The 72,089-nt window shown below is 38.4% G+C and overlaps 1 protein-coding gene across 1 annotated transcript; it reads left to right on the forward strand.

The window, feature by feature from the left end:
- The first annotated feature begins 17,739 nt into the window (after positions 1 to 17,739).
- Positions 17,740 to 24,312, forward strand: LOC143579906 (uncharacterized). Its single transcript, XM_077063081.1, has 8 exons — positions 17,740 to 17,903; positions 19,014 to 19,195; positions 20,196 to 20,480; positions 20,572 to 20,630; positions 22,560 to 22,596; positions 22,674 to 22,745; positions 22,906 to 23,230; positions 23,881 to 24,312. The coding sequence occupies exons 2-8, from the start codon at positions 19,047 to 19,049 to the stop codon at positions 24,217 to 24,219; spliced, it is 1,266 nt and encodes a 421-aa protein (XP_076919196.1). The 5' UTR covers positions 17,740 to 17,903; positions 19,014 to 19,046; the 3' UTR covers positions 24,220 to 24,312.
- The last annotated feature ends 47,777 nt before the right edge of the window (positions 24,313 to 72,089 follow it).

Here is a 72,089-nt window from a genome sequence, read left to right on the forward strand (position 1 = left end):
TCCCGAACCTGAAGTGTGGTCACTGTTTTCTTAAATTGTTTTAAAACCAAATTAATTTCCAAACTGCTTGGCATCGTTTGTCCGCCTAGTTTAATTAATTAGTGAACAATGAACTATAGTAGCACTTTCCACTGATTCCCTGTGGATTCGACACCTTACTTGCCCTATCTAGTAAAGGTAATTTATAAACGTTTTTGATTGACCTTTCGACATCTATTAGGAGGAAATCTTAGATCTTAACTATCATCCACAGGAGGGATCGATTAATACAGACAATGGTTGTTTTCATGGACCGGCAAATTCTAACTAAATGGATTCAGGGGATTTAAGGTCTCCTTCAAAAATGTACAAAGGGGACACCGAGGTCTCGGCGACCATTACGTTAGGAGAAAAACTTGGAGCTCGAATGTCTAATTTTAATGATATGGTGAAAGAATTGACTGTTCAAGAATTTCTTATCTATTAATATTCGAGGAATTGGGGTGATTGGTGAATCGGGTTAGATAAAGAAGTTAAAGGAGGATTGTGGGGTTTCGTTTTTAGCTATGCAGGAGGCTATGTGTTCGGATACACAAATGTCTTCGTTTTGTAATTTTTGGGATGGGCAGGGTTTTGAGGCGGATTGGGTTAACTCTAATGGACGATCTGGTGGTATTACAAGTTTCAGGGATCCAAAAATTTTCCGAAAAGATAGCACAATTTTGAATGATAATTTTGTTGCAACTTCTGGTTTTCTGGTGGATGGGAATTAACGACTTAATGTAGTTAATGTGTACGCCCCTCAAAATAATGTAGATAAGAGAGTTGTTTGGCAGGAGATTCTTAGGCTTATTCAGTGTGGGCAAGGGTGGTGGGTTGTGTTAGGTGATTTTAATGCAGATAGATGTCATGAGAAAGGGAAGAATTCTACCTTTGATCAAGTGTGTGACAGGGATTTCAATGAATTTATATATGAAGAGGATTTTAAATAATATAATATGAAAGGTAAGAAGTTTATATTTATGGCAAGTAGAGGTGATGTTGTTAAACTCAGCAAGATTGACAGGGTTTTGGTGTGCTCCAACTTTATATCTGAGTGACTGAACGCGTGCTTGAGGGCTTTCCCTAGAGAGTGGTCGGATCACGCACCGTTGGTTTTGTCTTTAGTAGATACCAATTTTGGTCCAAAGCCTTTTCGTTGGTTTAATTCGTGGGGGGGATAGGGTCGATTGTGAGGATGTGGTGTAACGCCCGTTAATTTTCGGTTCAAGGATTCGAAGCTTGTAAGTATGTATATTTTTCAGGATTTAACCAACATTTCTCGGAAACCTTCTCGTCATCCCGGTACGTTAAAACATTTAACTTTTCCACCAAGATGTTAATTCTTTAAAATTTGAAGGGCTAGATGTGAAAAATTTTTATAATATAAACCAAACCCTAACCCCATTCCCCCCTCCTTGTCCAATCGGCATATTGCAGCCGCCGCCCCCCCCCCCTGCGATTTTCTTCCTTCCAGCCAAGGTTTGAGCATAAAACATCAATTGAAGGTTAGTTCTACGATTCTCCAAGTCTTTTACACCTTAATTGATCTTTATATCACGCGTATTGATCGTTAAATTGCGTGTTGTGGGCTTACCGGGCGGCTGTCAATTCTAACCTTTTCGGGACTATTTTGGTTGAGGCTTTTGCATCAAAATCCTCCTAGGTATGTCTAGTATATCATACTTAAAAATCATGTTCACTGGTGTTCGTTAGATTGGTCAACTAGTGGTAGTTTGAAAGATTGTGTTCGGTTGACTAGAATTGTTGATTACTGCGTTTAACGCAAGGGTTGAAGTGATTAACGGCCAATTCAGCTCGAGTGAACTTGGTTTGATGTACGGGCTGTTGAAAAATCATTTTTATAAGTTATGGGGCTGAATTGGTTGTCGGTTACTCAAACGGGTCGGTACAACGCGCAATTGCGTTTATTGAATAGTTGGTGCGTTGTACTTGCGAGTTACCGACCCATTTGACTCGTGTAGCGTCGTGTGGACTTGTTGGCTGTGAATTTATCATATTGGGTTCACACATGGCTGAGTGGATGTTAATGGCCTAAACGACTCTTAACGCACGTGTTAGTGTCACCTAGTGCTTCCGGGGGTAAATTGGGAATTCTTTATTCCCGGGAGTATCTAAGGGTCGTGTTGGTGTTGTAAGGCCCTGGGGGCTGTTACGATTGAGTTTGATGAGGTCGAGGCTTTAAGTAATTCGAACCATGATAGAACGTCTCGTAGGATAAATGAGTCCTTTCGATGTCATTAGTGATGTTTGAATGTAAACTGATAGGTGTTTGAGTTTTGGGATTACTTAGGGGTCCTCTAGCTTATGGTGAAATCGTGCCTTGTGTCAAATGAGTTCATGATGCCCCTTTTTACTCTTTTGAAGTTTTTGGGCTAGCATGCACACCTAAGCGATTTTGCTTGATGAAACGTTTAAGCTATTTTATATGTTATTTATTATGATTATTAATTATTGATGTTATTTATTAAAATCCCTTTTATTTTTAAAATCCTTGGAATGACTATTATGATTATTTATTATTGATGTTATTTATTAAAACTTGAACTCACTCAGCTCAAGCTGACTTTGTGTGCATGTTAGTGTGAGTTTCAGGTTAGGAGGTGGATACCTTACCGCTTGGACGTGTACGAAGCTACTTGGACGGTGAAGGGCATACATGGATGGAAGATTTAAATATTGAACATTTTTTTTAAAGTTTTATCAAATACATTTAAATTGGTTTTGGGCATAATTCCCGGGTTTTGGGAACTTATTTTATTAATTATGGTTTTCCGCTGAATTATACTCTGAATTGATTGTTTTAATGGAATGAACGGTTTTCAAGTTTAAGTATTTTTATAAGTATTATGGATGAATACCAACTATTGGATTCCCGGGATTCGGGGTCTTACCAATTGGTATCAGAGCCATGGTTCTAGGGATCCGAGCATCCCCGAATGCTTGGACTCGAACTGTAAGAGAAGAGACTAGTATGCCTACCGCGAGTAGCTGCACGCAAAGAGGTAACTTTAAATTGTTTAGTCATTCCTTTGAATTTTAAAGTTCCAGTATGTGATTAATTGTTTAAGTGTTAGATCGAATGCTAATGTGGTTTGGGGCAGGGGTGATTAGGACGGGCGGGTAAAGTAAACGATTAATTACACCTGATCAACGTCGTTAGCAGTTTACCCTTACCTTACATGTTCTAAATGCCACTTGTACTTGACCGTGTTAAAATTCTTTCTTTGTAGGGATAAGTCATGGTTAACACTCGTGCAGCTAAGAGAGGCCGTCCTAGTGTTCGTGGTCGTGGTGGTAAGCCACGTGCCGAAGCCGAGAGTGAGATCCCTACTTCCCAGCAGGAAGAAAACCCGATTCATGAGAAGGGGGATAACCCCGCCATAGATCCTGCTATGCGCACGGCTATCGTGGACGAGGTTTACCAGGTACTCCATAGCGCCATTCCCGAGATCGTTGCTGAGGCCGTTAGGGCCATGGAGGAGTCGTTGGTCGGTAAGAGTTCGGGTAAGGAATGAAAGGGTAAGGAGATGCAGGTCGAGGAGGAGGAGGAGGTGTATGTGCCGAGTGGGGATAAAGACGATGTCCGGACTATTAGTGTGTCTACCCGGGGTTGTTCGTATGGTGACTTTAAGAAATGTGATCCTCCTTCTTTCAATGGTACTCAAGATGTGTTGGCAGCAAATCAGTGGGTGAGGGAGATAGAGGTCGTTCTGAGAGTTAGTAAGTGCAAGGGGTATGACATGGTGACTTATGCTACTGCCTCGTTTCGTTTCGAGGCACTATGTTGGTGGGATAATCTGGCGCAGGCCATGGGTGATCGTTCGATTAGGAGGATGACGTGGGATGAATTGAAGAAATTAGTTCTTGATCAGTTTTGTCCTCCACATGAATTGGATAAGATTGAATAGGAATTCTTGACCTTGGAGGCGGGTAGTATGACGCGTCGGGAGTATACCACGAAGTTTAATAAGATGACTCGATTATGTCCCGATCTGGTTACTCTTGAAGCTAAGAGAATTAAGAAGTATGTGAAAGGTCTTCCAGTGGATGTTCGTAGGGGTGTGGTGATCACCAACATGAGTTCGTTTCACTCGGTGGTTACCCTAGCAGGTACATTGTATGATCAGAGGGAGAAATTACCGCCAGCCGAGACGAGGAAGACCTGGAACTCAAATTTGTATGGTAAGCGGCCCGGGGAAAACAATTTTAATTCGTCCGAGAAGAGAGTAAAGACTGAGCCTTCAGAATTTAAGAGGGATGCGGGGGTTGGAAATTGCAAGAAGTGTGGGAGACCGCACAAAGGGGAATGTAAGAATGGGTCTAGTTCTTGTTTCCGATGTGATAAGGTTGGACACCCCCATTTCGAGTGTCCGACGTTGACTTGTTTTCGTTGTAAGGGTGTCAGCCACTTGGCATCGAACTGTCCTACCAGCAAGGCGGGGGGGGGGGGGGGTTCCGGTCAGGGGACTTCCTTGAGGGGGAAGATGGAGAAAAGCCGAAGGTCAGAGCGAGGGCCTTCAACATCTCCAAGAGAGAGGCGAAGGACGACGCGGACGTTATTTCAGGTACTTTTTCCTTATTCATCTTTTATTCCACTGTTATAATTTCTCATTCCTTTGGAATAGTATGTGATGATCATGTAGCTAAGCAGTTGTGTAATATTATCCCAGGTACCTTTTTACTTGATGAATTGCAGGCATCAGTCTTATTTGATTCGGGTGCCAGTAGAAGTTTTGTGTCTACCGCTTTCTGTTCCTCGTTGAATAAATCACCCAAGCGCGTAGTCGATGTGTTTGAGGTTAAGGTCGCCGTAGGAAAGTCCATTTCCGTGTCTAGGGCTATTCAGGGTTGTTCCATCGAGTTGTCTGGGTATAGATTTCCAGTGCGGTTGTACTTGATGCCGCTTAGTTGTTTCAATGTGGTTCTTGGGATAGATTGGCTCGCAAGTGTTGATGCTCAGATCGTTTGTGATCAGAAACTTGTACGTCTAAGGGCCCCGGATGGGACCCAAATTAAGGTCTTCGGTGATCGGAATGGTTCGACGCCATATATCATATCCATGCTTAAGGCGGGAAGTTGATGCAGCGGGGGTGCGGGGCGTATCTGGCGTATGCTATTAACGTGAATACCGAGGTGGCTCCCGTCGATGATGTTCCTATTGTTCGGGATTTCCCGGATGTATTTACAGATGATTTGTAAGATGTGCCGCCGGATCGCGAAGTCGAGTTCCAGATAGACCTTGTACCGGGCGCCACACCCGTTGCTCGAGCCCCTTACCTTCTAGCACCGACTGAAATGAAAGAACTTACGGCTCAATTGGAAGACTTGCTCTACAAGGGCTTCATTCGACCGAGTATCTCACCTTGGGGTGCCCTGGTCCTATTCATTAAGAAGAAGGACGGTAGCATGCGAATGTGCATTGACTACCGTGAATTGAATAAACTCACTCTTAAAAATCGGTACCCTCTCCCAAGGATCGACGACTTATTTGATCAGCTCCAAAGAGCTAGTTGATTCTCGAAGATCGACCTTAGGTCTGGGTATCATCAGTTGAAAATTCGGGAGGAAGATATTCCTAAGACTGCCTTCTGCACTCGTTATGGGCATTATGAATTCCTCATGATGTCTTTCGGTTTGACCAATGCACCGGCTGCGTTCATGGATCTTATGAACCGGGTGTGTAGGCTGATGCTCGATCGTTCGGTTATTGTTTTCATAGATGACATTCTTGTGTATTCCAAAAGCGAATCCGATCACGCCGGTCATCTCATGGAAGTTTTGGAAGCTCTGCGAAAGAACAAGTTGTATGCGAACTTTTCTAAGTGTTCCTTTTTGTTACGTGAGTTCAGTTCTTGGGTCATGTTATGAACCCGAGTGGTATTTTGGTTGACCCTGCAAAGGTGGAAGCCGTAAACGAATGGGAATCTTCTAAGTCTTCATTCGAAATTCGTGGTTTTCTGGGCTTGGCGGGGTATTACCACCGCTTCATTCCCGACTTTTTGAAAATTGCTTCATCATTGACCAAGTTGACTAAGAAGAGTGTCAAGTTTGTTTGGGGTACTACGCAGGAGGAGGCTTTTCTCGAGTTGAAGAACAGGTTGAAGCATGCCCCAATTCTAGTTTTACCCGATGGCACTGATGATCTGGTGGTTTATTCTGATGCCTCTTACCAGGGGCTTGGGTGTGTTCTAATGCAGCGAGGTCGAGTCATCGCTTATGCCTCACGACAGTTAAAGCCTCATGAGACGAATTATCCTACTCACGATTTGGAGTTGGCGGCGGTTGTGTTTCCGCTTAAGTTGTGGAGGCATTATTTGAACAGTGTTCCTTGCGTTATCTATACCGATCATAAGAGCTTAAAGTATTTCTTCAAACAAAAGGAACTGAATATGCGACAGCGGCGATGGTTGGAGTTAATTAAGGATTATGATCTGGATATTATGTACCATCCCGGTAAGGCTAACGTGGTAGCCAACGCGTTGAGTCGGAAGGAGAGAACGAAACCTATTCGTGTGAAATCTTATCAGCTTATTCTTAAACCCGATATTTTGAGACAGATAGCCAACGTCCAGAATGAAGCTTTACAGGTGGAATTGATTATGTCAGAGCGTATTTGGGGTCTTACAAGTTGGTATAAGGATGGGTGTTTATTGAAGACGTTGGAAGACGTGAGCGTATTTGGGGTCAAGAGAAATTGTTGGAAGACGTCGGTGATGGGGTAAAGTATAAGGATGGGCTTTTATCGGTACCGAGGTATGGGGGATTCAGAGGTACAATTTTGCATGAAGCACACAAGTCGCGCTATTCCATTCATCTGGGCGCAACCAAGATGTACCAAGACCTGAAGAAGAATTATTAGTGGCCTGCGATGAAGTTTGAGGTGGCTCAGTACGTGAGTAAGTGTTTGATGTGTCTGCAAGTTAAGGCTAAGCACCAGAAGCCATTCGGGAAACTTCAACCTCTGGAAATACCTGAGTAGAAGTGGGAGCACCTTAGGATGGATTTTGTGACTAAACTGCCTCGTACTCCTAGGGGTAGCTATGACACCATTTGGGTAATCGTTGATAGATTGACCAAGAGCGCTCACTTCTTGCCGATTCGAGAAACATTTAATTCTGAGCAGCTGGCCGATGTGTTTATTCGTGAGATCGTTTCTAGGTACGCGGTGCCGGTACCTATTGTTTCGGATCGGGATACACGTTTTACCTCCAGGTTTTGGAAGAAGTTTCAAGAGGAGATGGGTACCAAACTTCTCATCAGTACCGCTTATCACCCGCAAACGGATGGTCAGTCCGAGAGGACCATACAGACTCTTGAGGATATGTTGCGGGCTTGTGTTATCGATTTTGGTGGTAGTTAGGATCGTCACTTACCGTTAGTCGAGTTCTCGTATAATAACAGTTATCACAACACGATTGGAATGCCACCATTTGAGATGTTGTATGGTAGGAGGTGTAGGACACCAGTCTGTTGGGGTTCCATTGGTCAGAAACAGTTGGATAGTTTGGAGGTGGTTGAGGCTACGACTGAGAAGCTTGATAAGATTAAGTCTTTTATGAAAGCCGCTCAGGATCGTCAAAAGTCCTATGCGGATAAAAAGCGAAGACCTACTGTGTTTGAGGCTGGGGATCGGGTTATATTGAAAGTTTCTTCTTGGAAGGGTATTATTCGTTTTCGTAAGAGGGGGAAGCTTCGTCAGAGATTCATTGGTCCGTTCCGTATATTGTCCCGTGTTGGTGAGGTAGCGTATAGACTGGAGTTGCCCGATGAGCTCGCGGGGATTCATCCTACTTTCCACGTGTCCCGTTTGAGGAAATGTTTAGCTGATGAGGAGGCCCATGTGCCTCTTGATGATATTGAGCTTGATAGTAAGCTGAACTACGTTGAAGAGCCTATCGTTATTCTTGACCGTCAGCAAAGGCATTAGAGAAATAAAGTGGTTAGTCAAGTAAAGGTGCAGTGGAGGCAACGTAGGGGTTCCGAGGCTACTTGGGAGTCCGAAGACGAGATGATGAAACTCTATCCGCAGTTGTTCCTGTCCCATCGGGATTCAGGGATGAATCCCATTGTAAGGGGGTGGACTTGTAACGCCCATTAATTTTCGGTTCAAGGATTCGAAGCTTGTAAAGTATGTATATTTCTCGAGATTTAACCGACATTTCTCGTAAACCTTCTCGTCATCCCGGTACGTTAAAACATTTAACTTTTCCACCAAGATGTTAATTCTTTAAAATTTGAAGGGCTAGATGTGAAAAATTTTTATAACATAAACCAAACCCAAACCCCATTTCCCCCTCCTTGTCCAATCGGCATATTGCAGCCACCGCCCCCCCCCCCCCCCCCTGCGATTTTCTTCATTCCAACCAAGGTTTGGGCATAAAACATCAATTGAAGGTTAGTTCTATGATTCCCCAAGTCTTTTACACCTTAATTGATCTTTATATCACTCGTATTGATCGTTAAATTGCGTGTTGTGGGCTTACCAGGCGGCTGTCAATTCTAACCTTTTCGGGACTGTTTTGGTTGAGGCTTTTGCACCAAAATCCTCCTAGGTATGTCTAGTATATATCATACTTAAAAATCATGTTCATTGGTGTTTGTTAGATTGGTCAACTAGTTGGTAGTTTGAAAGATTGTGTTAGGTTGACTAGAATTGTTGATTGTTGCGTTTAACGCGAGGGTTGAAGTGATAATGACCAATTCAGCTCGGGTTAACTTGGTTTGATGTACGGGCTGTTGAAAAATCATTTTTATAAGTTATAGGGCTGAATTGGTTGTCGGTTACTCAAATGGGTAGGTACAACACGCAATTACGTTTATTGAATAGTTGGTGCGTTGTACTTGCGAGTTACCGACCCATTTGACTCGTGCGTTGTACTTGTTGGCTGTGAATTTATCATATTGGGTCCACACGGGGCTGAGTGGATGTTAATGGCCTAAAAGACTCTTAAACGCGCATGTTAGTGTCACCTAGTGCTTCCGGGGGTAAATTGGGAATTCTTTATTCCCGGGAGTATCTAAGGGTCGTGTGGTGTATGTAAGGCCCCGGGGGCTGTTACGATTGAGTTTGATGAGGTTGAGGCTTTAAGTAATTCGAACCATGATAGAACGTCTCGTAGGATAAACGAGTCCTTTCGATGTCATTAGTGATGTTTGAATGTAAACCGATAGGTGTTTGAGTTTTGGGATTACTTAGGGGTCCTCTAGATTATGGTGAAATCGTGCCTTGTGTTAGGTGAGTTCATGATGCCCTTTTTTACTCTTTTTATGTTTTTGGGCTAGCATGCACACCTATGCGATTTTGCTTGATGAAACGTTTAAGCTATTTTATATAGGCTTACTTGTATAGGGTAGGCCTTGGGATGATGTTATAGTATGTTGGCATGTATTATTGTATGGCCAATAATTGGCGATGTTTATCAGTCGTTATCGACTAAGGATGTTATGTATGCCTACTTTGTGTTTGCATACGTTGGATGAGATGTTACGTGTTTGGGTTGTACGTGTGCTCGACCCTGATGTTGTTACTTGGATGTTTATATATATATAGGGAGGTACTTATAAAGATGTTTATATATATATATATATAAGGATGATTATTTATTGATGATGATGGCCTAACTGATGTATCCCATTTATTTTTAAAATCCTTGGAATGACTATTATGATTATTAATTATTGATGTTATTTATTAAAACTTGAACTCACTCAGCTCAAGCTGACTTTGTGTGCATGTTAGTGTGAGTTTCAGGTTAGGAGGAGGATACCTTACCGCTTGGACGTGCACGAAGCTACTTGGACGGTGAAGGGCATACGTGGATGGAAGATTTAAATATTGAACATTTTTTTTAAAGTTTTATCAAATACATTTAAATTGGTTTTGGGCATAATTCCCGGGTTTTGGGAACTTATTTTATTAATTATGGTTTTCCGCTGAATTATACTCTGAATTGGTTGTTTTAATGGAATGAACGGTTTTCAAGTTTAAGTATTTTTATAAGTATTATGGATGAATACCAACTGTAGGATTCCCGAGATTCGGGGTCTTACATGTGGTGGGGAAGATTCTTATAAATTGTGCTGTTTCAGGTCCTTTAGATGTGATTTTAATGAAAAAATTCAGGTAGTTAAGAGACAAACTAAAAAAGTGGGTAACGGATTGTAAAATTAAGGAAGGTGAAACTTACAAATTTTTAAATTAGAAAAAAGAAGATTTTGAGTTACTTATGGAGGAAAGGGATCTTGAGAAGGATGAGGTGTGGGTGTGGGAACAATGTAAAAATGGTATAGAGGATATTGAGGCTTTAGGGGCTAAAGATTTAAAACAAAAATCCAGAGTTAAATGGGCGTCCTTCGGTGATGATAACACGGCCTTCTTTCATAGTATGGTTAATGGGAGGAAAGTTCAAAATGCTATTCCAGGATTAGAGATTGACGGAGAGTGGATTTCTAAACCGACTTTGATTAAGAAACATGTTTACAAGTTTTTTAGAGAGCACTTTCGAGAAAAATTCAAAATTCAGCCAGAGTTGGAATGTGAAGGGATTAGAACCGTCCCTACGGACCTTAAAGATAGTTTGGTGGCTCCTTTTTCTAAAGAGGAAATCAAGTCCGCGGTGGTTGATTGCGGGTCGGATAAAGCTCCTGGATCAGATGGTTTTAATTTTAAGTTTGTAAAGAAATTTTGGGGTTTGCTGGAGAATGGCTTTTATAATATTCTTGTAGCCTTTCATGAGTCTGGGGTTATTAGTTCTGGTTGTGGATCCTATCATGCTCATTGGGATTATTAGTAAAGTGATTTCTAAAATCCTTGCTAATCGTCTCAAAAAGGTGTTGGGGGTGTTGATTTCTGAGTCTCAGTCAGCGTTTCTCAAAGACAGGTTTATTTTGGTTGGGTATCTCATTGTTTCTGAGCTGGTGGATTGGTTGAAGAAAAAGAATAAGAAGGCATTCCTTTTGAAGATAGATTTTGAGAAGGCATATAACAACGTTAGTTGGAATTTTCTAATTAATATTATGCTTCAGATGGGCTTTCCTAACCAGTGGTTTTGTGGGTTAAATGGATTTTGGTTTCGGCTAGGTTGGCAATTCTAGTGAATGGGTCGCCGACTTTCTAATTTAATTGTGAAAAGGCGCTCAAACAAGGAGATCCTTTGTCCTCTTTTTTATTTCTAATCGTGATGGAGACTCTTTCTTGGATGTTGAATAAATCTATAGAGATAGGGGAATTGCCAAGGATTCGCATTTCGGACATGGATATCACTCATCTTTTTTATGCCGACGATGCTCTTATTGTTGGCGAGTGGTCTCGGGAGAATTTGGAAAAAATAGCTCTGGTCCTTCGGTGCTTTTATTTGTGTTCGGGTCTTAGAATTAATTTACATAAGTCCAACTTGTTCGGAATTGAAGTCGAAGACGACAAAGTGGATGACATGCGAGCCGTGGTGGGGTGTAGAAGGGGATTGTTTCCTTTTGATTATTTAGGGATCAAAGTTGGGGCAAACATGAATCGCATTGGCAATTGGTTTTCTGTTATTAATGTGGTGGAGAAGCGGCTCGTCTCGTGGAAGTCTAGACTTCTATCTATTGTAGGAAGAGTAACTCTTATAAGATCAGTTTTAGAGAATCTTCCCATTTATTATTTCTCGCTTTTCAAAGCTCCTTCGGCGGTGATTGAAAAGTTAGAAGGTATTATGAGACGTTTTTTATGGGGAGGATCTAGTGAAGAAAAAAAGATCAATTTGGTTGCTTGGGAGAGAGTGGCGAGGCCAAGGAAATTTGGTGGGTTGGGTTTAAGTCGATTAAAATATACTAATGAAGCTCTTCTACTTAAATGGAGTTGGCGGTTCAAAAAGGATGGGAATTGTTTATGGAAGAAACTCATTGCGGCACGTCATGGTGGTACTCGAAGTTGGTCCTTCTTACCGCTAAGGTTGGCGGCTCATGGATGGTGGAGAGAGATAGTGAAGATCGGGGAGCGTTCGATTGTTAATTGTTAAAAACTTAATAGTTTCTTGCATGGCATCGCTAGGGATGGTGTAAACTGTGACAATTGAGACAAAACCAGGTACACCCTAATATACGGTTACCGATTAAACGCGTATTACGTATCGACGAACGATTAACCGAACGGGTATGGTTATGACCCAGATATCCCGAGGGGCCATCTATAAGTGATATACGTTTAATATAAGCCAATATAGTAATATTATGGCCTTAGTTCGATAGCAAAACAGTTAAACGAAAACATGCTCGTTTAACTAGTCGCTGTAGATTTAAATGCGAAAGAGAATCACAAAACAAGCATTGTATCATCCATTAAGCCGAAAAAGATTTACAAAACACTTAGTGGGAATGTTTTAAGCAATCCGTGAAAATATTTTCGATTTTTACAAACGTATAGTATGTTTTTATAAATTTATATAAAAATAGCCGAAAAACACTCGTTTTTGCGCTGTTTGTCGTACCCGTATGTTTTTCGCGCAAAAAACCGAACCCGAAATAACTTTGGACTTTGGTTTTCGCGTACGAGCTTGTAGATCCAGAAAATTGGCTCAAAATGAGCCCAAAGTGAGCCCAAATGTCTTCTGGCCGCAAAGGGGTAACCCCCCCCCCCAAGGTTCCTTTATATTAATTAACAAATGTGAGATATTTTTTGCATCCTAATCAACAAAATTATGGAATTTCTCTCCTTGTTCTTCAACAAAACTCAAGAAACCCTATGTATTTTAATTAATTTCATAATTTTTAACTTATTTTAATTATGTTTAATATCATATAAGCATGGTTTAATTGCCAAAAATCATTCCTAACCATGTAAAAATCCTAAAAATGTTCCATAAACATGTTGTGATCATACACATGGCTAGGAACCTGGTTTGATAGTTTTTATGGCCATAAACACGGATTAGAGGGTTTATACGGCGTTTTTACGGTTCAAAGGTTCGATTTTATACCCTAGCCAAAACCCTAAGTTAAGAGGCTGCCATGTTGATGAAACTTGCTTGTTTTGTGATATAGGACCTGTATCTAGCTTTCATAGAAATACAAGAACCCGAAAACTTGATTAGAAGGACGAAAACGAACCAAAACCGCTAAGGTAATACCGAATCACTTGATTACAGGCTGTTTAGGTTAAGGTTGTGATGTGCATATTTTTAGGTCATGAAATTTTTCAGGAACATCAGTGACCATTTTTTTGAGTCCCTGTTCAAATTTGGTAATTTTTCAACCATCCGAGAATATTTGGCAAATTTATTACCTAATTGGGGAGTTTATTTGGGAAAAATAGTTAAAATGCTTGAAAAATTATGAAATTTTGTGGGAAACTCGGATTTGGTATATTATGATCACATATGAAATTTGGGGTCATTTGGAAAACCCTATGTATGTTTTATACATTTGCGTTTATTTGAGTTTTCGTAGTCGCTTTTGGCTCAAAAAGAATATTTGGCAAAGTTTTCAAAGTTTGGAATTTTTCCAGGTTGTTTTGTGGTATATTCTGGTCACTCAGAAATTTTAGTGGATATTTTGGAAATCGTTTGGTATAAACGGATGATTTTCAAGCTAAATATAGCAGATAAAATGAATTTTTATAAATTAATAAATCAGTAAATAAATTCAGAAATATTTTTATAAAAATCTACACATTTTAATTGATAAATGACTAAATTTTCATAATTTAATGATTAACGGATAATTAATTGTGCTAATTTAAAGATTAAACAAATTCAATTCTGATAAAAACCGACGAGTTCGTGATTAACGAACCTGTTGGAATATCATAACATCAAAAGTGATCAAAAATTATATTTTTGGATTAATTAAGTAAAAACGAACTTTTTGTGAGAAATCTGGACAATTTGGATAAATTATGCGCATTTTTCTCCAAATTAAGCTGAATAAATTGAAACGAGCCCCATAGCGAATCCAGGACCCCAATGTGTGATCTTTCTTTATAAATTAATCATTTTATCGACCAACACATTTACCTGAGCTTACATCCCCATAACTGTTTTCTGACTCATAAACGAACAACTTGGCCCAGCTGGGGAAACGGGGAAACTGAGCCAAGTTCGGTTTTATATATTAGACATTGAACAATATCACAACCTAAGCCTATTGACCCTTTTTGGGCGTAACAGCTATACCCAGATTAGATATACAACCTAGTTTAGTATTGAGATTATAATAAATTAAAATATTAATATAATTATAATATTGATTATAGGGACTAGTGATAGCAAGTCAAGTGAACTACGATCTGACGCACTACTGTATACCGACTAAACCGTGAGTTTCATGACCCCACTTTCTGAGCTACTTTACAAACTTTTGGGGTGAAAAGCATGTTTGCTAATATCTATATACATATCTGAAACGTATGATGATGTGAATTATCTAAGTGCTAACACATGAAAGTCCCCACTAACACAGTGATTAACTTCGAGCTGGTGGCTTATGAATAGTACTATTGGTTTGACAAACCCAGGCGGGGCCAATATGGTTCGCTAAGACATTATCCCATTTGCACATGTCCATAATCATACAAACCGGCTATGTAGTGTTAGGCATGGCTACTTGGGGCATAATGTGGGCGGAAGGGGAGCCACAATGGTTGATTGCGCGTGGGAAATGGAGGCACGCAGCACGTACAAACAGTCCAGGCTTCACTTTAGCTTAGTATAATTACATCACATATACATATACATATATATATATATACATACTTACATACGTATATACAAATTATGACTTGTGATTACGCATATTTGTTTTCTTGAAACTCGCGAAACTCACAAATTCGTGTAGTTGACCCATGTTAAACGTGTTTTTAAGGTGTGGTACCGAAGTTGGAAAATCCGTGATGTTGTGCTATCTATTATTGAATGTGGTCGATGCGGTGTGAATAGACGCAAGGGTACTAGTACGAGTGGAATAGCTTACGAACATATTTTGTTGTAACACCTAGTTTGTAAACGAAGATAGATTAATATAATATATTGTAAATTAGTTTGTAATGTTTCTTTATAAACAATTTGGTTGATACCAGAGGTGTCTGTTACATTCCCGTTTTACACTTCCGCATTGTGCTAGTTGGGGTGTGACATAAACATTAGATTTTGGTTTGACCCATGGCTCTCAGAATTTCCTTTAAGGTGCATGTATCCTAATATTTTTAGATTGGAATCTCAAAAATGGTGCAGCATGGCGGATAGAGTGAGTCTCCAAAATAATGATCAGGTCATGAAATGGGCTTGGCGGCAAGATCCTAGATCATCGGTAGAGCTGGATGAGTTATTTAGGCTTCTGTCCAATATATATGAGTACGACTGGGCCGCTGGATGTGTTAAATGGATTTGGGCTGGATCAAAAGATGACATATTCTCGGTTTCTGCTGCAAAATAACTTATTATTGCTAGTCGATAATATGAACCCTTTTTTAAGTTTAAATGGGATGGGTGGATGTCGATCAAGTGTAATGTGTTAGCGTGGCGAGGCGGAGCAGAACGGGATTCCTACTAAAATTGCTTTAAATAAGCGAGGGTAGTTGTACGTTTTGTGAATCGCATCAGGAATCCGCTAATCATATTTTCACAGGTTGTATTTTTGCAGCTGAGATATGGGATAGGATTGCCATGTGGTGCCGTTTGGATCCTATTTTCGTGTTTGAAGTTCGGGATATTCTTGTGTTAGCGAAATGTTTAAAGAAGTCGAAACTCAACAAAAGGGTGACTCATTGTATAGTGGTTACGACCTTATGGAGTATGTGGAATGCAAGAAATGAGAAGATTTTTCAGGATAAAGAGGCCATAGCTTTCGAGGTGGTGTCCAAGATTAAATTTTGTTCGTATTTTTGGATTTGAAATAGGTCTAGATTTAAATCTAAAATGAAGCAATTGGTGTAAATATCCTTTTGGGTTGATGTAACTTGGTTTTCCTTGCGGCCCTCGTTTTAAGGACTTGAAGATCGTTTGTGGTTTGTGGTGAATGAAGCTTATTTTTCAAAAACGAAAAAAAAATATACTCATATATATTCTACTTTTAGAAAAGAGTTATGTGCCATTTTGGTACATGTGGTTTGACCAACTATGCAACTTTAGTACCTATACTTTATTTTATGCAAATGACTATCCCATTTTCAAAAAACTTGCATTTTTAGTACTTTTTTTTAACTCCGTCTATTTTATCAGTTAAGTCAAGGGTACTTTGGTAATTTTGTAATTTTCTTAATTTTTTTCTTTTCTTTTAAATGCCTTCCCCCCTTTTAAATGCCGGCGACATTCACCCCCACCGGAAGTCCACTGCCGGAAACTATTTCAGCTCGTCAGCGAACGCACCAGGTTTGCCAGAAATGTTCGTGAACTCCATCGTCGTCGTCGCTTCGTACTGAACCATCATAAGCCTAATCCGTCGCTGCTCGTCCTTCTCCACCGTTGTTGGATACTGTGGCGGAACCCTAGCCGCTATCATCATCGTCATCGCCACCAATTGAACCAGTAGCAGCGGCGGCAATAATCTGGTGGTTCAATTGTCAGATACTGTGTCGGATACTGTCGGATACTGTCAATTGAACCACCATGGTCGTTCTTCTCCACCATTGTTGGATACTGTGTCAGATACCAGGTTTGTCGCCACCGCTGCTACTGGTTCAATTGGTGGTGATGACGATGAAGATGACGGTGATGATGGCGGCTAGGGTTCCGCCACAGTATCCAACAACGGTGGAGAAGAACAAGCAGCGCCGGATTAGGCTTATGACGGTTCAGTACGAAGCGACGACGGCGATGGAGTTCACGAACATTTCCGGCAAACCTGGTGCGTTCGCTGACGAGCTGAAGTAGTTTCCGACAGTGGACTTCCGGTGGGGGTAAATGTCACCGGCATTTAAAAGGGGGGAAGACATTTAAAAGAAAAGAAAAAAATTAAGAAAATTACAAAATTATCAAAGTACCCTTGACTTAACTGATAAAATAGACGGAGTTAAAAAAAAGTGCTAAAAATGCAAGTTTTTTGAAACTAGGGTAGTCATTTGCATAAAATAAAGAATATGTACTAAAGTTGCATAGTTTGTCAAATCATATGTACCAAAATGACACTTAACTCTTTAGAAAAATATAATTTTATAAAGTGTGACGTATTAAATCACAAATAAATTCTTCCAAATATTCCTTTAACATCTTATGATCATCAATGATTTGTTTAGTTAATAATCTTGCCACAAACCCTTATTACTTACATACAATCTCAGGCAGTTTGTCTCATTTTCTCTCTCCCCAATAATAATAAAATAATCATAACCATCCTCTGTTTCTTCACTTTCTTTTCGTTTTCAAATTCACCTAAAAAGATCATCCCAACACATCACATGCCACCAAATCGGTGCTAATAATATCCAATTGCCGACCTAAAACCACAATGCAATCCACCAAAAACAACACCCCATATTCATTTCTGCTGCTGCTTCTTATTCCTCTGTTCTTCATTCTCTCAAATGGATCATCCACTTCAGGTAGCTTGTTTAATTTGTTAAATTAGTTAAATTTGTTTGTGGGTTTTGTCTATTTTCTGTTAATTTGATCTGGGTTTTGTTTATTTTTTGTTAATATGGCACCACTAGGGTTTTGAGATTATGTTGTCGGTAATTTTTTATTTTATTTTATTATTATTATTTTTTTTTTGCAGAGGGGCAGTATGAGCTGCTGGAAGGTTTTGGGGCTAAAAGGTTACTTGCTGATGAACAATATGATGTGAATTCATCACTTATTTTGGCTCAAAAAAGAACAACAAGAAAAGATCCACTTGATAGCTTTAATGAATACAGAGGAGGATGGAACATCAGTGAGACTCATTATTGGGCTGTAAGTTTCCTCTAATTTTTTTTTTATCTTTATTTTTATTAGGTGAATAATAATTCCAGATTTTGAATCTGATTGTTATGCTTATTTCTTATTTAATTTCAACTTTTTGTAGTGGTTTGATTCATTATTCAAATTTATAGAATAAAGTTAAATTGAAGGAATAAAAAAGTCAAAAAGATCTGAAAAGCATACATCAGTTAGGGTAGTGTTTTTTAGGGTAAAAAAGAGAATTTGATAACTTAACTTTATTGTGTGATTCATAAATTTAAATTTTTTCTAGATACCATGGTAAATCTAACCCTGTATCTTCCACATGGCCTAGACAAGCTTATCTTTCATTTTCCATGTGAAGTGAAGAACCTTTTATATCTTGGTATTCAGATTTGAATAAAAACAACATAACATTCAATGTTTCCAAATTTCATTGATGTATTTTAGTTTTTGAGAAATTATCAACTACTTAAAAATGTACACCAAGTACAATTTAAATACCAAAACTTTTGTGGTCAAAAAACCATTGAATTTAAAGTGTTTGGAACACATATAGTATTTTTATTATTGAAATGGTGTTTAGTTGGCATGTGGCAGTATGAGAAGGAGGTTGAGTAAAGGACAAGATATGTAAATTTGGTCCATCATCTTGGATTTTAAACTGATAATATTTTCTTAATCCAACATGTTGATATAATCAAGGTTATTTAAGAATCTTTGTTCCATAATATAATGTTTAGTTGTGGGAGAGTGGTTAAATATCATTTGAATAATAATATTTTTGTTCCAAATCACATGAATATATTCTAGTTAATACCCTTTCACATTGATTGGAAAAGAAACAATTATTCTCCTTTTGGTTATTAATTTGATTACCAATATTACATTACAATTTAGTCTAATGTTATGCATTGAAAGAATAGGAAGTTTACGCCTTAAAAAAAAGATAAAAAATACAAACTGGACAATTCTCAACCTGTTTACAATTTGTATTTTGTCTATTTATAAGTTAATGGGTCGAAATTGGCACCTCTGATTATGGAAAACCTGATGTATATATTTATGTTAAAATTTTTGTTTTGGACTTGTAATTTAAAAAAAACAAATTATTGAATGCAGTCTGTGGCGTTTACTGCTGTCCCGTTCTTTGCTATGGCTGCTGCATGGTTTGTGTTATTTGGATTGTGCCTAGCGGTTATTTGCCTCTGCTACTGTTGTTGTGCACGAGAACCGTATGGTTATTCACGACTAGCTTATGCCCTTTCCCTTATTCTTCTCATCCTCTTCACCATCGTCGCAATGTTTGTCTCTCTCTCTATACACACACACACACACATATAGGGTGGGGCTAATTTGAAAACCAACTTGTAACAATCAAATTTTTATTTTTTAACACAATGTAATATATGTTATTATCATGACATAGAAAACGTCGCTGGCGAGATGTGACATATGTAACACGCGCATAATTATTTTTGTTACACCATGTGTAACATTGGTTAATTTTTTTTATTTTTAGTTATTTGTTACTGGACGCATAATAACATATACTAGATTGTGTTAAGAAATTTGATTGGTACACTGGGTTTCCAATAGTTTTCTCAACTCAAGTGGGTTTCCAAATTTAGTTTTTCTTTTTAACTTTAGTTTTGAGTTTCTAGTTTGTTTGCAATTTTTTTCGCCGTTTCATTTACTTTAGAGAACCGGTATATTAAAATAAACTCGTGATTTTCGAAAAATAGAAAAATACAAGCTATATCTTCTAAAGAATAAATCGTCTTTGAAAAGTTTAATTACACTTCTTGTGAAGATGGATTTCACTTCTTTGTTTCATTTTTGCAAGAGTGATGGCTTATTCTAAAAAAAGGTTGAATTTCCGACCCATTTTCTTACAAATCGGTGGATTTGGATGGGTCTAATAAAAAATTTAGCTACTAAAGCAAAGGGTCAAATAGACGAAGCAAGTCAAACAACTTGATATCTGTCCAAATATTCTTTAATGCGCATACAAGTTCGTAAATTGCTTAATTTAAAGATTTGGTTTGTGATGGTGTAATCATATTTAACACACTAGTTATTTATTTATTGAAATAGTGAACAAAAACAATTTTAAAGGTCAACCTGTACTACAAATGGGTTGTTTCAACCCGAACCTGTTTTGACCTGTTTTCCAACCTGCCCCAGTTTTCAATCTTGCTACCTTAATTTGTAACAAAAAAGTCAAATACATGGTCAACCCTTGCATTGAAATCAGGTTATGACTATACACGTAAACTAATGGATCTGCTTGTATCTTTTCAGTGTTGGATGTGTTATTTTATACACGGGTCAAGGGAAGTTCCACAATAGTACAACCAAAACGTTGGACTATGTTGTAGATCAGGCAAACACAACTGCACAAAAACTTAGGAATTTGTCTGATATTCTTGCTTCTGCAAAGAAAGTAGGGGTGGCCCAGGTGTTCTTGCCCGTTAATGTCCAATCAGACATTGATGAGATTCAAACAAAGCTCAACTCATCATCTTATGAGCTTTCTGATAGAACGGAAGATAACAAAGATGACATCCAAGAGGGCCTAGATAGAGTGTAAGTATATCAGATGTTATAAGTACATAATATTTAAAAAATGATATAACAAATGTATCATAAAATTGATTAACATTATGTGTATTTGCAGGCGGTTGGCCCTTATTATTCTATCCGCTGTGATGCTCTTCTTAACATTCCTTGGATTTGGTAAGCTTTCTTTTGTTCCTTTACGTTGACAAAGTTTGCTTTTAGTTATTGTTTTTTGTATTTCTTTTTACTAATTTGATATTTGTAATTTCAAATGGACGGGTCGGGTAAAGGTAAGGGTGTGCACGAAACCGAAATAATCGATGCAAGCAAAGTACCAAACCGAAATAACCGAATCCAATAAAAAACCAATGGTTTGGTTTTATGTTTTTTTGGTTTGATTTCGGTTTTGCTATAAACCAAAAACCGAAAAAACTGAAAAAGTCGATTTTAAGTTATTTATAAGAAATAAATAATTGTGCAGCCCAAAAAATTTAGATCCTGATGTACTTTTGAATTGATAATTAATCATTAATTAACAAAAACAATAAAAAGTTTAGGCCCATATTCATTATGTTTGGCCATATTATTTGGCCCAAATCTTCAAGCCCAAAAGATAAAATCAAAAAAACCGAAACCATTGTGAAAATCGAAAATCCGAAACCAAACGGTTTTAAAAAACCCAAAACCATATTTTGGGTTTTGGTCCGGTTTGACCCCAAAAACGATCCATGCACAACCCTAGGTAACGGGTCAAGTCTGGTAATATTTCACTTTTTGAAGCAATTTGACCTACTTTTTGTCTAATATTTTTTTCTTTTATTTTTAATATATAAATAGATAGGGCATGCTATCTGAACCCTACGTCTTTTAAGCACAGGGTTCAGATAGCATGCCCTATCTATTTATATATTAAAAATAAATAGATAGGGCATGCTATCCGAGTTCAGGTAGGATGGTGTAGATGGAAAGCAGCCACAGGTATATTGTGCGACAAGAGTTTCCCGACTAAACTAAAGGGAAAATTCTATAGGGTGGCAGTTAGACCTGCAATGCTATATGGAACAGATTGTTGGGCCATCAAGAAGGTACAAGTGCGGAAGATGGAGGTAGCAGAAATGAGAATGCTACGTTGGATGTGTGGGCACACAAGGCTAGACCGAATAAGAAACGTTGTGTTTCGCGAGAGATTAGGGGTGGCGAACATAGCAGACAAGATAAGAGAGGGGAGATTGAGATGGTTTGGACATGTAAAGAGAAGACAGACGACGAATCCTGTTAGATCCGTAGAAAACATTACTATAGAGGGGAGGAGGGGTAGAGGACGACCGAAATTGACTTGGGATGAGAGGATTAGGCATGATTTGATAGACCTAAACCTCTCCGAGGACATGGTTGAGGATAGGAATTCGTGGAGAAGTAGAATTAAAGTTAAGGATTTTTAGAGAGAATTGAATACCTTAGGGCTTAGACTTAACTTATTTAGGTCACATACCATAATGGTATTTCCCTTACATATATTATTATTATTATTATAATTATTATTAGCTTTTATATAGCTGTTAAAATGTGATCTTATTATTAATATTATTATAATTAGTAGTAGTTTTTATATAACTGTTAAACTTTGATTTCCTTTATTTTGCTTCATACACATGTACTTAGAGCCGAGAGTCTCTCTGGAAGCCACCTCTTTATTCCTTTGGATAGAGGTACGGTGTGCCTACATCCCACCCTCCCCAGACCCTACTTATAGCTTTGCTGTCGGTGGGATTTTACTGGGCATGATTGATTGATTGATTGATATATATAAATAAATAGAGTTTGTAATAGATGGTTAAAAAATTTAATTTATATTAGTGTAAACCAATATTTATAATTAAATGACTTAGCGCGCGCGCGTATGTGGGGGGAGGGGGGTGGGGCAATATAAATATGCTTTGGGAGACTTTCTACCTGTCTGACCCGATTAATCTGTTTATTTTTGTTTACTTCTTAGCTAATCTGTTTTGCTTTCACCTCTTGACCTGTTAGTGATCAGACATCACCTAAAGAAATGGGTTCAATTTGATGTGTACTAATTTCTTTAATTCTAATATCTCCTTGCAGTGTTTTCAATCTTTGGCATGCAATGTATGGTTTACACGTGAGTGACATAATAATTTTATATATTATGCACTGAAATTATCTGTTTTCTTACATTATGTTTTTAAATCATCTCAGCCTGGTCATACTCGGATGGATTTTCGTGACGGGGACGTTTATATTGGCCGGAATTTTCCTCCTTTTGCACAAGTTTCGTTTTTTTGCATTTGGCTTTTAAGCTTACTATTACTTGTCTAATAAAAAAATGTCAAAATGAGGTTTGGCTGGTCCCACTGGTTAGCAGGGTATTGGTGAGACCAGGTAGTTATTGTTTGATATTTACCGATAACCATGGTGTTGTTGTGGTTAGTGTGACTGCAGACACTTGTGTATCAATGACCGAGTGGGTTGATAACCCGACGGCTCACACAGCTTTAGACGACATTCTTCCGTGTGTCGATAATGCAACGGCTCAAGAAACTTCATTGAGGACCAAAGAAGTGACTTCTCAACTTGTTAATGTCATCAACCAAGTCATCACTAATGTCACTAATATAAACTTCGCCCCAAATTTTACTCCTCTCTACTTCAATCAGTCTGGGCCCGCAATACCCCTCCTTTGCAACCCATTTAAGCCCGATTACACAGATCGGACTTGTGACCCTAAAGAAGTCTCATTGAGCAATGCCACACAGGTAAAGTTCATATTAGGGGTGTGATCTTTTAACACGACATGAACCCAACGTGAAATTTGTGGGTTTGAGTTTAGTGTAAACGGGTTCGGGTCTGTTTTGGGTTGAACCCCTGAATCTGTTTAGCTAAACGGGCCGTTTCAACCAGGAGGGTTGACCTGTTAAACCCATTTTTAGTATTTTGTTTCTCAAAATGTATTTTTTGTCATAAACCATGTTGGTTGGATATTTTATGCCAACATTTTAAACTTTAAAAAGAAATCACATAATTTTTCACTATTACAATGTAAATATTTTGGCTACCATTTGTATTCTTTCCTGTAAATTTGTAATTTTTTAAGTATAATTTGCAAAATGAAAAAAAAATCAGGTTAAACGGGCCGTGTTCATGCAGCCTGTTTTGTTTTTGCGTCCATGCTGTGTTCGGGTTCGTTTTCATGGGTTCGTTTGGGTACATAAGTCCGGCACAATTTCCGTGTTCGTTTTGTTTTCGCGTCTGTTTTCAGGTTTGTCAGTTTTTCGGGTTCGCATCGGTTAGACCCGCCAACCCACTAATGTGGCCCGCTAGCGTTTATAATTCATAGTATTTGTTATATTTAACACATTGACTATGGTTCACCCAGCCCGATAACACATTCTTTATTGGTCGCCAGGTGTACAGTCAATTTGTTTGTCAAGTGTCACCGAGCGGGATCTGCACCACCACGGGCCGCCTGACACCCGACTTCTACAGTCAAATGTCAGCTGGGATAAAAGTAAGCTATGGGCTGTACCTTTACGGGCCTTTTCTGGTTGAGCTTCGGGACTGCACGTTTGTGAGACAAACATTCACAGACATCACGCGTGACCACTGCCCGGGTCTGAGGCGGTACAGCAACTGGATTTATGTTGGGCTATTGATGGTCTCGTTGGCGGTGATGCTGTCGCTTGTGTTTTGGGTTACTTATGGAAGAGAAAGAAGGCATCGCGCGTACACGAAACGCTCATTGTGAGAACACATGGTGATAAGGGTATGTGAAAGTTGAGGTGATGTTTGTGAATAGTTGTGATGTGGAGTATGGAGAGAATGTGGTTGTGGTTGTGGTTTTGTTTGGGTTAATCGTGTTAGATTGTTTGTAGTGTGTTTGTTATGGTATTTTATTTTGGAGTTATCATTTTTATTACGATATATATGAAACCTAGTTATGAGTTATGACGGTATTTTAATGGTTCAGAATTTGGGTTGTGGTATAAAACCCAACCCCGAACTGTTTTGACCCATCAGTCATAGGCTAAAAAGGATAATGCATGAGGATCGTAAACTACTCTTGTTAAGTTATTCAGATCATATTTAATATTACAAAGTATTTAAATTACATCAAAATAGAAGGTAAGCGTTCTAGCAAGCTACGCCGCTACCCCTTTTTGAATTGCAAAATCCAATCTTTTAAAACTATATTTAAATGTTAAAATGAAACAAAAGTTAGTGATTTGTTTGGGTGGAAGTTTGGTTTTGATCGCTTAATAAATGAGCAAACATGCATTGTGATAAAACCCCATACCTAAAGTTAACATCATATAACCCAATTGAGACATTGTGGAATAGGGTAAACCCCTTTTAATGTCTTTTTAAGCAAGAGTTAAAGTAGCTTCGAAAAAAACTGTTATTATCCCTATCAAATAGATCAAATTCATTATGTGGGGTATGACTATGAAAAGAGGCATAAATCGAGCTACAAGAAAAATTCCCGCAACTACCATCATCGCAACATGTATAAGAGCCGAAATAGGAGTCGGTCCTTCCATTGCATCAGGTAACCATACATGAAGGGAAAATTGTGCAGATTTAGTAATCGCACCGGCAAATAATAATATGAATAGATTTTGAATTATGTTTTAGCTACATAGATACTTTTTACAATTCTTCTAGAGTTGATTTGGTATTTAAAACATATAATTTAACATGTTAATGAACTTTGCAGAACAATGTTAATGTACTTTTTTCTTTTCTTTTAAATTTTTTACAGGTGTCATATAATAAGCTACGATAACGATATTTATTATTATTATTATTATTTTGTTTAGATTTGATATTGCATTTCAAGACATTAACGCCAGTGGACCCATGCAAGATACTTAATTGGAAGCAGCTCCACTCATGATAGATCATCCGTCGACGTGTAGTGCGATTATAATAACCCTAACCTAACCAAACCATGGTTATATAATCCCACCATACCTACATAACCAATGCAATGCATTATCCACTTATTAATTAACCCCCAAGCTTCCAACTAATTGCATCCCATACCCTCACAATCCCATCCCTATATATTCACCCTAGAACGAGAACTATGTTTGCCCGACTGACTCAGTGGCGGTAATGGGTGTCCGGGATACCTCTTAACTTTCTCCGAAAAATGTCATTTTATGTATCATACCACAAAGCTTTAAGACCAGTCATTTTCATGTAACAAAATTATTTCTTGATTAGAATAACAATTCTATTGAATTTTTCTTCTAAATCCGGTCTTAATGGCAACATCTTCTAACAAAACGACACCATCCAGGATCGTTCCGGTGAACCTTCATAGTTTATCGTCAACAATGCCATCACCGTCGAAATTTTCAATATCACGTACACCGAACCGGTCGAAGCCGGTGTCTCCTCGAGATCGAAAACAAACCGGAAGGAATAAGAAGACGTGCATGTGTTCGCCCACGACGCATCCAGGATCCTTTCGGTGTAATTTACACAAAAATAATTGCAATAGTAGCCGCTCGAACAGACTAAATGCTCGTAGGTCCGCGATGACTAACTCGCTGGTGCGAATCATTACGGCAGAAGGAGGTGATCTGGTTAGGAGAGCTCTAGCCGCCTTGATTAGGCCGTCTTCGCACCATCAGAGGCGCAGGTCAGCGTTCGAACCCAGACCTAGCCGTTTGTCGTTAATGTCTAAAGCGGATGACTTGTAACCTTCCTTGAGGTTTTGTGCTACATACGTGATCTGCTTTTCAAATTTGAAGATATTAAATGGATTTTAAAGAGGATGAAGATGATCAGCAACTAATAATAAGTTATCATGAATAATGAGTATTCCAAAACGGTTACAAGGAAGATAAATGGGCAATGCAGCAACCTCGTTTGAAAAGATCCTACCAAAAACAAAGTTTTGGGTCTTAGGGGCTGAAATATTACTATATGCACAACACACTGAACCAAATGTGCAAGCAATCGAATCGAATGGTTTGAAAGAAAGTATCCGTTCTGTTGTACACAGCACACATATGATATAGTCTGTGTGTTTCCAAAGTATCCGTTCCGTTGATATCTCCAAGATTAGCTTAATAGTTGTAACAACTCAAATCTGAATTAGTGCAAAACAACTTCAAAATTCAATTCGTAGTTTCCTATATAATTCTTAGTTGTGACTGGTCTGTGTTACTCTTTTGTGCTGGCCGGGCTCGCCTGGCCTCTGGAACTAGCTCGTTGACTCAAATATAAATGTAGTTTATAATTAGTATATATTTTATTTGTTGTCCGTGTCTAGCAATCGGCCCTCGTGCTCTCAATAATAGCATACCGCAATTTAAGGAAAAGGATTTAGAGGCAACAACATCCGGTCACTTCTTCTGGCTAGCACAGTTTTATCTTGTGTTGGATTGAACCAGACTATAAATTATAAGTGACGAAATTATAACGTAGTGCGATCAGGGTGGTCCTACGCCAACAGTGTTATATAACTATATGTGCCGGCCACATGTTCGGTTGATCATATGGAAATTTTCAGGCCCTAACTCTGATAAACAATGTTAGTGCAAACGTCTACTTTTCTGAACTTCACGTACACACTGCCTTAGTGTAAACACTTGTGCTGGCTAACTCGATCCGGCCGTATAGTTGCCCTTGATACATGCTTTAATTATTGTCTAGATCAAGTATGACAAACATTAAATACACATGTTTTGATAAAAAAAAAGGTTAAACTTTTCTTTACAAAAGACCAGATTCTTGCAATATCTTTGACGACTATGCCATGATGACATGCTCCAGAGCATATGTTTAACATAAGAGAGCATGAAACGAGACATTATGTCTCCACAATGTTCACATTAAATAATGGCTACCTCCTTTGGGTATAAATACTCCATTCGAAAGGGAAAGCAGCATTTAATTTTGTTGCATTCATTTTTTAGATTATCTTTCGATCTATAGAAATATCATCGATGCTCAGTCACAAGGTCCAACCCTTGTGGTTGATCGGGACAGATATGAGACATTTATTTGCCTATATTTTCACTAAATGAGCCAGAAATTGGTGTAAAACATGCCAAGTTAATTCGATTACATGATTAAAGACTAGGCCGAAGAACACAAGGTGAATGTGTAGAAAATTGGCTATCAAAACACCACTCCTCCACGGTCACACTCCAACACACTTGTATGTGTAACGGCGTTTCCTTACGCTATGTTCCAAACTTATGGAGAGAAAAGAAAAGAAAGTAGAGAAAATCAAAAGAAGGCGTTTCAGGTTGTTCTTTTTCTTCTTTTTTTTTAAAACAAAAAGGAAGAGAAAGGGAGACTAAAATGATTGTATTTCTTTTCCTTTCAATTGAGAATAATTAAAGAGAAATAAAAGTAGAAAATATTTTATCAAACTCAATATAATTAAAATTACCATGTTGCTCTCACAATAAACCTAATACGTCGCTCATCATCACAAAACTCCAACGTTGTGACGCATTAAGCATACAGACGCCAAGCCTGCTTCTCAAAGCTTGTTTCAACATTTTTTTACTAGGTATTTTGAATTGAATTTCTTACACTTTGTTTTGATTGATTATATATATATATATATAGAAAATGGTTCAAATAAGAATAAATAGTTTCCTAGAATGATAAGAACCAATATATTTTTGACATTTGGCATTAAAACCAATGGTAAAAGAATAATTCTAGGAAATTATGTCGGTTATAATGGTGAAAGAATAATTATAGGAAACTATGTCAGTTTTTGGTAATTTTAAATCTCAACCCTTGGATCCCCTAATCTAATGGCCCATAATTATTCTTACCATTCCTAGGAAACATTGTCTTTTTACAATAACCTATATATATATATATATATATATATATATATATATATATATATATATATATATATATATATGGGATGAGATCTAGTGAAAACTCATTTTAAAGAGAAAACTTAAAAACTCCAAAAAACTACTAAAAAACTATTTTTAATTTTTTTTAAAATTCTCTTTTGAAGCTTTCTTTTTTACCATTATTCTTATATGTTGTTATTGGTTTAAAAAAAAAAAAAAAAAAAAAACCTTGTCGGTAACCTCATCGGTATAGTGCGCATGTGTAATAGTGTACATTGCATATATGCAAAACTGTTTTTATTGCATAGAATACAACAACACTAGTGCACATATTTGATACACACTATTGTATATATGCAATATAAGACTAATACACGCATCGAATACACATTAGTACATATGTGTAATACAACATTAACGCAAATATGCACCACATCGACTTTTATTTTATTATTATTTTTTTCTATATAATACAACACTACTACACATATATACAATACACAAATATTGAATACATGCAATAAAACACTATTAAACTCAAAAATACATAGTAATACACATGTGTAATACAACGGTATCGCACAGTAATACGTATGTGCATTACAGCGGTTTTTTTTTATTTTTTTTATATTTTTCGAGTGAAATATAAGAAAATATAAGAATAATGGCTAAAACAGAATTTTGAAAATATTTTTTTATTTTTAATTAAAAATAATTCTTTAGGAGTTTTTAAGTTTTCTCTTTAAAGTTGAGCTCTTGATCCTCTCCCTATATATATATATATATATATATATATATGGGGTGGGATCTAGTGAAAACTTATTTTAAAGAGAAAACTTAAAAACTCCAAAAAACTACTAAAAAACTATTTTTAACTTTTTTAAAAATTCTTTTTTGAAGTTTTCTTTTTTTTTTTTACCATTATTCTTATATGTTGTTATTGGTTTAAAAAAAAAAAAAAACCTTGTCGGTAACCTCGTCGGTATAGTGTGCATGTGTAATAGTGTGCATTGCATATATGCAAAACTGTTTTTATTGCATAGAATACAACAACACCAGTGCACATATTTGATACACACTATTGTATATATGCAATATAAGACTAATACACGCATCGAATAGACATTAGTACATATGTGTAATACAACATTAACGCACATGTGCACCACATCGAATTTTATTTTATTATTATTTTTTCCATATAATACAACACTACTACACATATACAATACATTGAATATATGCAATTAAACACTATTAAACTCAAAAATACATAGTAATACATATGTGTAATACAACGGTATCGCACAGTAATACGTATGTGCATTACAGTGGGTATTTTTTTTATTTTTTTCGAGCAAATGGTAAGAAAATATACGAATAATGGCAACAATAAAAATTTGAAAATATTTTTTTATTTTTAATTAAAAATAATTCTTTAGGAGTTTTTAAGTTTTCTCTCTAAAGATGAGTTTTCTCTTGATTCTCTCCATATATATATATATATATGTATGTATGTATGTATGTATGTATGTATGTATGTATATATATATAGGGTAAGGATCCTAAGAGAACCCTTTGTAAATTGAGAACTTTGAGAACCATTTTGGACCACTAAAAAGCCTTTAAAAATATTTAAAAAATTATAAAACAAAAAAAAACAAAATATTTAAAAAAGTTAAAAAGCCAAAATTCTTATATTTCATTCCGGTTTCATAAAACCCTAATGATTAGATAATGAATGACATAAATAAATACAAGTGTAAACATGTCTTCGAGTATGATACATCGTTTTCGAGCAGACTTGTAATACATGGCATGCTCGAAACAAGTCTTCGAGCATACTTTACTTAGAATGTTTTCAGTAGAAAACATTCTCCTCCAGCAAACTTCAATCTTCATAACATATCCTTGCTTTGCTCGATTAAGTCCCGCGAGCAAGCATGTTCTTCTTAATCTATTCAATCTTGCCTTGTAACTTATTGTGAACAGTCTTCATCATACTCGGGTGAGAAGCTTGCTCGATATTGAACCATGCTCGAAGGTTATACTTAGAACATTTGAGATCTTTCTTTATTGTATCCATGCTCGACCCACAAATGTGCTCGGAACAGTTGGTTTATGTTGGATAGATCAAGTTGTTTGCTCGATTGGCAATCCATACTCGATGAAGAACATCCTTGCTTGACGAAGTGTAGCTTGCTCTAAGCTTTCTGTAAGGCCCCGATCCCGGTAACCCTACTTTGGTGTTGGATTTACTCATAAACACAGTTCTAAAATCAGAGTTAATTTAAACTTTCGCGGAATAATTTAAAACTTCAAACATCACATTAAAAACATTCATTTTTTGTCTTAACATACAAATTGTCTTTTCATAACATAACATAAAATAGTCATGACACTTCTTCATAGATGCCAGTCTCTTTAGCTCGTGCCATGTGTCCCTCCTCAAGCCAGCTGCCTCAACCTATCTGCCTGCGTGCATACTAAAAGTCAGCTACGCTGAGTGAGTTCTAGTTAATCAATTTAACATACAATACATTCCTATCCTTACTCATACGCGTCCGAAGATACGTATTCATACCTTACTTTGCTATTACTTCTTTCACACATACTTTATATACATGCATACGTACTTACAAACTTTCTTTCATAAAACCCGATGGTATTCCATAAGCTATTCTATCTTAAACATCTCAGATATTATAAGGGTCTGGTCCCTAACATCTCAGATATTATAAGGGTCTGGTCCCTATCATCTCAGATATTATAAGGGTCTGGTCCCTATCATCTAAGATATTATAAGGGTCTGGTCCCTATCATCTAAGATATTATAAGGGTCTGGTCCCTATCATCTCAGATATTAGGAGGGTCTGGTCCCTATCATCTCAGATATTAGGAGGGTCTGGTCCCTATCATCTCAAATATTATGAGGGTCTGGTCCCTATCATAAGCGCATACTTTACTTGTCTTATGTATATAATATTTAAGGGTCTGGTCCCTATCATCTCAGATATTATAAGGGTCTGGTCCCTATCATCTAAGATATTATAAGGGTATGGTCCCTATCATTTCAGATATTATGAGGGTCTGGTCCCTATCATCTCAGATATTATGAGGGTCTGGTCCCTATCATAAGCGCATACTTTACTTGTCTTATGTATATAATATTTACATACACATTCATTCACATAACCATCATATAGTAATAACATTCAATGCACGATCATACATGTATCATATACCTATCACTTAAGATAAGCATTTTAATTGCCACACAGGAGTATGCACACATCCTCGAAAACATAACCAGGAAATGGGGCTAGAACTCACCTGGAGTCGGTTTCTCCACCCGTTAATGGTAATGCCCTTCCTTAGTTGTGCACGGCTAACTGTACAATACATTACGCGTGTCAATTATCCATTACTACTACTTCCTACATCTAAGTTAGTGAAACTCTCAACTAACGGGGGTTCGGGGGCAGCGCCCCTAGTAGCGGGGTGTAGGGGCGGCAGCCCCTAGCAGGGTCCAAGGGGCAGAGCCCTTGGCTGGGGTTGAGCTACCAGGTCAGCTTGGAAAAATTTTATTTTCGTTAATAGGTCCTTTAACAAAAACGCATCAGAAAATGAATCGGGTCACATTTTAATAACAACTTAAACAATTTTGCATGGGAGGAATTTCGCATAGAATTTCGCTTCGCATAACCTGTTTCGCTTCTCAAGGCTGAGCGAAGCGAAATGCCTGTTTCGCTTCTCATGGCTGAGCGAAGCGAAACGCCTGTTTCGCTTCTCAAGGCTGAGCTAAGCGAAATTCCTGTTTCGTTTCTCATGGCTGAGCGAAGCGAAAAATGCCTGTTTCGCTTCTCAAGGCTGAGCGAAGCAAAATGCCTGTTTCGCTTCTCATGGCTGAGCGAAGCGAAATGCCTTACTTTCTTTGTTTTTACCATTTTAAAGCCATTTTACTTCGTGGCTCTTCCTCAGGACCTGATTTTTTTTACTCTTACTCAACTTTCGACACATTCTGACCCCATGCACCTGATCCTGAACCCATCTCTCAAAGTCCAAATGCCACCTTTTTATCTTAAAGTGCACCCGAGAGGTTATAATTTACCAAGTTTATATTTTTCTTACATTCACAACCCGATCTATCATTATATCTGTTTGCATGCCGATTCTAACCATAAAACTTAACCATTTAAACCGAAACCTACCTTTTGCTTCGGGTTCGAGTTTAGATCCGGACAATACGTAGATCTAGACGTGATTCTTGGTATTTGATGATGTCTACACACGAGATTCTTCCTGTTTTTACACGGATTTGGATCTGGAATGTAAAGAGAAAGTGTGTGTGTTCTTGAGTGTGTGTGTGGTGAAAGGTAACAAAATGGTGAAAGGGTGGAGAGGTTAGGCTTATATAGGGGGCCATGGGCCCAACAACCCACTCACAATTCCAAATCCAAATATTATCCAAACACTTAACACACGACTAACTTAACGACACACAGTTAATAACAAAACTTTCCGTCATTTATTATTTAACAAAAAGTTGGATGTTACACTTTCAACACTTAGAAGAAATTCCAAAAGATAGATATCCATAAGACATCAAGCTCGAGGTAGTGAAACCATGCTCGAACGTCCAAGCTTGATCGAAGTCCATACTTAGCCATTTCTTTAAGGAGGTTGATAAGATTCCAATCTTCCTTGTAAAATTCTGACTCAACAATCTCCCCCCTTGATTGGAACAAGCTCAGATTGCACCAAAACATACCTTCATATAGTTACAAATGTATAAATTTCTAAAGATAGTCAATTTAAGAAATAGTCATTACATTACATAATCAAAATTTAGCTTCTTGGGCATTGCACATCAAAATTACATGTCATAGCAAATTACATATTAAAAATAAAAACAAAAAAAATACACAAAAGATAAACAACGATTCATTAGATCATCCTTAAGGCTCCCGTCCTTGTTATCCCATTCAATGTCTCCTCTAAGCTTCGATCATCTTCTCATATCTGACTGCTGCGGCTCTTTGTTGAAACATATCTAATTCCACACCATCCTCAGAATATATTGATATTGATATGTCAATAATGTCTTGAAGATCCTGGATGTGTGTATACTCCAATTCCTCATCATGTTCAACAATCGCTATTGTTCTTCCTTCAGAGTTTCTTAATGCTGCACTTGAGAGCTAGGCACTTCCATCTCCCTCCTCATGGCCAGGCTCTCCCTTAAAGTTCTTCTGATTGAGCTAGAGCCACTTGTTTTCTGTGATTTCCTTTTCTTTGAATCCTAAAGTGAGAGTCCGAAAGTCTTACATCACTTAATCTTTTTTTTCTTCTCTCCCTTTCAGCTGCTGTGCATGATTCTTTTCTCTTCTGATCAAGCAGTGGGAGTCCTTTGTCAGCTTGTTCTTTTAAGTACTTGGAGAGATCATTCTTTTGTTGGCCAGCTGGTCTGCTTCGTTGCTAATTTTCATAAAGTTCAAGCTGCGCCATCCTTTCTAATTGTTCTTATGAGAAAGTTCTGAAATCACTTCTAAATATGATGTGTGTCTCTTGTCCATCTTCAGTGATTACCCTTAGGGTTCTTGATCTTACATCAAAATATAAATGAGTAAGCAAAGTCATATTTCTCTGTTGAATTGGCTGCCTTTCCACTTCACTTCTAATAACAAGTCCACCAGACCTTGTTGTAGAGGGTTTAGTTCCATGCTTTCTTTCAGACTCATCAAATAATCCTTTGATCTCTTCACCCTCTTTTAGTATCAACTCTAAGTCTGGCACCTCTTCTACATAGTATGCTGATCATTTCAGCCTTTTGTTGCTTAGTGACTGTCTTGTTTGGCTGATCTGTTCTGCTTTCAGACATCATCCTTTCTCTTCTTTTCTGTTCTTCCAAGAACTTTCTTTCTTCTTCCTAATACATCCTCTGCTCTCTATGATATATTTATAACAATTCTTCATGAGACAGAGCATTGAACTCATTTTCTTTCATTCCTTTATTCAACAAAATATCCTTCAAAGTTTTCATCCTTTCAGGATCATTATACCACTCAATGGCTTCATTTCTCTTTCTCTCAGCCTCTAATCTCTCATTTTCTTCCTTTTCCTTCTCTTCTCTCTCTCTCTCTCTCTCTCACAGTTTGCATTTTAATTCTTTCCAGCTTGTATGCTTCTTTAACCATTTTGACCTTTTTAAGCAATCCCTCTTTGGATAAGTTTTTAATGGTATCATAATCATATCCATTTACTTCCAAGAATTTGATTTCTTTGTGCTTCCTCTTCATTTCTTCATATTCTTTCTTTCCTTCTGCTTCCTTCCTCCTCACTTCCTTCACATATTTAGCTGTGTCATCAACCAATGCTTGTATGTACATTCTGTCAGATTCAATGAATGGTTGACGGTTGAGATAAGAAGCCACATAACCTGCTTGCAGTAGGAAATTTCTTTGTGTTTCTCTTCTTCTCCATTCCTCTGCAACCTCAGTTATTCCTTCCCTAGTCATGTGATTGATATGTCTCTGTTCATAATCTAGACTCAGGAGATAGGCTTTGTCTTCCTTTTCTCTCTTTTCTACCCTCTCTTTCCTTTCTTTCTTCTCTTTTGTCTTTAGTTCTACCAACTGATCAATTTCATCCTCAGACGTCTTTTAGAGTTTCAAAATCTAAACCACACTGCATAAGAAAGATAATCTTTGGATCAGTCTTCATTTTATCTTCATCCTCCTCAACATCTATTGTCTCATTTAGACCATGTAGAGCCTTTATCATTGGTTCTTGAAAATCAACAGCCTTCGGTTTCTTCCTCCTAGTATAGACCTTTTTGACTGTCTTTTGTCTTTTGGCAATAGGAATCTTTGTCTATGTAGTTTGTTTTCTCTTTTCAGACTCTTTGACAGTAGGCTCTCCAACTTCAGTTGGTTCAGTTACTACAGGATCAGCCAAGTTCTTATTCATAAAAAACTTCCTCCACTCTTGGCTCTAACACATTCTCTGTTTGTGACTGACTGCTTTTCTTTTCTTGTTCTTTCTGAAGTGCTTGAGTCTTTCTGGCAGCAGCTACAACATCTGGTGAATGTCTCTCTGGGTTTTGCAGGATGTTGTTGTAGATTCTCAGAACTGCCAAGTGTACCAGTAGTCCGAAACTAGTCCTTTACCCTTCTCATGTTCCTTTTGTGCTGCAGGACTAGATTCAGTTTCAGTCTGTTCAGTTTGATTTTTCTTGATTTCCTCCATGGCAGCACCAATGCTTTCATCAGCCAATTTTCTTAACCTCTCTTCCTCTTCCTCTTTCTTTTTCAAGTTAATTAATGTCTCCAGCACTTCCTGAGGTATTTCCTCCTCCTCTTCTGCTCCCACCATTTCAGCATTCCTAATTTCCATAACAGTCTTAACTAATTCTACCTCAGCCACATCAGGATCATTCACCACATCCTTATAAAGAATTTAATCACCAGATACTACTTTAGGAGCAGCTTTAGAATGTAGATCCTTTTCAGAGTGAGCTATCCCCTTTCCCTTTAATTTTCTCTTTTCTACTTGCTCCGGGTCTCCTCTTCTACTTCAAACTCCCCCTCATCAAATGCTTGTCTTCTGTTAACATTCTCATCCACATCTTCTTCATCATATTCCATCTTAATCAAGTAAAGTGCATTTGATGTTTTCATTTCTGTACTCTCATTAGTTGAGTCTTCATAAGCTTTTTTAATCAAATCTAGAGCATCTGCTTCTTCACGATTCTCCCCCTGTTTTGGTGCATCTGAGGTCTTCTCAACCTCAGAATGCTCGAGGGTTTGAATTCTCATTAGATCCTGCAGTAGAGCCTCTTCCAAAGCCTTGCTCTTGACTTTCAGAAATGCATTCCTTTCTTTTAACATGATGTCTTGAAACTCTAATTCACCATTTTCAAAAAATAAATCTTCGTTTATGTACGTTGGAGAGGATGAAGGTGTTTGTTGAGCAGGTTTGAATTCAGGCTGGTTGGTTTGAGGAGGCTTCAGGTGATGGAGGTTTGTATGTTTCTGTTTGGCCTTGAATGTCTTGGGTGATGGGTGTAACTTGAACTGGTTCTTTGGGTGGTGATGTTGGAGGTGTTGGTATAGATGTGTTCTTTTCTGGCTCAGGGCTTGATACAAAGGGCTCGGTGTTGGCTGGGGATGTGTTTACAAATTCTTGAGCTGGTTTTGAACCAGGTGAGATGGGTTCTGTGCTAGTTGAGGATGCATCATCTTGGTCAATATTCAGATAGGGTGAAAGTGGTGGAGTGCTCATATGAATATTCTCCGTAACTTGTGTGATCACATTAGCAACAAAAACCTCATCATCCATAGGCTCAGCTTCCTCTCCACCAATATCCACAACCGGTTCTTCAACTCTACCCTCTATTCTCAGAATTTGATCAACATTTCCTCTTGTATTTCCAACTTCCATATATAGCTCTGGAATGTCATTCACAGCCACTTCATGTTCAATTTTTTGAACTACTGGCATAATAACTTCATGATCTGCCTGTGGTATAACAACTGTAACACCCCGGCTTAAGCGGAAACGCCCGAGTGTGACGTACAGATTGTTCAAACACATGTGACACTATTTGGTGACAATAATAACATTAATTCATTTCGAACATCATGTAACGCAAGTTCCAAAGTAAACAAGTACACCCAAATCAAAGATAAACAATAATAATAATCCATTTATTGGAATACCCTAAATAAACTAATCGTCTTCAATAATTCAAACTCTAATCACGGTAACTGTAACATATGTATAAAATATGGTCAGCTGTAATTATAGCTGGTGAGATTTCCATAGTTTGATATACTACGTAAAAACCATACAATTCCATGAAAATTTGTAATAAGCGCAAGTAAGGGTTCTGTACACTCGATGCAATGGACCTGAGTGTAAAGAACAAACGAAGGTCCTTTCCAATTGGGGCTACCAACATACTCGGATATGAGGTCCCTTTTCCAATTGATACAAATGGACAGGAGTGCAAAGGGGGCGGTATGATCGTACTTATTGAGGCAACCACTTGAAATCCAAGTATATAACAAATAAGCAAGTAAGCATACAAGTCCATGATATGACTTGTAGTTTGTAAGCAAAGTTGTAAATCTTAAAGTTTAATAATATATACATATGCTACCCCAAAATATGAAAACATTTAAAAAGGGGTTGTGAAAACTCACCTTAGTAATTGAAGTAAAAAGAAATAAGAATAACTCGGAGGCGTCAAAGGAAACTGAAGCGGTCAATCCGTACGAACTATAAATAAAAATAAACACGACTTTTAACGACTATTCTAATGGGATTTTAAGGTTGATTAATTGTATAAATAATTTTAGAAGTTAGTTATTATTTTATTATAATTTATTACAAATTTTATGGTTCTTTAATTATTATATTATTATTTATGTTTAACGGTAACTTGTTTATTAGTAAGATATGAGTAGTTTAACGGTGAGAAAATGGAGTTTATACTTCCGAAGTACTTGAACTATTGTTTATAAGTCGTAATTATAATTATCGCTTTAACGAGACGATGTTTAGAAAATTAAAGTTTATGTTACATTTAATAAGCGATTTTTAATAACGGTTTACGAAAACGAGAGACTTGGTTTTTAAATATGAAATGGTGAGTTATATTTTATATTTAATTTAGATAATTTTTATTAAATTTAAAAAGGTTTTTATAAATTTATTATGATTTTTAAATGATTAAAGTAAATTAATTAATAATAATTAAATTGATAAAACATATATAAAAAAACGTTCTGACCCGGGGTTTCGAACCCGGGTCTTTGCAATAGTAGCTCGGAGTGTTACCAGCTGATCTTGGTGGAACAATCGTTAAGGACTTGATTATTATTATTATTAATTTTAAAGTTATATGGTATTTATAATAATTATAATAGTAACCGTTTAATAAAAAAACAAACACTTGACCCGGGTTTCGAACCTGGGTCTGATGTTTACAACACAAGGAGTTTCCCAGCTGAACCAGTTGTGATATTCAGTTTAAACATGAAATAAATTATATATAAACACATCTAACAAGTCATCTTCTTCATTAAAACCCTAGGGTTTCAATTGAAATAACTGGTTCATGAATGAAGCAATAACCATAGGGGGTTTTGTTCAGTGAGTAAACGCCATTAATATTCTTATTTTAATTACCTGGAATTGATCTTTTATAGCCGGAAATGAGGCTCGCCGGAATACTAAGAAAAAGAGCTCCCAATTACAGTAGAATCAGTGTATTAGAGGGGGATTAAGAGGAATGAGCAAGTTGGAATGAAGAAGGGTGTCCTATTTAAACTACATAGGGGAGCGTCTACGCGTCAAACCCGTTAAATGATTCTTCTAAAAATTCCGGCGTCCATTACGAGGTGATTTACGGATGTTAAACGCAATTAAATAGTTAGTTAGGATAGTATATCGAAGATTAAACGATTTTATATAATTTATTTAGGTTAAAAATCAAGGTTTGAGGGGTGTTTGGGATCTCCGGCGTCGTTGCTGGCGACGACGGCCGGAAAAACGGGGTTACAGTGGGATGGGGGGTTGGGTAATTAAATTAATATAATTTGAATTAAAATGTTTCAGTTTAGTCCCTGGAGTTATTAAATATACTTAAAACTGATATTTAAGTTTTGGTTTATTTAGAATTTCATTTTTAACCCTGAACTATATAATTTAAGTTAAGTAAGTTCGATCTTGGAATATTTACGTGTTTAACCAGATTATCGATAAGACTCGGAACTTCATAAGTAACTTGAACGTAGTAATAAATGAACGAAAGTTGAACATGAAACGTCGGGAAACTTTTATTAAATCATAAATAATAAAGATAATACATCGAAACTACCCAACGGGTCGGGTTTACAAATACACATACGAGTCGAAAAATTGATGAATATCACAGCATTCCCTACTTTTGAAAGTTTCGTCCCGAAATTAGGTTAAAGAGTCTGTAACAAACAAATGGGGGTACTTGGTTCGCATTTGGTCTTCCCGCTCTCAAGTAAATTCAGCACCTCGTTTAGATTCCCAACGAACCTTTACCAAATGTATACGGCTACGTTTGGTCTCTTTGTCCTTGCAGTCCATAATTTCCACTGGTTTCTCAACAAAGTGCATAGACTCATCGATGCGCACTTCGTCAAGTGATATGTGGAGATTTTCCTCGGCTAAGCATTTCTTAAGGTTTGACACATGAAACGTCGAATGAACATTCGCGAGTTCTTGCGGAAGTTCAAGAGTATAGGCCACGCTACCAACACGATCGAGAATTTTGAAAGGTCCAACATATCGAGGGGATAGTTTACCTTTCTTACCGAAACGAACAACACCCTTCCAAGGGGATACCTTGAGAAGTACACGATCACCAACGTTGAACTCAAGAGGTCATCGACGGTTATCCGCGTAGCTCATTTGATGACTACGAGCGGCTAAAAGATTTTATCGAATTTGTGCAATTCGATTAGTGGTCTCTTGGACAAGTTCGGGACCGATGATTTGGGTTTCACCAATCTCATTCCAACAAATAGGAGACACTTACGACCATAGAGTGCTTCGAATGGAGCCATACCGATGCTTGTATGAAAACTGTTATTGTAGGAGAACTCAATCAAATGAAGATGAGAATCCCAGTTTCCACCAAAATCCAAAACACAAGACCTAAACATGTCCTCAAGCATTTGAATTGTTTGCTCGGATTGCCCATCGGTTTGAGGGTGATAGATGGTGCTAAGGTCCAAACGAGTTCCCAACGCGATTTGCAAGGATGACCAAAAGTGAGAAGTAAAACGACTATCACAGTTGGAAATAATACGCAAGGGTACACCATGATGACACATGATACGTTGAACATAGATCTAAGTGAGTTGATCAACCGAGAACTTTTCGTTGATTGGAATGAAGTGTGCGAACTTAGTCAAATGGTCAACAATTACCCAAATTTCGTCGTGGCGGTTTCGAGTGGTTGGGAGTTTAAACACGAAATCCATGGTTACATCTTCCCATTTCCAAATCGGGATGTGCGGTTGCACAAGTAAACCAGATGGTCGTTGATGCTCGGCCTTAACTCTAGCGCAAGTAAGGAACTTTGTGACGTACGATGCAATGTCTTTCTTCATACCGGGCCACCAAAATGTGGACCGTAAGTCGAAATACATTTTATTCGCACCGGGATGAATGGAATATCGCAACTTATGAGCTTCGTCCATGATGAAAGTACGAAGATCTTCATGATTGGGAACCCGCAAATGATTAAGGTAATACAACAAACCATCACGCTTAGTTTCGAGTTGAGCTAAGCGCCACAGGACATTTCGCCATGCATATTACCCTCGGTGACTGAGACATGTTGGGCTTCAAAGATTTGGAGTTGGAGATCAGTTTGAACGGTCACACTATGAGGCAAGATCGATTTTACATGGGTCTTTCGACTAAGGGCATCGGTTACGACATTTGCTTTACCAGGGTGGTAGTGAATTTCGCAGTCATAATCGCAAAGTAATTCGGCCCATCGTCATTACCGAATGTTCAAATCCTTTTGGTCAAAATGTGTTGAAGACTCTTGTAGTCGGTCAATATCACACATTTTGTGCCATAAAGGTAATGTCTCCAAATTTTTAACGCAAAAACAACAGCACCGAGCTCGAGATCATGCGTTTTGTAATTCCTTTCATGAACTTTGAGTTATCGTGAAGCGTAAGCGATGACTTTACCTCGTTGAATGAGGACACAACCAAGGCCTTGATTGGAAGCATTGCAATAGACAACAAAGTCCTCGTTGCCCTTGGGGAGTGCAAGGATCTTCGCATCGCAAATAATACGTTTGAGAGTTTGGAATGCTTCATCTTGCTTTGGTCCCTAAACGTAAGGTTTATCCTTGTGAGTCAAGGCGGTTAGGGGCAAAGCGATCTTGGAAAAATTGAGGATGAAGCGACGATAATAACCCGCAAGACCAAGAAATGAACAAACTTCGGTAGAAGAGGTTGGAGACTTCCAATTCTTAATGGCTTCAATTTTGGCAGAGTCAGTGTGAATACCCTTTTCGTTTACTATGTGCCCTAAGAATGGAATTTCATTCAACCAGAATTCACACTTCGAGAACTTCACATAAAGTTGTTCCTTTCTCAAGAGATCAAGGATGGAATGAAGGTGCTTTGTATGCTCGGTTTTAGACTTAGAATATATGAGGACGTCGTTAATAAAGACAATCACGAATTTATCTAAGTATGGCTTGCATACGCGGTTCTTGAGGTCCATGAATACCTCGGGTGTGTTGGTTAACCCAAAGGGCGTAACCTAAACTCGTAATATCCGTATCGGGTCCGAAAGGCAGTCTTGGGTATATCATCTTCATGTACGCATAGTTGATGATAACCCGACCGAAGATCAATCTTAGAGAAGCAAGAAGCTCCTTGAAGTTGATCGAAGAGATCGTCGATGTGAGGCAAGGGGTAACGATTCTTGACCGTAAGCTTGTTGAGCTCGCGGTAGTCGATACACATACGAAAGGAGCCGACTTCCTTCTTGACAAACAAAACAGGTCCGCCCCATGGAGACGAACTAGGGCGGATGAACCCTTTGTTTGAAAGTTCTTGGAGTTGGGTATACAATTCTTGCATCTCGGAGGGTGCAAGACGATAATAAGCCTTTGTAATGGAGTTGCACCAGGCACAAGATCAATGCGGAACTCAACTTCTCGAACGGGAGGAAGACCAGAAACGTCATCGGGAAACACTTCGGGGTACTCGCGAACAACCGGAATGTCTTCGATCTTTTGCTCCTTCTTTTCAACAACGTGAGCCACGAACGTTACATACTTCTTGCACAAATATGTTTGGGCTTGAAAACAAGTTATGAGGTTAAGACTCGAAGGAGAAGGCTTTTCCACAATAACACGAGGAGTTTGACCATAGTCAATCGGAATACGAATGATCTTCTCGAAGCAAACAATTTTGGCATGGTGAGAGGACAACCAATCCATGCCTACTATGATGTCGAAACTTCCCAATTGCATCGAAATAAGGTCGATTGAGAACGTGTGGCCATTTAGATTCATCTTGCAACTTCGAATAACGGAATCGATCGTCATGGATTTACCATTCGCTACTTCAACAGTGTACGAGCTCTTAAGTTTAGACCGAGGTTTAGCAAGTAACAATTTAAATTCTAAGGATACGAAAGTCATATCGGTACCGGTATCAAATAAAATGGTTGCAAAATGGTCGTCTACAAGAAACTTACCTTTCACCACATCGCTGTTTTGTTGAGCTTGGTAGGCATTCATCATGAAGGCACGCCCATTAGTATCTTGGGGGGCTTGAACGGCTTGAGCGGATTGACCCTCTTGGGGTGCGAGTGGTTGAATTGCTGGGAACGGTTGAACTTGAGCTTGATTACCCAACAAAGGTGGAGCTTGTGGCTGAATCGCTTGATAGGCTTGGTAAGCTTGGAGTTGAAATTGAGGGGCAGGGGCCAGCTGAAGCGAGTTCACGTTTATGAGTCGTGGACACGCGTTGCAGAAGTGGCCATGGTCCCCACAATTATAGCAAGCTCTCATTTGGTTGATGGGTTGGACATATGGTACAGGTCAGGGATTCGGTTGAGCAGCCCGCGGGGGAGCCGCTATGGTGGTTTCACGACAAGTGGTACTAAATTGCCCGAAACGGTTACAATAGTTGCATTGATGGCAAACGGTGTTAGCGGAGTGGTGTCGAAGGCAAGTGTTGCAAAAAGGATGGAGTCCAGTATAGGGTTTCTTGAAAGGCGGTGCAGGGTTGGTTTGGGTTTGAGGTGCGGTTTGTTGAGTTAGCGCATAGTTCTTGCACTTTCTTTCGTGGTGATGGGTGGAAGAGTAAGCGGGTTTGAATGGTCCGGGCTTGGTTTCTTTTGGTTTAGCAGTGGGTTTATTAATCAGTTTCTTGGATGATTTTAATGCCAAATTCCTGGCTTTGACATGATTGTCGGTTAGGTTTGCGGCTAAATTAATTGCATCACCAAGTTCCTTGGGAGAACTACTAAAGACACTATCTTGAAATTGTCTTGGTAGTCCCCGAATATACTTATCGATGGTACGCGAATCGGAGGTGATGAGATGCGGCACCAACACATTTAGCTCGTTGAAACGAGAGGTGTAAGTGGAGTGCTCACCACCCTCTTGCTTAAGGTTCCAAAACTCAGCCTCCAAATTCATAAGCTCATTTGGAGGACAAAACTATCGGGTCAAGAGATACTTCAATTCGTTCCATGGCAAGGCCATGGCAGCTTCAGCACCGTAGGTCGACTTTTCCTTGACCCACCATGTAAGGGCACCTTTCTCGAAAACACCGGTAGCGAATCGGGTTCGCTTATCATCAGGACACTCAATTGGGAAGAATACGCTATCCATCTTTTCGTACCATGAAGTAGGGTAGTGGCGCCTTGAGTTCCATCAAAATTGGTTGGTTTGGCAATAGTAAAGTTTTTGTAGGTCACAACGAAAGCTGAAGGCAAGGGAGGAGGAAGGTTAACGTTAGCCATGATGTTTTGGTGCATCTGGGTCATGATATTGGGGAGGACCGTTGTCAGGTGCTTAGTGATCTGAGAAGCTATCTTGCGGCTAGAGGTTCCAGATGATCGATGCTTAAGGTTGCGGGAAGCCATTCTGCGAACAAAGGTTTCGAAAATCGTGAGACTCGGAATAGTGCATGATATATATAAAGAAAATAAATCTTTTGTAAAGTTTGTTAAAATATGAAAACCATAAATATAATAAGTGTTGTGAGGAACTTAGAATTTTCATGAACCATCATGGACTCTTATGTTCCAACAAAAAAATCAAAATTTCGAAAATAAATCGAACCAAAAGTTGGGTATTCGTGTATCACCACGACTTGTCAGACTTACGGTTAAAACACATTGTAAAACATAGAGGGTCGGAGTTACACGTTACATGAACCACCATGACTTGTGTAACATCCTAAGGGATGTAACCATATCCTTATCACAAAAAGGACATGATTGCGGTTGAAAACATAAAGTGGTGACTCGTATGGCGTTTGGGTGGTACATATTGGCCTAATAATTTCAGAGCCTTCCTGATTTCTCCAGGTAAGCAACCGGATCCAGCGTTTGATTGGATATATGCGCATTGCTTATCCTTAAGTTTCATAAACCTTGGTGTTAAGAGTTCGGGAAACAAGCACGTCCCCCTTCCAGTTACTACATACCCGCCATGACGAGTCATCTTTATGCAGAAGAATTATCGAAACTCCACAGAAAAATTGATTTGAAAGTTTTGAAAATCTTTACTTTTAGGCATAAGCCTTGGACTTGTGTGTGCTTTGTGTACATGAGACGTAAATGAAATAAGTAGTACAATAGTAATAAGTGCATTCGAAAAATCAAGTAAAGGCCCACATAATTTTCTATCATGCAACCTACACATTTAAACAATTAAGCTATAGCTACCTAGAACACTACGTCTAATGTCCTATCTTATAGCCACGGCTCTGATACCAATCTGTAACACCCCGGCTTAAGCGAAAATGCCCGAGTGTGACGTACAGATTGTTCAAACACATGTGACACTATTTGGTGACAATAATAACATTAATTCATTTCGAACATCATGTAACGCAAGTTCCAAAGTAAACAAGTACACCCAAATCAAAGATAAACAATAATAATAATCCGTTTATTGGAATACCCTAAATAAACTAATCGTCTTCAATAATTCAAACTCTAATCACGGTAACTGTAACATATGTATAAAATATGGTCAGCTGTAATTATAGCTGGTGAGATTTCCACAGTTTGATATATTACGTAAAAACCATACAATTCCATAAAAATTTGTAATAAGCGCAAGTAAGGGTTCTGTACACTCGATGCAATGGACTTGAGTGTAAAGAACAAACGAAGGTCCTTTCCAGTTGGGGCTACCAACATACTCGGATATGAGGTCCCTTTTCCAATTGATACAAATGGACCGGAGTGCAAAGGGGGGGGGGGCAGTATGATCGTACTTATTGAGGCAACCACTTGAAATCCAAGTATATAACAAATAAGCAAGTAAGCATACAAGTCCATGATATGACTTGTAGTTTGTAAGCAAAGTTGTAAATCTTAAAGTTTAATAATAGATACATATGCTACCCCAAAATATGAAAACATTTAAAAAGGGTTGTGAAAACTCACCTTAGTAATTGAAGTAAAAAAGAAATAAGAATAACTCGGAGGCGTCAAAGGAAACCGAAGCGGTCAATCCGTACGAACTATAAATAAGAATAAACACGACTTTTAACGACTATTCTAACGGGATTTTAAGGTTGATTAATTGTATAAATAATTTTAGAAGTTAGTTATTATTTTATTATAATTTATTACAAATTTTATGGTTCTTTGATTATTATATTATTATTTATGTTTAACGGTAACTTGTTTATTAGTAAGATATGAGTAGTTTAACGGTGAGAAAATGGAGTTTATACTTCCGAAGTACTTGAACTATTGTTTATAAGTCGTAATTATAATTATCGCATTAACGAGACGATGTTTAGAAAATTAAAGTTTATGTTACATTTAATAAGCGATTTTTAATAACGGTTTACGAAAACGAGAGACTTGGTTTTTAAATATGAAATGGTGAGTTATATTTTATATTTAATTTAGATAATTTTTATTAAATTTAAAAAGGTTTTTATAAATTTATTATGATTTTTAAATGATTAAAGTAAATTAATTAATAATAATTAAATTGATAAAACATATATAAAAAAAACGTTCTGACCCGGGGTTTCGAACCCGGGTCTTTGCAATAGTAGCTCGGAGTGTTACCAAATTTATCGAGGTGGAACATTCGTTAAGGATTTGATTATTATTATTATACATATATATTATTAATTTTAAAGTTATATATATTAATAATAATTATAATAGTAACCGTTTAATAAAAAAATAAATGCTTGACCTGGGTTTCGAACCCGGGTCTGATGTTTGCAACACAAGGAGTTTCCCAGCTGAACCAGTTGTGATATTCAGTTTAAATATGAAATAAATTATATATAAACACATCTAACAAGTCATCTTCTTCAGTGAAACCCTAGGGTTTTAATTGGAATAACTGGTTCACGAATGAAACAATAACTATAGGGGTTTTGTTCAGTGAGTAAACGCCGTTAATATTCTTATTTTAATTACCTGGAATTGATCTTTTATAGCCGGAAACGAGGCTCGCCGGAATACTAAGAAAGAGAGCTCCTAAATACAGAAGAATCAGTGTATTAGAGGGGGATTAAGAGGAATGAGCGAGTTGGAATGAAGAAGGTATTTATACTACCTAGGGGAGCGTCTACGCGTCAAACCCGTTAATTGATTCTTTCAAAAATTCCGGCGTCCATTACGGGGTGATTTACGGATGTTAAACGCAATCAAATAGTTAGTTAGGATAGTATATCGAAGATTAAACGATTTTATATAATTATTTAGGTTAAAAATCGAGGTTTGAGCGGTGTTGGGGATCTCCGGCGTTGCTGCCGGCGACGGCGGCCGGAAAAACGGGGTTACAGTGGGATGGGGGGTTGGGTAATTAAATTAATATAATTTGTATTAAAATGTTTCAGTTTAGTCCCTGAAGTTATCAAATATACTTAAAACTAATATTTAAGTTTAGGTTTATTTTGAATTTCATTTTTAACCCTGAACTATATAATTTAAGTTAAATAATTTCGATCTTGGAATATTTACGTGTTTAACCAGATTATCTATAAGACTCGGAACTTCATAAATAACTTGAACGTAGTAATCATGAACGAAAGTTGAACATTACACGTCGGGAAACTTTTATTAAATGATAAATAATAAAGATAATACATCGAAACGACCCAACGGGTCAGGTTTACAAATACAAATACGAGTCGAAAAATTAATGAGTGTCACAACAACCACAATATCATCTCCCATACCATCATCACCATCGTTATGATCATCGTCACTTTCTTCAAACTCTTCATCACTCTCACTTCCAACTGAATCTTCTTCAACTTGCTCTGGGGAAAGAGGAACTTCCATAATTTCCACATTTGCTTCTAGTAACCAAGGAAGGATATCCCATTCCACATTCTTGTTAAACATACTTCTGACTCCTTTAATTCTCTTGTAGATGTTTGGATCTTGCAAGCGGATGATCTCTCCAGCTAAATTAATCCTTGCAATGCTCTGTTAATCAAGATTTGTAAAAATCTTGGGTACTATCAAGAATTTCTCATTTGCAGCCTTCTGAGCACTGCTGACCAAACCATTGAAAACGAGTCTTGAAAAGTTGAATGGCTGGTTGAAATGAATTGAAATTGTTACTGTGGCTAGTTCTCTACTTAATAGAGTCCAAGTTCCCCTTCTTGGAGATAAAAACTGAATAACATGATGAATCAAAAATCTATACAGCAAGGGGAACATTCCCTTTTGGAATTTTCCTTCATGTATACCCCCTTGGTACCCTAGCATCTCTTGAAAGATTCTTAGTAATCTTTGAGGTGATTAAGAAAGCTACACTTGATGATGGTCATTTAATTGTAGTGCTTCTCTTATTGATGCTTCTGTGACTTCAATGTCTTGCCCGAGTATGGATGCTTCAATTCTCCTTCCATTAATGTCATCCATGTACTCTGCAGACCCCCAAAAATCCGTGATATGAATTCTATAAATAGTGGGGGTTCTCTGTCAGTGCAACCCAAAGATTGGAGTTATTTTAGAAGTTGATTATAAACTCCAGTTCTTTATTTTCATCATCCACCACCAATCGGGCTCACATATTGTGCTTCGGTTCGAACTTCATCGCCATTAGTTCTTCAAAACAAAAGAAATCATCAGTAGTTGTAATAGCAGAGTAATAGCAATTAGTAGTCATAGAAGAAAGTCATCTTCAGTAACCTGTTCCGTAACAATTTACGAGTCTACACAATTAGATAAACAGTTAGTTAACGAGTCAATTGAAAATCCTAATTCTAGTTCTCCGAGTTGTGATAATCGTTAAACGATATCTTACCAAGTTAGAATCAGAGCTAACGGCTATAATCGAACAAGAGCAAGAGCAAAATCGAGTGTTTGTGTAGAGCAGAGGAGGCACGAGTAGAGGGTTTTTGTTTGTGAGAGGGAAAAAGTGTTTGGAAAATTCTAAGTCCCCCTTTCATACCTAACTCTTGGGTAGTACAACCCTTACTTGTTGTTTAGCGCAAGCAAGGTGTCATTTAATTCAAAAGAATTGAATACCTCTGCTCGAGCAAACAGCCAAAAACGGCTGTCTCTCATTGTGCTCGAATACCTTTTTCAAAGCATGCTCTACTTAAATCTGTAAGAAAATGGTTAAGTATTTGAAAATGTTCATTCAAAGGTTTGCTCAAAACCAAGTGTACTCGAGAGAAAAACTTAGAATTAATTTAAGTTTTTGAGACATTTCAAAACTATGCTCGAGTTTACCTGTGCTCGATGCCTTCCTTTAACCATAATTTCAGTTTTAATTAACACACAAACAATCACTCATGCTCGTTTACAAAACCATGCTCGAGAGCATTATTAACGAACATTTAACACATCAGTTCAAGTAAGATAGTTAGTATGCTCGAAAATACTTAGACAAATATTCAAACACAACAAACTTCTCATGTGCTAGACATACTTAGAAAAATACTCAGTCATTCAATCATACTCGAGACACACTCACAACATTAACTCTACTAGAACACACTTATACTGATAATCACTAAGTCACCTATGCTCATAGAGTAAAACTTAAAAAAATCTAGCACAAACTCACACTCGAAACACTTAGAAACATCAATCATTCCACAACATTGTGCTCGAAACCCAAAATCACATCACATGCAAAAATCTATGCTCGAAAGACTCAGAAAAGTTTTCAATACATATCTTTGTGCTCGGAGAGCAACATATATCAATCATAAGCATAGATTCATGCTCGAAGCACTTTGAGAGCAAGTGTAAGACTAGAGCATGCTCGAAAAGACTTGTAACACTTCAGATCACACATTTGAAACAAATCATCACTTGTCTAACAATCTAGACAAATTCACACACAAACTTTTACTTAAATCATCAAAATTTATCATTTTATAGACCGTTTTAACTCAAGCATAAGTTTAAGGTGAATAAGAGATCAAATTTCAGTTGTTGGTCACTTCAAAACACTTTATAAAGAGATCTCAACATGGGATCATACTGATGAATCTCTTCATAACATTTAATGTTTAGCATATTATGACTCAAGTCAGGTTGAAAACAGGTATTAACACTTAGCATGATTATCATTTCTTTTAGTGATATGCTTAAGGTTCAATTAAGTGCATAAGATATGAATGATTTAGGTTGTCCTTAATCTTTTCTCAAAGCTTATTTGGCTTATTTGGAGTCACCCCAACTTGACTCCAACCCCCTAATGTATGGTCAAAATGATTTGGTTGATTTGAATAGTATTTAGAAAAGGCAGACTTTAAGTTTGAACGTTGGACTTACAAGCCATCTGAACTAACATGCCTTACATTCAGGGTGTTTAGGACTTATTTGTATGCCCCACCCCTGTAGTTCCTTGAGGCCCCTTTAAGTCTGATTATTTTGAGAATATAAAATTTATAAGAAGCGGATATATATATATATATAATTTGTTATGCTACATTAGCTATTATATATACAACTGTTCAAATATTAATAAAAGTAGTTTTTGGGTGACCATAGCATCAAAAGGCTTGTGTATGACTAGATAATTACCTTTTTGCCTATCATTTGGAGAGATGTGTAAGGGAACATACCTTAATCTTCAAATGTATCATCACATTAGACTTAGCAAGATCATTATATTCATATCACTTATGCAACTACACACCATGGAAAGCTACCATACAATGTCGATGATTGTACTCCAAGCCTTTTAAGCCTATAATTCACGTGTTAGGAGACTAAGCAATTTTCTATCATTTTTTAAAGGTTGGATTCTATCTCTATTATTAAAAAATTTTAAGCTTCTTTAAAACTTATAACTGAATAATCTTATCATTTCTCTTATTGAGATCACCAAAAACAGTTTGCTTAATTCAAAAATCATTTAATTGTTTTAAAAATCTTAACTTTTGAAAATTCATTTCATATTTGATTTTCAAAATAACTTTGTCATTCACAAATGATCTATTTTGACTTACAAACTTTTCATAATTTCAAACATGATTCGATCAGTCGGATACATTCATTCAAGATGAATGATTGTTCACTTAAGCACATTTCAGTAACACAAGATTTGACTCAATGGTCCTATGAGTATATCCTTTCAAAATAGTTGATTCAAACTTATCAAACCTAATCTTATCATGCAAACAGACATCACACAGTCATTCATTCAAATAACAAACCAAACAAGCAAGATCCAGGTAAAGGCAGAATAGTCACTAAACACTTACCAGACAATCATTCATTAAAAAACATTGAGCATCAATCAGATAGTCAATCAAGCATCTCACCTAAGCACATGTCATCAATCAAACTTCATCAACATTAATCATTCCTAGGGACTTTAATAGAAAATTAAACCTGGTTTTGTTTAAAGGTTTGGTGAGTAGATCAGCCAAATTTTCAGTAGTTTCAACCCTTTTCATTTCTATCAGCCCTTTTTCATTGCAATCCCTAATGAAATGATGCCTAATTTCTATATGCTTAGTTTTAGAATGATGAATTGGATTCTTGACAATAAACATAGTAGCAGTATTATCTATGTAAATAGGAGTGAGTAAGAAATTCAGACCATAATCCAGCAACTGATTTAGGATCCATAGAACCGTGCACAGCAAGCACATGCAGCAATGTACTCAGCTTCAGCAGTTAAGATTGACACCGTGGTTTGTTTCTTGCATTGCCATGACACTAGCCTATTTCCTAGAAATTGGCATCCTCCTGAAGTTGACTTTCTACTCATGTTGCAACCATCATAGTCACTGTCTGTGAAAGCTGTCAAGTCAAAGGAGCTACTCTTTGGATACCATATGCCCTATCTGGTTTACCCTTGAGGTATCTAAAAATCCTCTTCACCGCTAACCTGTGAGACGCCTTTGGGTTTGCCTAAAATCTTGCACACACACACACACACACTGCAAACATGATATCTGGCCTTGAAGCTGTCAAATACATTAGAGATCCGATCTTGGCCCTATATTCATGCTGATCCACTGACTCCCCCTTTTCATCAGCTACCATCTTCTCATGTGTATCCATTGGAGTGGACACTGTCTTTAAGTCATGGCACTTGAATTTAGTGAGAATTTCTTGCACATATTTGGATTGAGAATTTCTCCCATGGAACTCATTTTATACTTGGATTTCATCATAGTTTCAAAGTCCTTGCACATTTGCTCATTGGTTGAACCAAAAATAATGTCATCTACATACACTTGAACCAACAGCATATCCTTCTTCATTCTTTTGTAAAATAGAGTCTTGTCAATTGCTCCTCTGCAGAATCCATTATCCAGAAGGTGATTTGAGAGCTCATTATACCAGGCTCTAGGAGCTTGATGTAGTCCATACAAAGCTTTGCTCAATTTATACACCATGTTTGGATAATTTGGATCTTCAAATCCAGGAGGCGTGTGTCATACACTTCTTCATCAATCTTCCCATTCAAGAATGCAGATTTGACATCCAATTGATAGACTTTTATGTTCATTAATGCTGCATAAGCCAAGAAGATTCTGATGGCTTCCAACCTAGCAACTGGAGCAAAAACTTCTTCAAAATCTACTCCTTCTTCCTGTAAGCATCCTAAAGCCATCAGTCTTGCCTTGTTTTTTTTTTATCACAATTCCACTTTCATCCTTCTTGTTTCTGAAGACCCATTTGGTTCCAATTGCATATCTTCCTCTGGGTTTGTCTACCAATTCCCATACTTGTAAGTCACTGAACTAGGCTAACTCTTCTTGCATTGCTTCTACCCAACTGTTATCTTTTAAAGCCTGATTGATGTTCTTGGTGTAAGTCCCCTCGGGGCGTCGCCGATCAATACGAGATCCGCACGAGGTCTAGGAGTGCGGAATCCTCCTAGACTCGTTTAATGGTGTAGAAGACGAAGAACACAATTACACACAAACACATACACGAACAAACACACGAATGGGATAAACACATCTGCAGATCTTTTATATAATAACCGAAACACATTACATACCAAACACGAAAACAAATGACGGCCGACCCGAGGTGAGCTCTACCTCGGGCCGTCCCACACGACTCTCCCTCTCGGTTTCTCTCTAGACAAATAAACTGATCACAAAACCCTCTAACTTTCTGGATTCTCAAACCTAAACAAGACACACATATATATATATAAACAAAACAACTTCGCGGACTTGGGCTTGGGCCAGTAGGCGAAGTTGTTATAACTTCGCCTATGGCGAAGTTGTTCTAACTTCGTACTTCGTTTCCGCTGATCAGAATTGCATAGCGACGGTCACAAAATGCACCAACAGACTCCCCTTTGACCGTTGCTCTCAATTCTAACAAACACAAAAGATCATCTGTTACAAAACATGCACCAACAGACTCCCTCTTAACTGATGATCTTCTGTTTGCTCTTCAACCAGCCGTGTCTGAAACTGTCTTGTAGCTTCACAAATCTACCAATCACCCAGCGTCTTCCATATCAGATCTCCCCTTCAGTGTAAGCTTCTCCGACTATATAGATTGAGGTCTTTGAAATGCATGCATCCCCGTGCCTAATTGATCATCTCAACCAATCACGTGAGTCCTTCTGACTTCACCAACACGTGAAGTTCTTCTAACTTCACCAACACGTGAAGTTGGGCTCCCTCCACAACTTCACCAGCATGTCGGCATACGATAAGGTTTAATCTTCAACTACTCAACATCAAGTGATCAATTTCATCACAAAACCACCTTGACAGAATCTAACACACATGACCATTAATTAATCCGAAGCATCTTCAATCACCAGGGATAACGATCAAGAACATATAACACTTTAATTCCCGATTAAATCCAACTTGTTCTAGAATTTTCACTTTAATAAATAAGCATCACGTTTCAGGATCCAATTCTCGAACGCCTTGAAAATAACATAAATAATATGCTCTGACCGCAATCCAGTAATGACAAAAACCTTCAGTTCAATTTGACTTTCTACAGTTGGTCAACCTCGAACAACAACAATTTCATTGCCCACAAACACCCAAATATGTGTCAATATCCAGTTTCAATCAATATCCCATTCACAACCTCAACTCCATATCCAGAGTTGACACGTATTTGTTCATACGTAAGACCAAGAGATAACAAGTTTCACTCGTTGACGGAACAACGTCTTCGGTCTCACAATAATCGAGTACACCTGGCCATACAGACGAAAACTCTTTTTTTTTTTTTTTTTTTTTTTTTTAACTTCGCCTAAAGTCAACTTCGCCCTTCCTTAACTTCGCCTGTCCATAACTTCGCTTGTACATAACTTCGCTTAACCTTATATCTTCGCCTAAACCCTAAAATTTAAGCGACAACTTCGCATGAACCCCATAACTTCGCCTGCGGCGGCTGTTCGGTCAAAAACGCATCAGAAACGTGCCAGAAACACCAAAACGCAGATCTCGAACCATAGCATAAGAGCCTAAGGATCTGATACCACTTGTAAGTTCCCGCGGGGCGTCGCCGATCGATACGAGATCCGCACGAGGTCTAGGAGTGCGGAATCCTCCTAGACTCGTTTATGGTGTAGAAGACGAAGAACACGATTACACACAAACAAACACACGAACAAACACACGAATGGGATAAACACATCTGCAGATCCTTTCATATAATAATCATAACTCGTTACATACCAAACACAAAAACAAATGATGGCCGACCCGAGGTGAGCTCTACCTCGGGCCGTCCCACACGACTCTCCCTCTCGGTTTCTCTCTAGCTACTTGAACTGGACACACAATACTCTAATTTTCTGGATTCTCAAACCTAAACAAGACACATATATATATATATATAAACAAAACAACTTCGCGGGCTTGGGCTTGGGCCAGTAGGCGAAGTTGTTATAACTTCGCCTATGGCGAAGTTGTTCTAACTTCGCCTATGGCAGAAGTTGTTACAACTTCGCCTATGGCGAAGTTGTTACAACTTCGCCTATGGCGAAGTTGTTCTAACTTCGTACTTTGTTTCCGCTGATCAGAATTGCATAGCGACAGTCACAAAATGCACCAACAGACTCCCCTTTGACCGTTGCTCTCAATTCTAACAAACACAAAAGATCATCTGTTACAAAACATGCACCAACACTTGGGTTCAACTTGGGAGAGAAAGCAAGCATAAAGACAAATGTTAGCCCTTTCCGAAGAACTTCTTGTCCACTTTCATGCAAGTCCCCAATGATGTTTTCAGCAGGATGATTTCTTTGTACTGAAGAAGTCTAAACAATCTGATCTGCCACAACTTTAACCTATGGCTCTCCATTCTTAGCAGATTCTAGGTTGGTAGCATGCCCTGATGTAGATGTCTCATTACTTCCAATTTGTAATAAATCAAATAGTGATTGGAACCTATCTTCATTCATATTTGTCTCTTCCGACTGACTTTGCACTACTTCACTCCAACTATACTTGGACCATCATTTGGAGCTTCAACTTCAGTTTCAGGTCCAGCAGACCCAATTTCATATGATCTTCTCTCATTCTTCACAAACTCAAATTCTCTTTCACCAGCAGCTACCTTTGACCACAATCTGTCCAGATCAATCTCTTTCTGTTTTCCTTTCTCTTCAACACTTGTTCTGAACAGACTTTCATCAAAATCTTCACTGTAAATCTTGAAGGATTTGATCAATTTCTCTAAGACAAACAACCACTTTGGTCCATCAACATTATTGAAATGATTTTCATTAAACACTAAGTCTGAAGACTCAATTACACACATATGTTTCTTCATATAGAACCTATATGCTTTTGACTGTGATGAGTAGCCCACAAAGAAACATTCCAATGACTTGGATTGGAACTTGTTTAGGTAGTCTTTTGTGTTCAATAGTGAGCATTTGCAGCCAAAGGGCTTTTAGAACTTCACATAAGGCTTTCTTTTGAAAAGTATCTCATATGGAGTCTTGCTGTGAGTCTTGTTCAAGAGGAACCTGCTCTGCACATAGCATGAAGTATTGATAGCTTCTGCCCAAAATGTAACTGGTAGATATGTATCAGCTATCATGGTTCTTGCAGGTTCTATAAGAGTTCTGTTTCTTCTCTCTTCAACACCATTTTGTTCAGGAGTTCTTGGAGAACTAAACTGCTGAAATATTTCTTTAGAAGTGCAGAATTCATCCATCATTCCATTCTTATATTCTATCCCATTATCACTTCTAATAACCTTCACCTTCTTGTCAAGCAGATTTTCCATTCTTAGCACACAATCTTTGATTAATTCAGTAGTTTCATCCTTGGTTTCCAAAAAGAACATCCGTGTGAATCTTGAAAAGTCATCAGTAATCACAAGACATAATCTTTTCTTTCCAATACTTGGTACACTCACAGGACCAAAACGATCCATGTGAAGCAAGTCTAGCACCTCATCAATTGTGTTAATCAGTTTGTTCTTGTGAGAGGATTTTTGTTCTTCCCTTTGATACATGAAGAGCATTTTTCTTCCAGCTTAAATTCCTTTGTGGGAAGTCCAATGACATGCTCTCCCTTCATAAGTCTATTCATGTTCTTCAGATTCACATGACACATCTTCCTGTGCTACATTTTTGTCTCATTTTCAGTAGCTCTTGACACAAAGCATGACCCACCTCTTGAAATTGCATTTTTCATTCTCAGCTCATAGAGGTTTCCATTTCTTGGTGCCATCATCATTATCATGTCAGGTGGGATTACAAATTCAGATTTTAAGATGAAGCAATGTGCATCATCAAATCCAACCTTGTATCCTTTGTCACAAACCTGAGAGATACTGAGTAAGTTGTATTGAAGACCTTCTACATGCAGCACATTCTCAAAGGATACCCTGCCATTTGTCAGTGTGCCTCTTCCAACCCTCTTACCTCCATTTTCATCACTTCCAAAGGCAACAGGTCCTTCATATTTTTGTTCATAATTGACAAGTGCTTCTCTGTCACATGTCATGTGCCTGGAACACCCAGTTTCCATATACCATATAATATTTCCTTCAGTGGATTGTCCGTGTACACAGAAATACAAAATAATTAGTTACTGTCTGAGGTACAAACTTCATCAGTTTGCACATTAGATTCATTTGAGACATCAACAGGAGGTGGAACTGGATCTTCATGCACAATCTCACATGAATCATCAGATTCATAGCCATACTCCACATTCACATCGACTTTCTCAACTTCAATCTGTTCAATTACATGTTCTTCTTTCTTGACTACAGATTCTTTGGTTTTCCATTGAAATCCTCTTGGTTCATAACCTTTCTTCAGTAGAAATTTCTCATCACCATTTAAAATTCTGGATCTTTCTTTACCTTTTTCCTTTTAAGATAGACCTCTTTCCTATGATAGTCTTGTCTGATTCACTGGATGATTCATTTAATTTCAAAACAGCCTTCAGTTTCTTCTCCAATTTCACTCTGTTTGCTTCATTATCAGCTGGACCCTTTTCACCCCTCAAGTACTTCTCATACTTTTGTCTGTATAACTTCATATCTTGTCCACAATACCTGTCAGAAATGACATACTTCTCATCTTCACTGGATGATTCATTTAATTTCAAGACAGCCTTCAGTTTCTTCTCCAATTTCACTCTGTTTGCTTCATTATCAGCTGGACCCTTTTCACCCCTCAAGTACTTCTCATACTTTTGTCTGTATAACTTCATATCTTGTCCACAGTACCTGTCAGAAATGACATACTTCTCATCTTTTTCCATCTAGCATGAATCAGTGTGATGTCCATAAGAATCACACTTTTTGCACCAGACCTTTGCAAAGCTCCCAAGTTCTTTTTCATTTTTGATCTTATCACTTTGTCTTGGGAAATCAAATCCCAATGAGGTTTTTGCATAGGTGGTTTTGCTTAAATCAACCTGAATTGGTCCACACACTTCCAATTCTTGTGGATCTTTTGCTTTCACACACTTGATCTCTTTCCGTTTCAATGGTGTGTATGATGAACTTTCCCTCTTCTCATTCACAACTCTTCTTCTTAGCACATACTCCACATCTCCTATGTCAAATAGTTCATGATTTGAGAATACTGGATAGATAGGAGTAGTAAGATTAACATTGACAGAACTTCCATGTTTGTCATTCATGGGTCCAGATCTTTCACATAGGTCAAACACCTTGTGTTCTCTTCTCATTCTTTTATACTGTTTCTTCAGTTTAGGAGTTGATCTGGGCACTTTTGGAATTCTATCACCATTGTTCTTCTTAACATGATTTCTGACAGCCTTCTCATGAGTTGAGTTTCTGCTCTTGCAACTATAGGTGCTCTCTCTACTTGAATATTCATGTAGGTTCCCTGGACGGATCGCACGAGATATCTCGATCAACTCAGGTGCGGAATCCCTGCGTAGATCGTTACGAGTATAGAACACGAATCACACGAACACACGAAACGAACACACGTTATATAATAACTCAAACACGTGATACGATATCACTATTACAGACTCTCGTCCTCACGTTACAATGAACTTGATAAACTACTGAAACGAGCAACTAATTGGAACTTAACACAAAACCAAGCCGTAACCTAGGTATATAAATACACGACAACTTCGCCTGGCATGTTCAGGCGAAGTTGTCCATAACTTCGCTTGACTAACAAGTTCGCCTGTTAAGCGAACTTGTCAGTAACTTCGCTTAAACATACAAAACATAATTAAACATTACAGACTCGATTACAGACACTAGACTATGAACTACTGACATTATGCACCAACAGACTCCCCCTTGGCAGTAGCTTCATATCTTGATCTTTAAGCACTTGTCTTGTAATCTTCAACCTTGTATCTTCACGCATGCACTCCTTCTCTAACACAAACTGACACAACTCTTTGATACTTCCTCGCTTCGTCCTTCCAAGCAGGAATATAAAAGATTTTCTTCTCATTGAGCACCTGCAGATCAGCTTGCGATAAGTTTACCAAATGCATCGGATCGTAAACTCTTAGGAGCTCTTGTTCATCCTCGTCTTCCATCACTGCCTCTGCTGTCTCACAATCCACAAACCACCACTTTAGGTCTTTAAGCACATCCTTGGGCATAAGCTTCATCGGTACTTCTTTCAAACACCGGATCGGTTTATACTTCACGACCATCCAAGGTTTTCCATCAGCTCTCAAACCTCTATCCTTGTCTTCAACAAGTTTTCCCTTCTGCGGTTTCAACAGCTCAAACTTCTTCTCTTTTATACTCTCTCTCCATACAATTTTCCAAATAACTCTAGCCATATTATCGTCACTCCGATTGATTAACCCCAATCTGGCTAAGTCTTTCACTTCACATTCCGGCAGTGTATTCAACGACCTTAACATTCTTTTAAAATACTGAACGCCGTTATACCGTTTAATCACAAAGAGCTTCAACTGCTCATCATAGATCCAGCAAATAATCCCTTTCTTCGCTTCAGCATAGCCTTTAATATTGTAACTCTTCTTAAACATTGTAGGGACCGCCGGTTTCTTCGTTTTGACAAACCACTGAGCATAGCCTTCCTTCCACCTAGGCTGCTCTTCCCATTCAGTCTCATCGATTACTGTCTCATTACCCATATCTGCTTTCTCCACACCTGGAATGTCATGCTCCACATTCTCTTCTACTATTTTACCTTCTTCAACATCTTCTTCAATCACAATCTGAGCACCAATCTTTTCAATCTCTTCGACTGGCAATACATCATCATCAAACAACACATCATCACTAAACATATCATCATCTAATTCTTTCAAAGCATCAATCACATCATCTCCCATTTCTTCATCATCAACCATCACCACTTCATCACCACCAGAACTGCCAGCCGCACCTGCAGACTCCCCCTGAGCTGTGGAAGTCCCAAGAGCTTGAGTAGTTCTTGGCAACTCACCACCTGCACCTTTCGATGCATTGGGATCATCGTCTCTATCATTTCTCTTCTTTGTCCTTAACTCGTCTCCTTTACAGCCTGTCTCCCCCTGAGATGCCAAGAACTCCTTCATAGCATCTATAATTCTCCCATGTTCAACCAGGAGGGACGACTGTAGTTGATTTTCTGCTACTAGGCGTTGAATAGCCTGGGTCTGGACAAGATTCACCCTTGATTGTTCTGCCACGACCCGCTCAAGTGCAGCTATTCTCTCCGAGTCTGAAAGGGTTGCATCGAAATCAAACCTCATGTGAGATGTGTCTTGAGTATACTCAGCAGGGATTTCGAATGAAACCGGGACATCAGAAGCAGCTGTGGAGGTAACCGCAGGTGGTATCGTGACCGACAACCCTGCAGTTGCAACGACTGTGGACTCTACAAATTGTGCAACCACCTCTGAAGGAGTAAGCGTTGGAGGTGGTAAAGACACAATCTCAGGAGTCGTCCTCTGGAAAGTAGTAGATGGAATGCCGAAAGCTGATGATGTAGCCACCACGGGAACATCCGCGGCGCTTAAACTTGTGACCTGTAGTGATGTAGGAACAATCGACATACCTGACAGTGCGGGCAGAGCGAAACGTACAACTCTTGAAGTCTCTCCAGCTCCCATACCTGTACCTGTCCTTTCCCGTCTTGAACGTCTAATCAACTTGTGAATATCCTCTTCTTCTTCTGACTCACTATCATCAGCTGTCCTCTTTCTCTTTCCAAACGTCCTCTCTTGAGTCACCAACATCCTTCTCGCCTCATCCATAACATCATCAAGATCTGAGTCAGCCACCGTCGTAGCTGCTCTAGTAATACGCACAGTCGAGACACGTTCAACTGGGATCTGAACGTTCTCCTCTGGATCCACCCGATCCATATCGAAGAATCCTTGACCTCCGAATTCTGCATCAAGGTCCACTTCCTCCTCCGGTGACACAACAGGAGCAGCAGGTATAGCTTGAGATGCTCCTGCCTGTTGTGGTGCCGGGTCTCTGAACTCATCCCCACGAGCTGGCACATACCCCGGGTTTATTAAGTACCCAAAGAGTGGAGTATGCCTTGGACGCAGTTTAGGCTTGCTCCTCGCACTGGATGTTCGGCATTGAGCGAAGATACGTTTGCTCACACTCTCCACATATCGTATTGGACGTCATTGAGGCAACGTGGGAGCAACATGATTCAAGATCATCTGAATGAATCTTGGATACATGATGAACCTCTCACGGGCCATCGCTCTTCTCTGTCTATCGATCTCGTAAAAGACCATCTGACTAAAGCTATAACGTTTGTTATAAGTCAGAGCAGTCATTGCTGACTGCATGGTCGCACCCATACCATCAGTGCCCGCCATCCTCCCAGACATGCAGACAATCATTACGTGCATGAGGAAGCGCCACTGATCAAGTAGGAAACCCTTCCTCCGTTGTGTATCGCCCAATGGACCAGAATAGCCCATTCGTAGAAATGCTCCATCGCGGAACGGAGCAACAAACTCTGTAGGGTCATCCCTAGTCTCCTCTCCAAAACGTAAAGCCACCCGTATTTTTTCAGAAGAGAACTGAACTTCTTGATTGTTGACGGTTGCTCGCCACTCCATTCTGTTGCGGTGTATACGGAGCGCTGTATTGGTGTTCGATCCCTTTCTGAAGGCAGAAGATCTCCATCTCAAAATTCTTGAACTCCGTTCCATTGTCACTCCTGATGAACTTAACCCTTTTATCCATAACGTTCTCAACTTTGGTAATCAAATTCTTCACCATCTGAGCCGTTTCATCTTTTGATTTCAGGAAATATACCCACGAATATCGTGAGTAATCATCAGTGATCACCAAGCAGTAAGAAGTACCTCCTAGACTTTTTGCATTCACAGGACCGAAGAGATCCATGTGAAGCAATTCTAGGGTACTGGCAATTGAATTGACTTTCTTGGTGAGATGGGATTTCTTGTGCTGCTTTCCCTTCTTGCACGCTATACATTTATCTTCAAAATTGAAACTCTTCAAGGGAACGCCCAGCACAAGTCCATTCTTGACAATGTGGTTCATCTTCCGAAGATGAATGTGCCCCATTCTCCTATGCCACAATTCGGACTCCGATTCGCTCGCTTTTGTCATAAGGCATGATTCTTCCGTGGCCATTTCAGTCGACCTCATATCCATAATATACGTATTTCTTTCACGTGGAGCCTTCATCACAATCCACTCCTCTGGTATCTGAAAACCAGGTTGCAACACAATCGCCTCATTCTTTGTAAAATGAACGGTGTACTCCTTATCACAGATCTGCGACACACTCAGCAGATTGTGCTTCAATTCTTCCACAAAGTTAACTTTCTCCAATGTCATCTTTCCGTTCGACACCGTTCCCATTCCTGTAATCTTGCCTCCACTTTCACCGGCAAAGCTCACTCTCCCTCCTTGAACAGGTTTCAAATCGTGTAACAAGTATTTGTTACCCGTCATGTGCCGGGAACAGCCGCTATCCACAACCCAAAGATTGTTGGCAGCCCTGTTCAACTGTTCCTGCACAATAAAGCAAAAGATTAGAATTTAGGGACCCAAGACCAATTGGTCTTGGATCTATACATCCCAAACTTTGGCTTTCCAAAGTTAGTCTCTGGATAATTCCTGTAAGTCCTATTAGGATATCTCCTTGAAGATTGATTGTGAGGCCTTCCAAACCTTTGTGAATTGAAAGAATTATAGCTTGTGGTTTGGTTAATAGCAGTGTAAAACTGAGATTTGTTTCTATGAAAACCTGAATTAGTCACATTTTTGAATTTTGAATGGTTTTCATTTTTAGCAGCATGATAATTACTATTAGGCTTATTCTCAGTTTTAGTAGGCCTTACACCTCTGAATCGCTGCTTCAGAGGGCAATCTGCAACTAGGTGCCCTAATTGATTACACCTAAAACAACACCTATGCTCAACCTTTTTATCAACCGGTGTTTTAGATGTCGAGGCTTTATTACCACCCGTTCGTCTCACATATGGTGGGACGTACGGGTTTAGTGGAGTACTCTTTTTATTCGTCTTATCTTTCTCTCCACCATTGGGTAATACCACCTCCTCTTTTGCCTTACCAGACTCGGATGACTTATCCGAATCCGATGAGACTGGACTTGGATCAGAAATTTTAACACTTGAAACAGGCGAACTTGTTTCGCCTCCACTAACATTTGGTTCTTTACAAGTTACTTTAACTAGGTACTGTCTGAGCAACCTCAAAGTCAACAGATTTCTGAACACTAGGGTTAAAAGTGTAATTGTGATTATAAGGTGGTGGAACCTCATGATAACCGATTCCTCCTCTCTTAGCAGAGGAACCTTGATCACTAACAAGGTGATCAAGAATAGCAGAGGAATTTCTGAACTGCTCTAGTTTTCTATTCAGTTCCACCACTTTTACCTGGTGATCAGCAATCTGTTTTTCTCTATCAGCAATTAGTTTGGTTTTTTCTTCCAAAACTTCATAGCCTAAATCAATCACTTCAATTTTTTCAGCAAGTTTTGTTTTTAGACTTTTAACATCTTTTTCACAGGCTTTTATTTTGACTTTATAGCTATTTTCTCTTGCTTTTGTAAAATGATGATCTTCTTTTAGGGTTTTAAATTCAGCATCCAACCTAACATACTGATCGGTTATAGTTGCTAATTGCTCAGACAAGTTTTCGCATTTATAACAAGTAGGTTTAGAACATACCTCGGAGAGCTGGTCTTTAACATCTGCCATAAAAGCTTTTTCTTCTCCGGTAACCTTCTCATTTCCTTCAGTTTCAACCTTCGCCAAATTGGCCTGTTCGAAAGTTTCTTCAGAATGCAAGTTCCAGTTGTATTCACCATCTCCTCTGGAAATCATTGCACTATAATCTTTAGAACCCCCACTTTGCTGTGTAGACCTGCCCTGACTTCGTTCCACACGCTCATTCCTGCATTCCTTTGCAAAGTGACCGTTTTGCTGACAATTGTAGCATCTTACCTTTGTCTTGTCAAACCCTGGCTTTCCACCGACAAACTTTCTTCCGGTCTTTCTCATAAACCGCTTCACTCTTCTTACGATCATAGCCATCTGCCATTGCAAATCCATTTCCTCCAGATCATCAGCATCAATCTGGTCATAGTCTTCATCCAACACAGCTGGATCAACAATCTTCCCTTGAATGTAGTTCTCATAGGAAGCAATAAAAGAAGCATAGAGACCAAACTGCTCTTCAGCAGACTTGACACTCATAGGCATCTTGGGTAGTTGTTGCTGGGAATACTTGGAGAGTAACTACTCTTGCTTACCTGGGGTTGAGAACCACTCGATCCACCTGCTACATAGCAAACATCACCATTTGTGTTGACTGACACATGACCCTCATGTGATGAGTTTGCGCCCGACTCTCCCTTCTAGTAGTAGGCAGCAGATTCAGTCTTCGATCCTGAGCTAGTGTTGACTTTAGCTCCATACATACCTGGATCTTGAACCTGATCCATAGGTGTCTCCTTTCTGACCATATTAAGCTCAAAGGTTCGGAGCTTGTTAACTGCCGTTTCTAGATCATATGTGGGAAAGTCTTTGTCTTCCCTCATCAGCACAGTGTACATCTCCCATTTTGGTGGGAGAGCATCTAGAAGCTTCTCAACTATTTCTTCTTCTCGGTAGGAAATTGAATAGTTGCTCAATTCAGTCATCAGATGGTAATATCGAGTGATAATATCATCTAAAGATTCATTCTTCAAATACTTGAAGACTGAGAACTGGGTTTTGAGCAATTTTATCTTTGAAGCACGGATTCCTACATTCCCTTCAAATCTGTTCTCAAGAGCTTCCCAAAGCTCTCTTGCTGACGTGTACTTTCTAAACGTATGAAGGATCTCTTGTGGAAGAGCCATAGTAATAGCAGCATGAGCCTTGCTCTCGGCCTCATACGTCTTTTTCTCTTCTTCTTCCATTTTGCTATACTTTTTGATTTGATCACGACCTTCATACTCCATAACTGGTGGAATATAACCATCCTGGATGCATACCCACATCTTCGCATCCTGGTATTTGACGTATTGTATGAACCGATCCTTCCATGCAACGAAATCGGTTCCCTTCATCAATCTTGGGGCCTTAGTAGCTGACCCTGCTTCAACTTCCATCTTCACTAACTCAGAGATGTTAATCGACGACATCTTTCCCGAAAAGTAAGAAACCCAAAAAAAATCAAAAAAAATTTCTGAAAAGTACTGTAGGCGAAGTTACGGATAACTTCGCTTAAGCCTTAACTTCGCCGCTGATTAACTTCGCTGAAGAACTTCGCAGATGATTAACTTCGCTTAAGGTAAGCGAACTTAGGAGGTAGGCGGAGTTGTAGAGAACTTCGCTGAGTTAGGCGGACTTGAGAAGGTAGGCGAAGTTGTGGATAACTTCGCTTAACCTTATATCTTCGCCGAAACCCTACGTATCCTGACGGCAACTTCGCCTGATGAACACGGACGTTTTTGCAGATCTGAAATTTGGATTTTACGAGGTTTCTGACGGTGCAAAGGCTTGAATACGATGGTAGGAGGTAAGATTGACTCAAAAACACAGAAAACACGTCCCGCGAATAGTCGAAACGGGACGATTTCTACACCCGCGTGAATATCCCGAACCACACAATCGAGCAAATGCTCTGATACCAATTGTAGGTTCCCTGGACGGATCGCACGAGATATCTCGATCAACTCAGGTGCGGAATCCCTGCGTAGATCGTTACGAGTATAGAACACGAATCACACGAACACACGAAACGAACACACGTTATAATAACTCAAACACGTGATACGATATCACTATTACAGACTCTCGTCCTCACGTTACAATGAACTTGATAAACTACTGAAACGAACAACTAATTGGAACTTAACACAAAACCAAGCCGTAACCTAGGTATATAAATACACGACAACTTCGCCTGGCATGTTCAGGCGAAGTTGTCCATAACTTCGCTTGACTAACAAGTTCGCCTGTTAAGCGAACTTGTCAGTAACTTCGCTTAAACATACAAAACATAATTAAACATTACAGACTCGATTACAGACACTAGACTATGAACTACTGACATTATGCACCAACAATTCAGTTATCTTTTCCTTACCAGCTATCTGCTTCTTCTCAATCTCATTTGACACATCCTTTTCATTTATCACAAACTCACCTTCTTTGTCAACCATCACATTGTCATAAAGTTCCACAAACTCCTTTTTGTCCTCAAAAACACTTTTGAACTGCTTCAAATATTCCTCTCTTTGCTCTTTATCTACCTTAAGTGGATATTTGTTACAAAAAGGAGGTGGTACCTTCTTATACTTCTCTATAGGGTTCATTTTGTCTATGTGTCCCACAATGTTTCCTGTGGACACAAGATTCTTTAGAAAGTCCACTTGAATAAGTATCTCTGTATTCTTTAACTTTTTTTCTGTATATAGCTTTTTCAACCCTTCTATCTCAACATTCAATTTAGACTGAATCAAATAAGCTTGCATACAATCCTCTTCCAGACTTTTGATTTGATTATCATAGGTAGCTGCACTTGATCCATAGACATTTAACATCACATCCTTTCTTCCATATTAACTTTTCCAGTTTCCAACCTCTCTGTTAAGATCATCAATGGTTATTAGAAGGTCAGAAATAGAAGGTTCAGTGGTTACCTTAGAGTTTGAGGATTCTTCACTTTCGTTCACTTTTGCCATGTATGCAACATTAGCCTTCTCCATTTCAGCTGCATGGTTGCTCCAGTCAAAATCACCATCCTGTGGAACCATAGTGACTACCACATTTCCTTGATCCCTGTTTTGATTTGCAGCATTGACAACTCCCCTATTTTGATTCCCCTGAATTTGCAATTGGTTATTTCTTTGCTAAGGCTGGGTTTGTTGTTGGGGCCTGTTCTGTTGATAGGGATTTTGGTTCATTGGTTGGACTCTCTGTTAATAACCTTGCTGATTTTGATATTGATTTTGATTTTGATAGAACTGAGTTTGGTTCACTTGATTCTCATATTGCTTGGGAAGATTGCATTCTCTTGCAAAATGACCAGGTTACTGACAATTATAAAATATTGCCTTGGATTTATCAAACCCAATCTTGTCATTTGGCCATGCAAACGTTGACCTTCCTATTCTGTTGAACAATCTCTTGATTCTCACAGCTAGCATGGCAGCTTGCCACTTTAAATCCATATCTTCCACTTCATCGGCATCTATCTGTTCCAAGTCTTCTTGAACCACACTAGTATGAATGATGTTCTTGGCAACAAATGCATTGTATGATTCTGTAAACATGGAAAACAATGCCAGATATTCATTCCCTTGATTTGGAGTTTGAACATAAGGTGCATGTCCACTAGCAGTTGATGCATTATCATCTTCAATCATCTGAATGTTGAACCTTGGTTGACTTGCTCCACACATTGAACCAGTATCAGAAGGTTCTTCAACAGTAGGGTGCATTCGCTGAGACTTTGTAGAATGATTTCCCATAGGTGTAACAAGTGCATTTGTCACTGGAAAACTTGCTTTCTCTTCCTTTATCATGTGATTCTCAATCATTTCATGCTCAGCTGCTTGCAAGAATGAAATCACATCATCCAACTTAAAGTTGGGAAAAGTCACTTTATCTCTGATGAATTTGCTGGATGTGTACCATTCACCAGAAAGGGATGTTAACATTTTCTTGTTCAAATCGAAATCAGAGATCTATAGATCAGTGTTTCTGATTTCATTGACAATAGCCATGAATCTCTGCAAAACAGACTTTAATCTTTCACCCTCCTTGAACTTGAACCTGTCAAGCTGTTACTTCAAACGATCCTTCTTTATGTCCCTCAACTAAACATTTTCCTCAAACATTTCAACAACTACATCATACATCTCTTTAGCACTTGTGTGATGATTCACACTTGTCAAAATTTCCCAAGAGAGTCCCAATTTCAGCATGGACAAGGCTTTGTCGTCTCTTTTCTTTATTTACCTTTCCACTGTAGCATTGTTTGGTGCCTAAGATGCAACATATGGTCCGTCTTTAATGGAATTCTGTAGTACTGTGTCATTGTAGTTGACGGCAGCCTCAAACAATACCTTCCACTTTATATAATTTTCTTGACCAAGCAGTCTTGGTATTTTGTTCGTTGAAACCTTTTGTTCATCCATCTCTTGATTTCTCTTCAGATCTGAACTCATTCATGTTCAAACCCTTCCAAGCTTCAATCTTTGACACAAAACCTTCAATCTCGTGGCCTTCAGAGAGCTTACGAAGCTCTGATACCACTTGTCAGGACCAGACCTAGTGCAAAACCTTTGTAGGTTGACAAGAACACACTAGATCTAATAACATGAAGGACTCTTGGATATCCCGACGGAATCAGTATATTCAAGGATTGGGAACAAAGGTATGAACATCAATAAATAATCAGTAATAAAGATAGTAGACAAATATTCACTATATTAAATAATCATTTAAGGAACAGTGATTTAATGCATGGAATATCTAGGGTTTCGTGACGGCGGCTGTACAAGGTTACACAAAGAGGAATATTCGCTCTAGTTTTTTGTGCTCTCGTATTCAGTAAAGGCTCGTCCATTTCATTGTAAACCTAGGACTCTATTTATAGGCCCAGACATTCCTTCTAGAAACCCTAATGATTACCTAATGAATGACATAAATAAATACAATTGTAAACAAGTCTTCGAGTATGATATATCATTGTCGAGAAAACTTGTAATTCATGGCATGCTCGAAACAAGTCTTCTAGCATACTTTACTTAGAATGTTTTTAGTAGAAAACATTCTCCTACAGCAGACTTCAATCTTCACAACATGTCCTTGCTTTGCTCAAATAAGTCCCACGAGCAAGCATGTTCTTCTTAATCTCTTCAATCTTGCCTTGTGACTTATTATGAACAGTCTTAATAATACTTGGGTGAGAAGCTTGCTCGAGATTGAACCATGCTCGAAGGTTATACTTAGAACATTTGAGATCTGTAAGGCCCCGTTACCGGTAGCCCTACTTTCGTGTTGGATTTACTCATAAACGCAGTTCTAAATATCATAGTTAATTAAAACATTCGCGGAATATAAAAGCTTTCATAAAACATTTCATAACAAAACACGTCTTGTCTTAAAACATCATTTTGTCTTTCAAAATAAACGAAACATTAAACTTAAACGTCTTGAGTCTTCCGATGCCAGCCTCTCATTCAGTGCCACGTGTCTCCTCAAGCGAGCTGCCTCATCCTACTCACCTGCGTGCATACTAAAAGTCAGCTACGCTGAGTGAGTTCTAGTTAATCATACACTATACAATACACATAAACTTATATTCTTTCATTCATACTTTCATACTTTCATACTTTCTTTTGTATTAACTTGCTTTCATATCTTACGTTATAAAGAGCATTACGCCCTACATTCCTCGAGTATTATTAGGGCTCGGTACCCTCCTTCCTCGAGTATTATTAGGGCTCGGTACCCTCCTTCCTCGAGTATTATTAGGGCTCGGTACCCTCTTTCCTCCAGTATTATTAGGGCTCGGTACCCTCTTTCCTCGAATATTAGTAGGGTTCGGTTCCCTAGTTCTCGAATATTAGTAGGGTTCGATTCCCTCTTCGTTACCATACAACCATACATCATACCTCGAGTATTATTAGGGCTCGGTACCCTTTTCGTAACCATACAACCATCATTTCCTTCTTTTATTAACTTTATCACGTTCATACATATAAGCATACATATCATACTTACCTTATACATAGCGTTACAACCTGACAGTACGTGCAATATCCGAAGATCGTTCACGTACTAACAAGCAATCATTCATACATTTCACATCATTCATATAAGGCATACACTTATCACTTAGGATAAGTGTATTAACAAACATATAGAGTATGCACACAGCCCCGAAAACATAACACATAAATGGGGCTAGAAACTCACCTGAATCCTGTTACGCTCTCCGTTAATAGTTATTCCCTTCTTGAGCTGTGCACGGCTAACTGTATAATATTTACACGTATCAATTAACTACTACTACTCATGTTGTATTTCTATCTTTATATGACCCACAACGAACGGGTGTCCGGGGGCAGCGCCCCTGGCAGCGGGGTCTAGGGGCGGCAACCCCTAGCAGGGTCCAAGGGGCAACCCCTAAGCGAACTTAACTTTAGGCGAAGTTAAACCTTAAGCGAACTTAGCTTTAGGCGAAGTTAAACCTTAAGCGAACTTAGCTTTAGGCGAAGTTAAACCTTAAGCGAACTTAGCCTTAGGCGAAGTTACCAGCTAGGCGAACTTGGCCTTAGGCGAAGTTACCAGCTAGGCGAACTTGGCCTTAGGCGAAGTTACCAGCTATGCGAACTTGGCCTTAGGCGAAGTTACCAGCTAGGCGAACTTGGCCTTAGGCGAAGTTACCAGCTAGGCGAACTTGCTTGCAAGCGAAGTTAAGCTTGCAGGCGAAGTTATCGCTTGTAGGCGAAGTTGCCCAGCTACGCCTCTGTTCAACCTTAATCCCCCAAAATCATCATCGTTTTGACGTGAAACTCTTGGATACGATATTTAACCAACTCGCGATTAATCCTATGGTCGTTTTTGGATATGGTTTGACCCGAAAACACGTAAAGTTTGGACCTTTAAGCTCAAAAACGTTCAATACTAGTGTTAAGGGTTCATTAACTGAGCCGTTTCCATTTTCGGGTTCATTACACTCGTATTTATCATCAAGTTTACAACTTTATGTTTCGTTTATACCCGATCTACTCTCGTTCTAAGTTTCAATGCTAAACGTTTATAAAAACGTAAACTTTAAGATCAAAACGTACCTTTTCGTGTTTGTTTGGCTTAGTCACGGACCCTAGATCTTGTATTTATCTTGCGTATTGAAGGATCTATCAAGAATCTCGTTTACTTGGTCTTGGATCCCACTCTCGCTCTCGGCCGTATATAAGTGTAGGTATGTGTGTGTGTTTTTGAGTGTGTAGAGATTATGATGGAAATGAAATGAGGGTTTAGGGTTTTAGGTTGGTTTAGGGGATATTTATATCCCTTAAAGCCCATGGACCTAAGGCCCATTCTCATTTAACCCATCTTAATTAATCTAAGTTCATGATCCGTTCTTTACTCGACATTAATTAATTAATAACGCGAAATCACTAAACGTAACTTTCTTTATTTAACCTTATAAATTTTAGGATGTTACAAGATCTTTCTTTATTGTATCCATGCTCGACCCACCAATGTGCTCGAAACACTTGGTTTAAGCTGGATAGATCAAGTTGTTTGCTCGATTGGCAATACATACTCGATGAAGAACATCCTTGCTTGATGAAGTGTAGCTTGCTCGAAGCTTTCAACACTTAAAAGAAATTCCATAAGATAGTCTTATTGCCATAAGACATCATGCTCGAGGTAGTGAAACCATGCTCGAACGTCCAAGCTTGCTCGAAGTCCATACTTAGCCATTTCTTTGAGGAGGTTGAGAAGATTCTAATCTTCCTTGTAAAATTCTGACTCAACAATGACCTTAAAATAAGCTATTTCTAAATAAAAAGGGCAAAATCATCATCAGCACGTAGACACATTCAAATCAAAGGTAATGCTCATTACCAAATTCCTCTAAATTATTGTTCATTAGGTCTTCTTAAAATAATGTTCATCTATATAAAAAGTGTAAATATAACACAGATTGTTATTGTGTAAGGGCTTTTGTTTTAAAGTTTGTAACGACATGACGTATATCACTTTATCTATAAACATTAACTAAACAAAAGTTGTATGTTTATATAATACTATTGTGCAGCAATTATGATTGCCATGTAGGTTTGGTAGCATTTAATTTATTATCTTCATTGGTGTGAAAAATGGAGGATGGATGATCACAATAATGTGCCCTGCTTGCGGTGCGCGCATATAATGTATATATGTGTGAACCCTCGGGTGGGCAAAAGTAAAATTGCACTAATTTTGACGTTATTTTACTAATTTTGTGAAAATAACGTTAAAAGTGATGGAAGGTTAATCAGGCATCATGTGGTGGCGTTGATAGCCGAAAGACAAGGGTACATGCACCAATCAGCCGGCGTCCCGATGATTGAGTGCTATGTGCCTTATGTAATATGTCCAAGGCTTGATGCAAAACTACTATCGAGCCGGGGGTCTCACCGGAAGCAGCCTCTCTATCCCCATGGGGTAGAGGTAAGGCTGTCTACATCTTACCCTCCTCAGACCCTACCATAGCTTTGCTATTGGTGGGATATACTGAGTACGATGATGATGATGATGATGATGATCACAATAATTACTTCTTCTTACAATCCCGAGTGTAGTAAATTTTTTTTATCTTTTTATTATCCAACAAAATAGTCTTTGTCATGTATTTTAGATATTAACATTCAACATGCAGTATATTACGTGCTTTTCTTGTTAACATGCAGGTGTAAGGTTTGTGTAGTTACGTGTAGGTTCTTAGAATATGTTCTATTGTAGTATATCGTTTGTATAGGGTATGATTAAAATACCATATAGGATATAAAACTACAACTGCGAATGTCGGGTGCCATATGTGTAGGCTATTTTGTGAATGGAAAACAATCTAAATTCATTTTTGAAGGTTATTTTGTATAAGGTT

This window comes from Bidens hawaiensis, unplaced genomic scaffold (assembly GCF_021521415.1).
Source record: "Bidens hawaiensis isolate Kalapana, Puna unplaced genomic scaffold, B.hawaiensis_p1.1 tig00030160_1, whole genome shotgun sequence".
In the NCBI taxonomy this organism is placed as follows: domain Eukaryota; kingdom Viridiplantae; phylum Streptophyta; class Magnoliopsida; order Asterales; family Asteraceae; genus Bidens; species Bidens hawaiensis.

Bases quoted from the DNA above. Each gene is read 5' to 3' on its own strand.
- LOC143579906 (XM_077063081.1), top strand. From the start codon at position 19,047: ATGGCTGCTGCATGGTTTGTGTTATTTGGATTGTGCCTAGCGGTTATT. The intron at 20,631-22,559 runs GTAAGCTTTCTT...ATCTCCTTGCAG, and splicing joins CTTAACATTCCTTGGATTTG to TGTTTTCAATCTTTGGCATG. The intron at 23,231-23,880 runs GTAAAGTTCATA...ATTGGTCGCCAG, and splicing joins CATTGAGCAATGCCACACAG to GTGTACAGTCAATTTGTTTG.